This window comes from Triticum aestivum, chromosome 5A (genome assembly GCF_018294505.1).
Source record: "Triticum aestivum cultivar Chinese Spring chromosome 5A, IWGSC CS RefSeq v2.1, whole genome shotgun sequence".
Lineage (NCBI taxonomy): Eukaryota > Viridiplantae > Streptophyta > Magnoliopsida > Poales > Poaceae > Triticum > Triticum aestivum.
Genome location: NC_057806.1, coordinates 367,414,050 through 367,486,138, shown reverse-complemented (window position 1 = coordinate 367,486,138; position 72,089 = coordinate 367,414,050). Strand labels below are relative to the sequence as shown.

The 72,089-nt window shown below is 41.2% G+C and overlaps 2 protein-coding genes across 2 annotated transcripts; both read right to left on the bottom strand.

Moving 5' to 3' along the window:
• Positions 1-45,382: 45,382 nt before the first annotated feature.
• LOC123103414 (uncharacterized protein YMR315W) lies at positions 45,383-52,989 on the bottom strand. The gene is made up of 12 exons (XM_044524995.1): positions 52,739-52,989; positions 52,483-52,623; positions 52,263-52,311; positions 52,070-52,087; positions 51,868-51,983; positions 51,686-51,799; positions 47,579-47,629; positions 47,118-47,206; positions 46,978-47,038; positions 46,768-46,845; positions 45,920-46,027; positions 45,383-45,748 (listed from the first exon to the last, which is right to left on the bottom strand). Exons 1-12 carry the CDS (start codon positions 52,871-52,873, stop codon positions 45,623-45,625), a joined length of 1,086 nt encoding a protein of 361 aa, XP_044380930.1. The 5' UTR covers positions 52,874-52,989; the 3' UTR covers positions 45,383-45,622.
• A 1,846-nt stretch (positions 52,990-54,835) lies between these two features.
• LOC123103413 (DNA topoisomerase 6 subunit B) lies at positions 54,836-61,842 on the bottom strand. The gene is made up of 19 exons (XM_044524994.1): positions 61,584-61,842; positions 61,425-61,477; positions 61,056-61,153; positions 60,856-60,961; positions 60,549-60,683; positions 60,414-60,465; positions 60,234-60,298; positions 59,407-59,513; positions 59,184-59,286; positions 59,016-59,101; positions 58,735-58,931; positions 58,224-58,339; positions 58,022-58,107; positions 57,856-57,928; positions 56,685-56,776; positions 56,467-56,605; positions 56,295-56,389; positions 55,754-55,928; positions 54,836-55,304 (listed from the first exon to the last, which is right to left on the bottom strand). Exons 1-19 carry the CDS (start codon positions 61,729-61,731, stop codon positions 55,158-55,160), a joined length of 2,073 nt encoding a protein of 690 aa, XP_044380929.1. The 5' UTR covers positions 61,732-61,842; the 3' UTR covers positions 54,836-55,157.
• Positions 61,843-72,089: the final 10,247 nt, after the last annotated feature.

Genomic DNA, 72,089 nt, shown 5'->3' with positions numbered 1-72,089 from the left:
GAAGAAAAGCCAAACAATCAAAGCAACAAATGGATGTCCTCGAATGAACAAAATTATGCAACCAACATGCTCACACAATAAGATGGCAAATAAAACATGTGGCAAAGCATGCACAAACACTCTAGCATCTATCAAGCAATTGGCGATGACTAGGTCATCTATATATGAGTATATTGATTGAGGAGTCAAATGAGAACATTTGATCGTAGATCATACTCATCGTTTAAGCACAAGTGGGGTTTCCACTTTACATAAAGCATTGTTGTGTTCACATCATTAGAGTTGCTTTAGCTCAATTCTTAGAACAAAGCTCCCCCTAGATGTGATGTCCCCCCTTAGAGGGATGAACTAACCTCGGGTTTTGTCGACGATGACTTCATGTAGGTGTTGAAGATGTGGATGCTCAATGTTGACGTAGATCATTTGGAGTAATCCATTGGAGTGAGTTGCACTTTCAATACCTACATGGGTTAGTCCCACAAGGAACACACAAGGATATCCATAGACATAGAGTGAAACACACATATGATGATGTCCATGAAAGCATTAGGTTACCTTGTCCCTTGTCTTACCAACAAGAGGGTTTGTGACTCCATGAACTAGTGCAAGATGTGGAAGTTGGTTGCACTTGTCCTTGCCGAAATGAATATGAGTGAAGTATGTTGGCGGAGTCACCCTCAAGATCTCTCTAGTTCTTCTTCTTTGGGAACCACATCATCTTGATGGGAATCCTTGGAGTTGTAGTCGTACTTGATGAAGTAGAACTTGATGTATTCTTGGGAACCTACTTGACCAAGGCCTTAGGAGCTTCTTTAAATGAATCAATCTCTTATTGAAGCTTGTCCTTGCCTTTTAGCCTGTGGTCTTGTGGTGGAAGATCATCTTGAGCTTGTGTTCCCTTGAAAGAAGTGGGGTCATACTTATCTTGTTGAGGAACAAACTTCGTTTTGGGGTATTGATCTTCTTTCCACTCAACTCCATTGAACTTTCGGTCAAAACCAACACCTTGATTCTTTCGGTGCCTTCCCTGCTCGCGTACAATTTCCTCAAGTTCCTTACTTCCAGCAAGGCTCTCGTAAACACCTTTCTCTATAATTCCCTTCAATAAGCTATTATCTTGCTCAAGTGTAACTTGGCTAAGAGAATCATTAGTGGAATCAAGAGAATTACTGGAAGCAACAATATTGGATTTAGCATGATTACTGTTACTACTAGAAGAAGAATATTTCTTGCTCTTGTTGCTAGATTTTACTTGTGGCATGTTGATACGTCTCTAACGTATCTATAATTTTTTATTGTTCCATGTTATTATATTATCATTCTTGAATGTTTTACAATCATTTTATTGCAACTTTATATCATTTTTGGGGACTAACCTATTGACATAGTGCCCAATGCTAGTTGTTGTTTTTTGCTTGTTTTTTACTTCACAGAAAATCAATACCAAACGGAGTCCAAATGCAGCAAAACTTTTTGGAGATTTTTTCTGGACCAGAAGACACCTGTTGGGCGAAAGAAGTACCAGAGGGGGGCTCCAAGGGGAACACAACCCACCAGATGTAATATGCCGTACTTTCTTTATTGTATAGTCTAGGTTTTTTTTTCTTATTCACGATGTTGCAGTTATTTTACTGTATATATATCATGTCTTCACACTAAACCGGCCAAACAGTAAAATTATGGTACATAATCGGGTCGTCATGCAAATCGCTATGTATGATCCGCATCACGGGCCCCGTCATCTTGGTCCGTTAACATGCCTAAATGTAAACTAGCCCACTAGTAGATTCGGGCCTTTAATAGGCCGAGTAAACCGCCGGCCCTATTTTCCCAAGAAAACTCAATGGGCTTTTAGGAGGCTGAAAGTATGTTGGGCCTGGAAAGTGTCGAACAGCTCACGGGCCGGCAGCAGGCCGAAATAGACCCCGGCCCTTGATTGTGCCAATCAAATCATGGGCTTATAACAGGCCAAAATTGTCTCGGTCCTTGTTTGTCCCAATCATATTATTGTCTATGAGCAGGCCGGATGCAAACGGGGCCGTAGTTAGGCCCAACAATATGACGGGCTTTTAACTGGCTGAAATATATATAGGGCCGAAATGTTAAACGGGCCTTTAATAGGCCGAAACTAATATAAGGTCGAATTACTAAATGGGCCTTTATCAAGTGGGCCCAAAAGCATAGCGTCCAGTTGACGGGCCGAATCTGATATGGGACATAATTTAGCCCAAAGCCTCTCAAAGGGCCGGACCTAATCTGGGCCATAATTTGGCCCAGAACATGGTAGGATTTTAACGGGACGGATCTCATATGGGCCTTCATTAGGCCTGGAACATGGCAGACTATTAATGGACCAGATCAAATATGGGCCGGCATTTGGCCCAAAACATGGCAGCCTATTAATGGGCCGGCCTACTAGTGTCATCAAAATCTTTTGGGCCTTCAGCTGGGCCGGCCCATTATGGTCGGCGAAATCTCATGGGCCTTTAGCTGGGCCGGCCCATTATGGTCCGCAAAATCTTGTGGGCCTTTAGCTGGGCCAACCCATTATGGTCCACAAAATCTCACGGGCCTTTAGCTGGGCCGGCCCATTATGGCCCGCAAAATCTTGTGGGCCTTTAGCTGGGCCAGCCCATTATGGTCCGCAAAATCTCGTGGGCCTTTTGCTGGGCCGGCCCATTATGGGCCGCAAAATCTTGTGGGCCTTTACTTGGGCCAGCCCATTTAAACTTTATGGGCCACTTTTGGGCCGGTCCACGTGTCAACATTTCATAAGCGCATCTCGCCCATTGGATGAGTGACACCTGTGCCAACGGGGAGCTGACACGTGTTTCCTCCAGCCAATGATGATTTTACACATGGAAAATCGCCATTGGTCCGGGCTGTTAACGGGTTATCGGATCCAAAACTGAATCCGATAGCTTAACGGTGTTCCGTTACGGTGGATGCCACGTGTCGGTCACCCTTGACGAAAGCACTTCTGTGACGCGTGATTTTTCGTCATGGAAGTGGACACTTCCGTGATGATAATTTTGGTAATGTCATGGAACACTTCTACGATAGCACAGGTATGATTATCTTGATTCTGTCATAAAATCGTCATGGATGTACATGCATGATAGAAAACGTGACCTACTGTGACAAACACGTATCATCGCGGAAGTGTATTTTTTTTGTAGTGATGGTTCTCCTACTGGTTCAATAACCTTGGTCTCATCACTGAGGGAAATTCCTACCGTGGTTGTGTTGCATCATCCCTTCCTCTTTGAAGAAATACCGACGTAGTTCAAGCCGCATCACATGTAAGTAGACAAGAGTAAACTCTTGGCAATGTAACAAGAACGCTTGGCAATGTAACATGAAGACTCTTGCTCTAAATTTAGCTTCTCAAAGCGTAGCTTCTCATGGGTTCTTAGAAGCCCTCGATGATCCTATAGAGTTGTTTCATGAGCAAACTTAAGAGTGTTTAGTTCATTAGTTAGACGCTCAATCTCCTTCTTATCATTGTCATTTGCTTAATCTTGATTAGCATGATTAATAGCAATTTCATCATTGTTTTCATCACTAGTGTTGTCACAAGTAAATCATCATCACCTAGCAAATCATCTTCATCACTATTGAAATCAACATACTCGGGGTGTGATACCTTAGGGCCTTTAGCCATGAAGCATCTTCCAATTCCTTCATTTGGTGAGTCAAATATGTCGTGGGAGTTGGATGACACAAGTGTAAGACTGGCAACACCTTCATCATGAGTATATTCGAAGTCGGAGTGATAAATTCTCTCGGAGTAGTTGTCGAAGTCGGAACCGGATACCCATTCACCAACATGAGCTTGATGTCTTCATCTTTTGTAGCTCTTTGATGACTTGTCCTTCCTTTCCAAATCCTTGCTTCTCTGAGAGGGTCTTCATTCATAATGATCATCTCTACCCCTCCCTCTTGGTGGTGATTCATCTCTTTTACTTCTCCTTTTTGGTGAATCTTCTCTTCTTTTGTAGGGAGTCGTACACTCATTGGAGTAGTGTCCGGTTCTTCCACAATTGTAGCAATTACGATCATGACTAGAAGATCTTTTGTCATTGTAGGACCTTAACTTGGAACTTCTCTCTTTGCTTCTACTCTTGTAGAACTTTTTGAAGTTCTTCACCATTAAGCTCAATTCTTCATTGAAGACTTGTTTCTCACTTTATGTTGTAGGAGCATCACCTAAAGCTTTATAAGCACCACTTGACTTGTTGTGGAGCTCTTCCTTATCCTTGAGTGACATCTCATGAGCAACAATTCTACCAATGACTTCTGTTGGCTTGAGATCTTTGTAATTGGGCATCATTTGGATCAAGGTGCACACGGTATCATATTTTCCACCCAAGGCTCTTAGGATCTTCTTGATGATGAATTTGTCAGTCATCTCTTTGCTTCCTAAGACGGCAATCTCATTTGTGATGAGCGCAAGCCTAGAGTACATCAGCGACTCCTTCACCATCCTTCATTTTGAACTTGTCAAGTTGACTTTGAAGCACATCCAATTTGGATTCCTTAAAGGACTCGGTAGCTTTGTGCATATCAACCAAAGTATCTCAAATTTCCTTTGCATTCTCAAGGCGGATGATTTTGTTGAATTCATCGCGGCACAATCCATTGAAGAGAATATTGCAAGCTTGAGCGTTGTATTGCAACATCTTCAATTCTTCTGCGGATGCTTCACGATCCGGTTCTCTTCCATCCTCGAAGTATTCACCTTGCATGCACAATAGCCCAAATGGTGGGGTTATGACCAAGAATATGCATTTTCATCTTATGCTTCCAACTAGCAATATTAGTACCATCAAAGTAAGGCCCTCTATGGTGGTAATTTCCTCACTAGATGTCATACTCTCCTAGGTTGTGAAACCAAGGCTATGATCACCAAAGCTACAGAAATCAAGGGAAATGGAGACCAAAGCTCTGATACCACTTGTAGGATCGAAAGTAGGTCTAGAAGGGGTGATTAGACTACTTGACCAAATAAAAATCTAACTTTTTCCCAATTTTAACTATTGCCATATTTTAGCAACTAGTACAAGTCAAGCAATCAACCTACACACGCAATTCTAAGAGTGTAGCAGCCGAAAGTAAAACATTGCAGATGAAGGTAAAGGGAAGGGTTTGGAGAAGGCAAACGCAATGTAGACACTGAGATTTTTGGCGTGGTTCCGATAGGTGGTGCTATCATACGTCCACGTTGATGGAGACTTCAACCCATGAAGGGTAATGGTTGCCTGAGTCCACGGAGGGCTCCACCCATGAAGGGTCCATGAAGAAGCAACCTTGTTTATCCCACCATGGCCATCGTCCACAAAGGACTTGCCTCACTCGGGTAGATCTTCACGTAGTAGGCGATCTCCTTGCCCTTACAAACTTCTTGGTTTAACTCCACAATATTGTCAGAGGCTCCCAAGCGACTCCTAACCAATCTAGGAGACACCACTCTCCAAAAGGTAATGGATGGTGTGTTGATGATGAACTCCTTGCTTTTGTTCTTCAAATGATAGTCGCCCCAACACTCAACTCTCTCACACAGATTTGGCTATGGTGGAAAGCAACTTGGGGAAGGCTAGAAATCAAGAATCTTGTGGTAGGATTGGAATATGTTGATCTCAACACATGATTAGGTGGTTCTCTCTCAGAAAATCTATGTTGGAAGTGTAGGCACGTTCTGATGGCTCCCTCTCAAATGGAGAAGGGGGTGGAGGGGTATATATAGCTGATACGTCTCCAACGTATCTATAATTTTTTATTGTTCCATGCTATTATATTATCTGTTTCGGATGTTTTATATGCATTAATATGTTATTTTATATTATTTTTTGGACTAAACTATTAACCTAGAGCCCAGTGCCAGTTTATGTTTTTCCTTGTTTTTGAGTTTCACAGGAAATGAATATCAAACGGAGTCCAAACATAATCAAACTTACGGGTCCATAGCCCTTCTGATCACGGAGGGCATCTACATCAACCCTATTGCCCTTCTGATGAAGCGTGGGTAGTTTACCTCAGACCTATGGGTCCATATCTAGTAGCTAGATGGCTTCTTCTCTCTCTCTATGTTCTTCAATACCATGTTCTCCTCGATATTCTTGGAGTTCTATTTGATGTAGTATTCTTTTGCGGTGTGTTTGTCGAGATCCAATGAATTGTGGATCTATGATTAGATTATCTATGAATATTATTTGAATCTTCTATGAATTCTTATATGCATGATTTGATATCTTTGTATTTCTCTTTGAATTATCGGTTTGGTTTGGCCAACTAGATTGGTATTTCTTGCAATGGGAGGGGTGCGTAGTTTTGGGTTCAATCTTGCGGTTTCCTCACCTAGTGAAAAAGTAGGGGTAGCGAGACACGTATTTTATTGTTGCCATCAAGGATAAAAAGATGGGGTTTTCATCATATTGCTTGAGTTTATCCCTCTACATCATATCATCATACTTAAGGTGTTACTCCGTTCTTTATGAACTTAATACTCTAGATGCATGTTGGATAGCGGTTGATGTGTGGAGTAATAGTAGTAGATGTAGGCAGGAGTCGGTCTACTTGACACGGACGTGATGCCTATATGCATAATCATTTCCTTGGATATCTTCATAACTTTGCATTTATCAATTGCTCGACAGTAATTTGTTCACCCACCGTATTATTTTCCTTCAAGAGAGAAGCGTTTACTGAAACATATGGCCCCGGGTCTATTTTCTATCATATATTTTCAGATCTATAAACCAAAAATACCAAAAATATCTTGCTGTAATTTATTTACTTTTATTTTGTTTTATGTTTTAGCAATCTTTTATACCTATCTCTATCAGATCTCACCTTTGCAATTGACTGTGAAGAGATTGACAACCCCTTTATCGCGTTGGGTGCAAGTGTTTGATTGTTTGTGCAGGTGCATAGATTGGAGACTTGCTTGTACCTTCTACTGGATTGATACCTTGGTTCTCTAACTAAGGGAAATACTTATCTCTACTTTGCAGCATCACCCTTTCATCTTCAAGGGAAAAACCAATGCAAGCTCAAGAAGTAGTAGGAAAAATTTCTGGCGCCGTTGCTGGGGAGGTCTACATCAAGCTTACCAAGTACCCATAATAAACTCTCATCTCTTGCATTACATTATTCGCCATTTTCCTAATGTTTTCCTCTCCCCCACTTCTAAAACGATTTTCAGAAAAACACAAAAAGATTTGCCTTTTTATTTGCCTTCTTTCTGTATGCCTTTTTGATCGTTTGTTATATTTGCTTGTGTTGCCATGTGCCTTCTATTTGCTTGCATCTTTGCTTGCTAAAAATCTATTGATATGGATCCACTTAAAGTTTTCTACTTGGATCATCTTCGATCCATATGTGCTCATGCTGAAACTCCAGCTAGTTTAGTTGATGGAAAATATTTAGATGAGCATGCTCATTGTGTGTGTCACTGTTTGTCTGAAAAAGGGAGACTCTTATGAAATCAAATAAATTGTTTGCTATGTTATGCTTGGAATCTTTGTGAACTTTGTGATTTTACTTGTTGCTCTAAGAACACTAAAAACACCTTCCCTACCTATGTGAGTTTAATGATAATGAAATCTTATCTTCCTATAAAAAGGGTGTTTATTGTTACTATGATATCGAACAAATTGAAGAATTTGTTGCTTTTAGGGGTGCTTATGAAGTTGCTTATTTGATTGAAAAGTATGATATTACTCTCTACAAATCTGAAAATTTTGACATACTTAGATATTGCTATGAAAACTATGCTCATAATCCCTATGTTAAGGAATTTATTGAGAGAATGACCGTTGCTTTGGAAGAAAATAATGATATGCAGGAATCTATAGATAGTTAGGATTATGTTGATTTGATTGAAATATCCCTTTATGAACAAGATGCTTGATATTCTTGTTTCCATGATGCCAATATTTATGGAGATGAATTTGCTATATTTCCTTATGTTAAACATGAGATTATTGCTATTGCACCCATACTTTATAGTTCATTCAATCAAAAGCATGATTGCAATGATGTTATTATAAATTCTATTAATGTCAGTTGTGCTAATAATATGCAAAACCCCAAGCTTGGGGATGCTAGTTTTGCTATGTCCGCTACTTATTGCAATGATCATGATTGGGGTGATAATGCTTCTTATGATCTTGAAAATTTATTTAAGCCTCATGATGAATATGTTTGCTATAATATTGCAAGTGGGTTTAAAAGAGTGTCAACATTAGGAAATAATTGTCCCACTACTTTGGATATTGACAAGTCTTATGAATTTTTTGATAAAAGTGGGTTTGGAGAGGTCGTGACTATATTTGATGATAATCCCACTATTTTGGAAGAGTGTCAACTTTGCATGCATGTGGATCATGTTGAGAATATTTTATGTGATAGATATATTGTTGAATTTGATTATGGTCCCACATGTAATTATTATGAGACAGGAAAATATGGTTGTAGAAATTTTCATGTTAATAAATTACCTCTCGTTATGTTGAGATTGCTATTGTTCCTTTCTTCTTCCTTGCATATGCTAGTTTTTGCTTGCCTTGATAAAAAAATTCTTATAAGATGCCTATGCATAGGAAGTACGTTAGACTTAGATGTGTTTTTTACATGCTACATGATGCTCTCTTCGTGTTTCAATTGCTATCTTTCATGTGAGCATCATTAAAATAATCAATGTCTTGCTAGGGGCGTTAAACAATAGCGCTTGTTGGGAGGCAACCCAATTTTATTTTTATTTTCCTTTTTTGGTTATGTTTTTCAATAAAGTTTTCGTATTGCCTCTGGTTAGATGTATTTTCATCTTTTAATTAGTGTCTGTGCCAAGACCTTTGGGATGGCTTACGGTGATAGTTGATTTGATCTTGTTGAAAAAAAGAAACTTTTGCACCCAGTAAAATAATTTTCATTTTTAACAGAAGCGCGATAAAATAATGATTATTTTTGCACAAGATTGATATAAAAATTTCCTCTGTTGTCCTCACTTTTTAGAATTTTTGGAGTTACAGAAGTATTCGAGGTTTACAGATTACTACAGACTGTTCTGTTTTTGACAGATTATAATTTCTATGTGTTGTTCGCTTATTTTGATGAATCTATGGGTAGTATCGGGGGGGGTATGAACCATGAAGAATTTGGAATACATTAGATATTACACCAATATAAATAAAGAATGAGTTCATAATAGTACCAAAAGTGGTGATTTTATTTTCTTATACTAATAGATCTCATGAGTTTTCTGTTGAGTTTTGTGTTGTAAAGTTTTCAAGTTTTGGGTAAAGATTTTGATGGACTATGGAATAAGGAGTGGAAAGAGCCTAAGCTTGGGGATGCCCAAGGCACCCCGAGGTAATATTCAAGGACAACCAAGAGCCTAAGGTTGGGGATGCCCCGGAAGGCATCCCCTCTTTCGTCTTCAATCCATCGGTAAATTTACTTGAGGCTATATTTTTATTCACCACATGATATGTGTTTTGCTTGGAGCATCTTGTATGATATGAGTCTTTGCTTTTTAGTTTGCCACAATCATCCTTGTTGTACACACCTTTTGAGAGGGATACGCATGAATCGTTATTTATTAGAATACTCTATGTGCTTCACTTATATCTTTTGAGCTAGGCAATTTTGCTCTAGTGCTTCACTTATATCTTTTTAGAGCACGACGGTGGCTTTATTTTATAGAAAATTTTGAACTCTCTTGCTTCAATTATATTATTTTGAGAGTCTCTCTAAATAGCATGGTAATTTGCTTTGGTTATGAATTTAGTCCTAATACGATGGGCATCCAACAGGGATATAATAAAAACTTTCATATAAAGTGCATTGAATACTATGAGAAGTTTGATTCCTTATGATTGTTTTGAGATATAAAGATGATAATGTTAGAGTCATGCTAGTGAGTAATTGTGGATTGGTAGAAATACTTGTGTTAAAGTTTGTGATTCCCGTAGCATGCATGTATGGTGAACCGTTATGTGATGAAGTTGGAGCATGATTTATTTATTGATTGTCTTCCTTATGAGTGGCGGTCGGGGACGAGCGATGGTCTTTTCCTACTAATCTATCCCCCTAGGAGCATGCGTCTATTACTTCGTTTTGATAACTAATAAATTTGTGCAATAAGTATGTGAGTTCTTTATGACTAATGTTGAGTCCATGGATTATACGCACTCTCACCCTTCCACCATTGCTAGCCTATCTAGTACCGCGCAACTTCCGCTGATGCCTTAAACCCACCATTTACCTTCCTCAAAACATCCACCAAACCTACCTATTATGGCATTACCATTACAATTCCGAGATATATTGCCATGCAACTTCCACCGTTCCGTTTACTATGACACGCTTCATCATTGTCATATTGCTTTGCATGATCATGTAGTTGACATCGTATTTGTGACAAAGCCACCATTCATATTGTTTGTACATGTCACTCTTGAGTCATTGCACATCCCGGTATACCGCCGGAGGCATTCATATAGAGTCATATATTTGTTCTAGTGTCGAGTTGTAATTCTTGAGTTGTAAGTAAATAAAAGTGTGATGATCATTATTATTAGAGCATCGTCACATGTGAGGAAAGGATGATGGAAGCTATGATTACCTCACAAGTTGGGATGAGTCTTCGTACTTTACAAAAAAATAAAAGAGGCCAAAGAAGCACAAAAAAATAAAAGAGGCCAAAGAAGCCCACCAAAAAATGAGAGAAAAGAGAGAAGGGACAATGCTACTACCCTTTTTCCACACTTGTGCCTCAGAGTAGCACCATGATCTTCATGAGAGAGAGTCTCTTAAGTTATCACTTTCATATACTAGTGGGAAATTTTCATTATAGAACTTGGCTTGTATATTCCAATGATGGGCTTCCTCAAATTTCCCTAGGTCTTCATGAGCAAGCGAGTTGGATGCACACCCACTTAGTTTCTTTTTGAGATTTCATACACTTATAGCTCTAGTGCATCCGTTGCATGGCAATCCCTACTCACTCACATTGGTATCTATTGATGGGCATCTGCATAGCTCGTTGATACACCTAGTTGATGTGAGGCTATCTCCTACTTTTTTGTCTTCTCCACAACTACCATATTCTATTCCACCTGAACTGCTATATCCATGGCTCACGCTCTTGTATTGTGTGAAAGTTGAAAAAGTTTGAGAACATCAAAAGTATGAAACAATTGCTTGGCTTGTCATCGGGGTTGTGCATGATTTAATACTTTGTGTGATGAAGATGGAGCATAGCAAAACTATATGATTTTGTAGGGATAACTTCCTTTGGCCATGTTATTTTGAGAAGACATGATTGCTTTGTTAGTATGCTTGAAGTGTTATTGTTTTATGTCAATATTAAACTTTTGTTTTGAATCTTATGGATCTGAATATTCATGCCACAATAAAGAAAATTAAATAGATAAATATAGTAGGTAGCATTCCACATCAAAAATTCTGTCTTTATCATTTACCTACTCAAGGACGAGCAGGAATTAAGCTTGGGGATGCTTGGCACGTCTCCAATGTAGCTATAATTTGTTATTGTTCCATGTTATTATATTATCTGTTTTGGATGTTTTATATGCATTAATATGCTATTTTATATTATTTTTGGGACTAACCTATTAACCTAGAGCCCAGTGCCAGTTTATGTTTTTCCTTGTTTTTTGAGTTTCGCAGAAAAGGAATATCAAACGGAGTCCAAACAGAATAAAACTTTTGCCATGATTTTTCTTGGACCAGAAGACGGACGTGGGACTTGGAGTCCAAGTCAGAAGACCCTCGAGGAGACGACAAGCTAGGGATGCACCCCTAGGGCTTGTGGCCCCCTCGGACACCCCCTGGCCTCCTTCCTTGGCCTATAAATTCAGATATATTCCCAAACCCTCAAAAGCATCCATGAAAATACTTTTCCGCTGCCGCAACCTTCTGTTCCGTGAGACCCATCTTAGGGACTTTTTCGGTGATCTGCCGGAGGGGGATTCGATCACGGAAGGCATCTACATCAACCCTATTGCCCTTTCGATGAAGCATGAGTAGTTTACCTCATACCTACGGGTCCATAGATAGTAGCTAGATGGCTTCTTCTCTCTCTCTCTGTCTATGTTCTTCAATACCATGTTCTCCTCGATGTTCTTGGAATTCTATCCGATGTAGTATTCTTTTGCGGTGTGTTTGTCGAGATCCGATGAATTGTGGATTTATGATCATATTATCTATGAATATTATTTGAATCTTCTCTGAATTCTTATATGCATGATTTGATATCTTTGTATTTCTCTTCAAATTATCAGTTTGGTTTGGCCAACTAGATTAGTATGTCTTGCAATGGGAGAGGTGCGTAGTTTTTGGTTCAATCTTGCGGTGTCCTCACCCAGTGACAAAGTAGGGGTAGCGAGGCACGTATTGTATTGTTGCCATCAAGGATAAAAAGATGGGGTTTCCATCATATTGCTTGAGTTTATCCCTCTACATCATGTCATCTTATTTAAGGCGTTACTCCTTTCTTTATGAACTTATTACTCTAGATGCATGTTGGATAGCGGTCGATGTCTGGAGTAATAATAGTAGATGCAAGCAGGAGTCGGTCTACTTAACACGGACGTGATGCCTGATAACCCACAAGTATAGGGGATCGCAGCAGTTTTCGAGGGTAGAGTATTCAACCCAAATTTATAGATTCGACACAAGGGGAGCCAAAGAATATTTGAAGGTATTAGCAGCTGAGTTGTCAATTCCACCACACCTAGAGATTAATTATCTAGAGCAAAGTGATCAGTAGCACAATAATATGATAGTTTTGATAGTAGTAGCAGTAGCAATGGTAACAGTAACAGTGATAGCAATAGTTTGTAGCAAGTGTAATAGTGATGAAAGCAGTAGTAACTTAGCAGAAACAATATAGGATAAATTCGTAGGCATTGGATCGGTGACTTGTTGGATGATATAGTTATAACCTAGGGCGATACGGCACTAGCTCCAGTTCATCGATATAATGTAGGCATGTGTTCCGTAAATAGTCATACGTGCTTTATTAAAAGAACTTGCATGACATCTTTTGTCCTACCCTCCCGTGGCAGCGGGGTCCATATTGGAAACTAAGGGATATTAAGGCCTCCTTTTAATAGAGAACCAGAACAAAGCATTAATGCATAGTGAATACATGAACCCCTCAAACTACGGTAATCACTGGAAGAAGTCCCAATTATTATCACTCCAGGGTTACCGGATCATAACACGTAGTAGGTGACTATAACTTGCAAGATCGGATCTAGAAAATGAATATAACAGTGATAACATAAATGGTTCAGATCTGAAATCATGGCACCAGGTCCCAAAGTGACAAGCATTAACCATGGCAAAGTCATAGACACATCAATATAAGAACATAGTGGATACTAGGGATCAAGCCCTAAGAAAACTAACTCGATTACATGATGAATCTCATCCAACTCCTCACCGACCAACATGCCTACGAAGGAATTACTCACTCCCGGTGGGGAGCATCATGGGATTGGAGATGGAGAAGGGTTGGTGATGACGAAGAACGAAGATCCCCCTCTCTAGAGCCCCAAACGGACTCCAGGTCTGCCCTCCCGAGGAAGAACAGGGCTTGGCGGCGGCTCCATCTCGTGGATCGCAATAATTCTTTGTCCCTGATTTTTTCTCTGAAAATAGGATATTATAGCGTTGGTTTCAGGGTCTGCGGGGCCACCAGGTGGGGACAACCCACCTGGGTGCGCCTGGTGAGGGGGCGCGCCCTGGTGGGTTGTGCCCACCAGGTGCCCCCCTTCGATAGGTCTTGGCTCCAGAAATTCTTATATATTATATAAAAATTCCCTGCAAAGTTTCGGTCCATTCTGAGAACTTTTATTTCTGCACAAAAACAACACCATGGTAGTTCTGCTAAAAACAGCGTCATTCCGGGGTTAGTTTCATTCAAATCATGCAAATTAGAGTCCAAAACAAGAGGAAAAGCGTTAGGAAAAGTAGATACGTTGGAGACGTATCAACTCCCCCAAGCTTAAACCTTTGCTTGTCCTCAAGCAATTCAGTTGATAAACTGAAGTGAAAAAGGAAAACTTTTACGAACTCTTTTGCTCTTGTTTGCATAAATAGGCTTAAACAGCACCCAGGTTTTCAGCCAATATTATAACTAACCATGTCGACAATAACTCTTAAAGATTATATTAACTCATATCAATGACATAATCAGCTACCGAGCAATAATAAGACTTCTCGGACGACAACATGTTGTCAAAACAACCATGATATAATATGACAACAGTGGTATCTCGCTAGCCCTTTCTGAGACCGCAAAACATAAATGCAGAGCACCTCCAAAGTCCAAGCAGCGACTAAACATTGTAATTCATGGTAGAAAAGATCCAGTCATGATGCACCCAACATTAGCTACACACAATGCATTGTTTTAGAAGGTGATGACACAACATAAAAGTAAATAGATAGTCCCTTCGCAGAGGGAAGCAGTGATTTGCAGAGGTGCCAGAGCTCAAAATTTTAAAATAGAGATAAATGATATTTTGAGACATGCACCCTTCTCATTTACTTCACGACTATCAGTTATCAATATCTCCCATGCTAAACAGGCTAGTGGCGGTTCCCAAGCGATAAAAGTAAAGGTTTTGACTCCATTGGGAGTTTTTGTTTGATTATTCGAGCGGTTAACTCTTTTTGTATTTTGTAGTTTGGGACTGGGCGTCCCTATTACCAACCTTTTCTCATGCGATGGCAAGTGAATAAACACTCGACCTGAGAATAACCCACTTAGCATGGAAGATACCGACCACCTCCTGTCATTCCATGAATGATACAGGCACACAAAACAGATAATTTTTTGAAGTTTTTAGAGGTGGCACATGCAAATTTACTTAGGACAGCAAGGTAATACCGCATATAGGTAGATATGGTGGACTCATTTGGAATAACTTTGGGTTCAAGGTTTTTGATGTACAAGCAGAATCCCCACTTAGTACAGGCAAAGGCTAGCAATTAGATTGAGAAGCAGCCAGCTAGATAGCAACAACGATCATGATCATGCATTATGCATAAGTAACATTGGACACTAGCATGAGTAGGATATGATCACCATGAACATAAATATCATAGAGGCTATATTGGTTTTGATTCAACTACATGCATGAACATGCGCCAAGTCAAGCCACTCGAACATTCAGAGGAGGATACCATATCATCATACTACATCACAATCATTTTAACGCAATGTTGATATCCAAGATAAATCATTATCCACTCCCATCTACTTACGCATGGCATGAGAAACTATAATCTCTAGTTCTCATTGCAAACATGTTTAATCATAATGGGCTGAATCATGGATACTAGGTTAAACATATTTACACAAACAGGACAAGTCGAGTTCATACAAGTTTCTCTCTGCCACGACCAGTTCATCAAATATCTTCATTATTGCCTTTCACTTGCACGACCAAACGATGTGAAAATAATAATAATGCAAGAGTGCCATGGACTAAGCTGGAATCTGCAAACATTTTATTCAACAGGAGAAGACAAGGTAAAATGGGCTCTTTATTATTTCAACAGTTATTCATATGAGAGCCACTCAACATTTTCATTGTGGTCTTCTCCTCAATACAACTCGAATAAAAGAAAAGAAATTCAGAGAAACACACTGAAATATTTTTGGAGTTGTTGGTTTTCTTAAACAAGTAAATAAAAGGGAAAAGCAAAAACGAGAAAAACTATGTACACGGGAAAGCTCCCAACAAGCAAAAGAAGAACAAGGAAATCTTTTGGATTTTCTTTTTAATATTACAACTAATCATGCATAAAAAGTAAACTAGCTACAACTAATTTTTTTGGTTTTTCTAAAGTTTCTCAAACACACAAGAAGAAAGCAAGAAAAATAAATCTAAGCATGGATGATACAATGAAAAAATGTGAACACCGACAGATGAATAAGTGGGCATGAATGTAATGTCGGTGAGAAACACGTACTCCCCCAAGCTTAGGCTTTTGACCTAACTTGATAATTGATCAGTAATATGGATAGTAGTTGGCGTGGTAGCTCACAGAGGCTCTCGGTGTGGATGCCTCGGCCCGCTGTGCTGCCTCCACTGCTGCGTTGTGAGCTCGGGCCTCACTCTCAAGAACAAAATATCTTTCTTTGTTGTGATAATCAAAAAGAGCAGGCACTGGCAAATATGTGTGCACAACAGATGTTTGGTTAAACAGCATATTATAAGTGAAGTTGTCAACCTTTCCCTTGAGAATCGTATGTTCCTTTAGGGTGGAAAAATCTAAATACTGCGTGGGTAAGATAGGATCAAAGGGCAAGGGTGCAACACCCAGCCCTCGTGCTAAACGTGTAGCATATATTCCACCATAGAAATATCCACTGTTAGCTTTGTGCTGAAGTCTGCGTGCAACAATCGCTCCAAGGTTATAATTCTTTTCACTGGTGAGAGCGGTGTGGATGAGGCTCAAGTCTGGAGCACGGAGTGTACTACAGTCTTGCTTGCCTACTATACATTTCCCGTTAAATAATGCAAAGTACTAAATTGCGGGAAAATGAATGCTCTTTATTCTACCTTGTGCCACTCCTCTGTTCTCACCATAACAAAGACTAGTCAAGAATGTTTGGTACTCAGCCTTTGACGGTTCGTCAAGTGAGCCCCAATATGGGAGTTTGCAGTGGTAAGCAAAATTCTCTAGTGATATGGTAAATGGGTTATCATAAAGCATAAACGACACCATAGACTCACGGGGAAAGAATTTAAATCCTTTGACAAATGATTCAGTGAGAAGGTGGCGTTGTTCACACTTATCTGAAAGGTAGGGACCGAGACCAGCATTGTGAACATATTGCTCAAATTCTTCTTTAATGCCCACACGTATCATATACTCATCGCAAGGCCATAAGCATGTTTTGGTGGCGGCATCTCGAGTGGAACTTTCACTTGGTTCAACATATGACCAGCGAGCGGAGCTGTCACTAGAGGATGCCCTCGAGTATCGCCTCCTCGAGGAACTCCTTCCAAACAAGTTCATCATGTCCGCGTACAATTTTCTAAAAAAAATTGGGTGATAAAAATTTGTCAACAAAACTTTATAAGATTGATAGCAACTACTCATAGGGATACATAGAGGCCAAAGCAAGCATTCAAACTACTTAGAACACTAAGAATTCAACATGCAAGAACATCTACAGCAGCACCAAGAGTAGCTAATTATTCAAAATATAAACCACTAGAACAAAAACTAATTGGACAAACGATGGAGTCACATACCAAGCAACAATCCCCCGAAACAGTTTCAGAAATGGAGCTTCGAGCAAAGAGATCGAAATCCGCGGGTTTGGGAGCAAGAACACAGGAGAGAGAGCAATGGAGATTTTTTTTCTAGAGGTAGGTGATGATGTGGTATAAAGAGATAATTGAGGGGGCCCACGTGGGGACCACAACCCACCAGGGTGCGCCTGGGGGTGCTGGCGCGCCCAGGTGGGTTGTGCCCACCTGGTGCACCTCCCTCTGATGTTTATTGTACCAAAAATTCTTAAATATTCAGAAAAAACGTATTAAATTTTCAAGACATTCTGAGAACTTTTATTTTTTGGGTCATTTTTTATTGCACGGGAAATTCAGAAAACAGATAAAACATGGCATTTTATTTTATTTAACAAATAAAAATAGAGAGTGAAAAGTAGAGATAGAATGTAGTGCTTACTAAATTCATCAACTTCATACCGCTCAAAAATGATCCATTAATAAGCTTGATCAAGTCTTATTAACAACCACTTTCGATTAGCATGAAACCGAGGAACTTTCGTAAATCACAAAGTTACCTCAATGGGATATGCATTTCCCCAACAATAAGCATTTCATATTTCTTTTTGACAGTAGGTAGAGGTATTTGAAAACTTCTAATAGTGATTGTTAGAGATTTTTCAATAACATTAATACCATTCACTTGGAATTGTTTCTTCAGAAAGTGCACCGTGTGCTCATTACCATTGATATGAAAAGTGACCTTGCTTTTATTGCAATCAATAACAGCCCCTGCAGTATTCAAGAAGGGTCTATCAAGGATAATCGACATGTTGTCATCCTCGAGCATCTCAAGTATAACAAAGTCAGTCAAAATGGTAACATTAGCAACAACAACGGGTATATCCTCGCAGATATCGATAGGTATGGCAGTGGACTTATCAACCATTCACAAAGATATTTCAGTAGGTGTGAGTTTATTCAAATCAAGTCTTTTATATAAAGAGAAAGGCATAACACTAACACCAGCTCCTAAATCACACAAATCAGTTTTCACATAATTCTTTTTGATAGAGGAAGGTATAGTTGGTATTCCCGGATCTCCAAATTTTTTAGGTACTCCATCTTTAAAAGTATAATTCGCAAGCATAGTGGAGATTTCAGCTTCCGGTATTTTCCTCTTATTTGTGATGATGTCTTTCATATACTTTGCATAAAGAGGCATTTTCAAGATATCAGTCAAGCGAGTACGCAAAAAGACTGGCCTCAGCATTTCAGCAAAGCGTTCAAATTCTTCATTTTCATTATTTTTAGTTGACTTGGGTGGAAAAGGCATAGGTTTTTGAACCCACGGTTCTCTTTCTTTACCGTGTTTTCTAGCAATGAAGTCGCTTTTATCATACCTTTTATTCTTAGGTTGTGGGTTATCAAGATCAACAGGTGGTTCTATCTCAACATCATTGTCTGGTTCTTTATTATTTCGTTGAGAGTCTTCATGAACATTAGCATTATCTTTTTCATTATCACTAGGTGAGTGTTCATTACCAGACTAGGTTTCATCATTAGAGATAGAAACTTCATTATCATTGTTAGGAGGTTTCTCTATCTCAGGTTCACTAGGAGCATGCAAAGTCCTATCATTTTTCTTTGTCTTCTTCTTTCTAGAAGGACTAGGTGCACTAGTGTTGGCTCTTTGTGAATCTTGTTCAATTCTTTTTGGGTGTCCCTTAGGATAAAGTGGTTCCTGAGTCATTTTACCTCCTCTACACTATTGCAGGATGCTGGTAACGTGACACTACGATCAGAGACCCTTCAAGAAACTGTGTGCAATGCAATAATCGCAAACGGTGTTGTATGAAAACCGTCAGAAATGTATAAAACGTTTGCGATGACGGATGCATCAAACACGGTTCAGGTTTTAGTTGCGTGTGCGATGAAGGACATACGGTTCAGTTCAATTAATTTTTGTGATGAGGAGGAACAAAAGAAACGGGCAGCTAGATGAAGGCGTGTGTGATACACAGCATACAGTTCACTCGGATGAACTGTTTGTGATTAGGCAACACAAAAGAAATGGTCAGCCAGATCAAGGTGTGTGTGATTGAGGGCATACGCTTCATAAGGATTAACTGTTTGCGATTAGGCAACAGAACAGAAATGGGTCAGCCATATCAAAGTGTCTGCGATTGATGGCATACACTTCACATGGATGAACTGTTTGCGATTAGCCACAACAAACTGAAATAGTTAGATAGATCAATGTGTGTGCGCTAGACGGGCACACACATTCTAATTAAAAGAACCATGCACGATGGTGCTGACATTGCCTATTGCGGTGCACCCCTATGGTGCAAACGCCATGTACGCGGCCGAGAAGGCGTACGTGCCCACGTTACGCCTTCCGGGAATAGTGCCGCACTTATAACCGTCAGTAAATTTTTAGCATGCGTCCCACCACATTCCAAATTGCAAACCTATTCACCACGATCAAAACCTAAACGGTTTCCCACTTAGGAGCGTATTACTACCGGTTATAAATACTACTACTCCAAGATGACTGCACATTCCTCCTCAACTCCTCATCCACAAAAAAGTCAAAAACAAACAAGTCATTCATCATCGTTCCCTTGCATCCGCCATGGCCAGCGTGAGTTCTGGGTCGAGAGATTGCCACCAGGGAGAGGTGAGCCTAGAAGCGGGAGCACAAGAGATGTCCCTCCTCGCTGCGAAAGCAACCAACATGTCCCGCCGCACGGTCGTAGCAGCAGAGAGGTCCCGCTGCGCCACCGAAGCAGCACGGAGGACCCGTCGTGCCGTCGATGCAGCAGACTGGTCTGGCCGTGCTGCGGAAGCAGAAGAGATGTCCCGCCGCGCCACGAATGCAGCAGAGATGTCCTCCCATGCCGCGGCGGCCTGGGAAATTGCCTCGTGGGCAGGCGAGGACTCTTACAGGCGCATGCGTGCCCTCGTCCTCAGGCAGATGGATCGGATCTCCAAGTGGGCGAGGTTGCAGGATGACCTGCAAGCCTCGTTTGAACAGTCTACCGACGTCATCCAGCAACTAAATGAGAGCAATGCGAAGCTCTGGGCCAAGCGCGACCTGCTGAGGGCGAAGATCGTCGGAAGTGCGGAGCAGCAGGAGCAGATCACTACCTTGTTGAAGAGGACCGGCATCATCGTCGAGAAACTTATGGACGAGAATGACATGCCGCGCATCGAGCACAGAAGGCTGGTGGAGCAATCTGTGGATTCTCTCAACCAACATCTTAAGGACAAGAAAGAGCTCGTTGCCGCCTGCCGCGGAGACTAGTTCCTGCTATGGCTTCCTTCTTATTTTGCCCTTGTGTATATCGGGTGCTGTCGCATGTGGCTTTTTTTAATTATGTTTATAAATATGTAAGACAATTATTATCCAATGTCATCGTCCTTATATTCATCATGCTTGCTATAAGTTGCAGTCGATGCTATATAGGTCTGTTGGATCTAACATCAAGATCCGTGCAAAACTTTCTTTTTAGATTTTCATTTTTCTCTCTTAAATCTCAGTCCAGTGAGACATATAGCCATGCCGTAGAACAGTTGCTCTGGCACCATTAATGGAGACGTTGGGAGGGAGGTGCGCGGCGGGTAGCGGTCAAAAGGGCTCTCCTCCCGATGAGCACGTGCACGGGTCTGATCGCACGCCTCCCATACTCAAATAGCTACCCCGCACGGCACCTCCTAGCCAATAAAAAGGGGATGTGTGGCCGCATGTAATTGGTAAGTCGAACGCCCACGGTTTCAATAATACTTGTGTTTCCGATTTGTAACGTGATAGCAGTTGTTCCAAAATGACTTTGTTGATTGTTAATGTGTGTGCCTTCGCAAATCGGACAGAAAATTACCACATCATGTTGGTGCCATGTCATGAGACCATGCCAAGTTTCATGATTTCCAGGCGTGTTTTGGAATTATAGGAATTAAAAAACCAAGTTTCTCAATCTTTCCGACCAAGCCACGACGCCCAGATGTTTGAATTTCACTCCGATCTCTTGCATGGGACCCAGAAATTCACCCAAGGACACACATGTGATTTTTCAAACAACTTTGGTGCACTGGAGCATGTGCTTGTAGTTCAAATTTGAATTATGCACATTAAATGCCCAGAAACTCAATTAATGTATAAAAAGGCCAAACGAACCTAGAATAATTCCAAAAGTTAGCACGGTACTTCTATTTGGTCTAATCTAGCTGTGTAAAAAACTAAGGTGGGAGAAGGAAGTGTACGTATGTCGTTTAGCACACGGAGGTGACACGTTCCCTCTCGGAACCACGAGCCTTCTTGTGGGAAGCTCCGGTTTGCAAGAAACTTACACCAAAGCTTGTCCCAATTCAGGCAAAAAATTACCACAGCATGTTGTTGCCATGTCATGAAACCATGCCAAGTTTCATGATTTTCAGGCGTGTTTTGAAATTACAGGAATTAAAAAAACCAAGTTTCCTAATCTTTTCGGCCGAGCCACGACGCCCAGATGTTTGAATTTCACTCCCATCTCTTGCATGGGACCTAGAAATTAACCAAAAGACACACATGTGATTATTCAAACAACTTTGGTGCACTGGAGCATGTGCTTGTAGTTCAAATTTGAATTATGCACATTAGATGCCTAGAAACTCAATTAATGTATAAAAAAGGTGAAACGAGCCCGGAATAATTCCAAAATTTAGCACGGTACTTCTATTTGGTCTAATCTGGCTGTGTAAAAAATTGAGGCGGGAGAAGGCGGTGTACGTATGTCGTTCCGCACATGGAGGTGACACGTTCCTTCTCGGAACCACAAGCCTTCTTGAGGGAAGCTCCGGTTTGCAAGAAGCTTACACCAAAGCCTGTCCCAATTCGGCCAAAAAAATACCGCAGCATGTTGGTGCCATGTCATAACACCATGCCAAGTTTCATGATTTGCAGTTGTGTTTTGGAATTATAGGAATTAAAAAACCAAGTTTCTCAATCTTTTCGGCTGAGCCACGACGCCCATATGTTTGAATTTCACTCCAATCTCTTGCATGGGACCTAGAAATTCACCCAAGGAAGCACATGTGATTTTTCAAACAACTTTGGTGCACTGGAGCCTGTGCTTGTAGTTCAAATTTGAATTATGCACATTAAATGCCCAAAAACTCAATTAATGTATAAAAAGGCGAAACGAGCCCGGAATAATTCCAAAATTTATCATGGTACTTCTATTTGGTCTAATCTGACTGTGTAAAAAAATTAAGGCGGGAGAAGGCAGTGTACGTGTGTTGTTTCGCACACGGAGGTGACACGTTCCCTCTCGGAACCATGAGCCTTCTTGAGGCAAGCTCTGGTTTGCAAGAAGCTTACACCAAAGCTTGTCCCAATTCGGCCAAAAAAATTACCATAGCATGTTGATGTCATGTCATGAGACCATGCCAAGTTTCATGATTTTCATGCGTGTTTTGGAATTACAGGAATTAAAAACCAAGTTTCTCAATCTTTCCAGCCGAGCAACGACGCCCAGATGTTTGAATTTCAGTCCCATCTCTTGCATGGGACCTAGAAATTCACCCAAGGACACACATGTGATTTTTCAAACAACTTTGGTGCACTGGAGCCTGTGCTTGTAGTTCAAATTTCAATTATGCACATTAAATGCCCACAAACTCAATTAATGTATAAAAAATGCCAAACGAACCCGGAATAATTCCAAAATTTAGCACTGTACTTCTATTTGGTCTAATCTGGCTGTGTAAAAAATTAAGGCGAGAGAAGGCAATGTACGTATGTCGTTTCGCACACGGAGATGACACGTTCCCTCTCGGAACCACGAGCCTTCTTGAGGGAAGCTCCGGTTTGCAAGAAGCCTATGCCAAAGCTTGTCCCAATTTGGCCAAAAAAATTACCGTGGCATGTTCGTGCCATGTCATGAGAGCATGCCAAGTTTCATGATTTTCAGGCGTGTTTTGGAATTACAGGAATTAAAAAAACAAGTTTCTCAATCTTTCGGGCCGAGCCACGACGCCCAGATGTTTGAATTTCACTCTCATCTCTTCCATGTGACCTAGAAATTCACCCAAGGACACACATGTGATTTTTCAAACAACTTTGGTGCACTGGAGCACGTGCTTGTAGTTCAAATTTGAATTACACACATTAAATGTGTAGAAACTCAATTAATATATAAAAAAGCCAAACGAACATGGAATAATTCCAAAAATTAGCAGGATACTTTTATTTGCTCTAATCTACCTGTGTAAAAAAATTAAGGCGAGAGAAGGCAGTGTACGTATGTCGTTTCGCACACGGAGGTGACACGTTCCTTCTCAGAACCATGAGCCTTCTTGAGGGAAGCTCCGGTTTGCAAGAAGCTTACACCAAAGCTTGTCCCAATTTGGCCAAAAAAATTACTGCATCATGTTGGTGCCATGTCATGACACCATCCCAAGTTTCATGATTTTCAGCCGTGTTTTGGATTTACGGGAATTAAAAAACCAAGTTTCTCAATCATTCCGGCCAAGCCACATCATCCAGATGTTTGAATTTTATTCTCATTTCTTGCATGGGACCTATAAATTCACCGAAAGACACACATGTGATTTTTCAGCAAACTTTGGTGCATTGGAGCATGTGCTTGTAGTTCAAATTTGAATTATGCACATTAAATGTCTAGAAACTCAATTAATGCATAAAAATGCCAAACGAACCCGGAATTATTCCAAATTTAAACACGACACTCATGTACTAGTTGCATGTTCACTGTATGTAAATGTTCTAGCAATTCAAACACCATCCTTTCCCTCTATAACACCATTTTGTTTTTCAAAACATAATGAAAAAAATCAGGTATACCACAAACAGTTTACTAGAAAGAATCATGTGGGATGCGATATAAAATATCTTGGCGAACCGTCTTGTCTGGCTTACGTAGGAAGCTTCGTCGTCTACAGTTCACCGCCCCCGTTTGGACCACACTTGTGGGCCAGTTTCTCGCGGCACCGGGCGAAATTTTTTGGCCACCGCGGAAATATCTATCTCCCCACACCCTCCCTCCTACCAAAAGCCACATTTGCACTGTTCCTCCTTGCTTTCCAAGTTCAAACCTTCACTGCTGCTTACTGGCAGCTCAGCCTCCTCATCGGCCAGCACCGCCTCCTCGTCGGCTACCCTTCTTCTTGCAGCGCCGCCTCCTCACCGGCGACCCTTCTTCTTGCAGCGCCTCCTCCTCGCTGGCGACCCTTCTTCTTGCTGCGCGGCCTCCTCGCTGCCGACCCTTCTTCTTGCTGCACGGCCTCATCAATATGGTCAGGTAATCCACGCCCCACCCACACCATCCTCCTCCTTTCCCGTCCCACATGCCCCGACCGACAGAGCGACACCTTCCACCGAAATTACTGCCCCTCCTCCAACTAAGCGCTGCCCACAGCCATTTTACACGCAGTATAACGTGGAGCTGAGTAGCATGCGACCGCACACGCGAACGAGGTCGCTATGGCTGACATGGGTGTCGACCGCCAGATCTTGGAGGAGCACCTCGTCTTCGAGGCCACCGCCGACACCACCGCGCGGTTGTCTACTTTAAAATACAGTTCGTGATGTTTCTGGAGGCCACCGCCAGTGCCTTCTAGTGATTTGTCCTCTATAATGTTAATATGCAATCTGATGTTCAGTTAACAGTTTGGTCCTCTGAAATGTAATGTTCATTTAACACTTTGGTCCAACAATTGCTACATTTCGTAGTACTGTTCTCAAGCATTCTTTGTTTTGTTAATTGTCTTATCTTCTAGTGCATGTTTCTATTCTGCAATGTCGTGCTCAGTTAACTATTTTGTTTTATTTGGTCTATTGTCCATTTAACTGTTTGGTTCAGTTCTGCAATTTGATTTTCATTTGTTTTGGGTACAATTTTCTATTGTTATGCATGTAACACCAATCGAATTTGGTTGTACTCAATACATATTCTACTTATAGTATGGCAACTCTTAGTTACCCTGGTCAAGATCTTCCTTATGTGTGTTGCAGGGAAACAATGGGAGACACTGCGGTTTACCATCGAGGTTTGTTCAAGCAGGGTCCTTTGGCTAATAGCAAATTATTATGCAGTTGCAGGAATCATTCTAATGTTTAGGTTTCTTACAATTTGGTCTTGCACATGTAGGTCCTGCTGTCAGAGGCTTAGACCCACTGTTCGACCCATTTTGCATATAGGGAAATGAGATGTCCATGAATATCAGTCAAGTCAAGAAACTCGGAAAGATTGTTAGGATGAAGAAACTTGCGATGAATAACAGCAAGATCTTTGTTTGCACAATGAAGAAGACATCAGTCAACTATAGGATGGTACCAACTCTTTTACCTTGTTTTTACCCCTTGCGCCATTTCAAAATTTACAACAGCGATTTATGCATAGCTTTGTTTCCAGTACTTTTCAAAGCAGTTCACCGATGATTACCTCTCAAACCACCTGCATGGTCAAGAGGCAAGGAAGTTATTCATTCAACATCCACGGTAAAATATTGAAGTCTTGCTAAAGAGGACGAAGGTTGGGCGGGCAATTATCCATAGCCACTGGCCTAAAGTTGCAAGGACATTCCAGTCAAAAAAAAGTTGCAAGGACATTCAACATCACTGAAGGCTCAATATTTGCCTTCCGCTTCTGCAGTTTCCCAGATGAGATTCATCTGCCTATTTACCGTGTATGATGCTACTTTCCAAAGGTTTTTGATGCTACATGTGAAACTTGGTGCTGTTGTGTAATGCCGTAACTGAGTGCCGAAGCTATCTGATGTAATTCGATTATGAAATCATGGTTGCTTTTATACATATATGAAATATCTGGCGTGTTTTATAAGAAATATCAGTTTGATTAGTACATGGATTATCAATAATAGGCTAATTACCCTTCTTATTGGGGTTTTCTATTGCAAACGGTTACTCAGACAACACTGTGGGCGATGAACTCAAACAACCCGCACGGTTTCTAGAAAGTAGGCATGTTCTATCAACTAACAATCACACACGGCTTCCGGCAGTGAACTGTTTGCGTTAGGCCACCTTGCACAAACGTTTCCACACAAAGAACTATGTTGGATGTACATACCTACGGAAATGATTTTCTGGGATTCACCGTGTGGGATGTACATACATACGGAAATGATTTCTGGGATTCACGGTGTGGGACGTACATACCTACGGAAATGATTTCTGGGATTCACGGTGTGGGATGTACATACCTACGGAAATGATTTCTGGGATTCACCGTGTGGGGTGTACATACCTACGGAAATGATTTCTGGGATTTACCATGTGGGATGTACATACCTACGGAAATGATTGGGTTTCGATGCCTCGCCCAATCGCACACAGCCCCAGCCTGGGTCCCAGGAGGGCCTATCCCCGATGATTTCTGGGTCGTGTGGGAAGGACACCTTATCGCACACACTCACTTGGCGACGATTCCAAATGCCATCGCGGAAAGGGGTTTTAAACCGTTTGTTTAGGACATCGTTGTACCAGTGCTAGTTGCAACTCTAACAGAAAATTCATGCATATTATTATTCATTTCATCAAGCAATTCTCTTTGAGATTTAGCAACTTGTTCTAATTGGGTTTGTACCATAGAAGCATGTTTTGCAACACCTCTAACATCATTTGATATTCTAAATAACAAGTCACTCAAGCGAGTAATCATATTAGAGTTGTATTTCAATTGTTTCATAACATTTGCATTGAAGTGATCTTGTTTTCTAATATAATCTTCAAACTCATAAAGGCATTGACTAGGATGCATATTGTGAAGATTGTCATTATCATTGAACTTCATTAGAGAATTTACCTCTGCCACCTTAGGTAGTGGTGGTGCATTAAGCCCATGTATTTCTTCAGTAGGTGATGATAGCAGTAGTAACTTAGCAGAAACAATATAGGATAAATTCGTAGGCATTGGATCGATGACTTGTTGGATGATATTCATCATGAGACAGTTATAACCTAGGGCGATACGGCACTAGCTCCAGTTCATCGATATAATGTAGGCATGTATTCCGTAAATAGTCATATGTGCTTTATTAAAAGAACTTGCATGACATCTTTTGTCCTACCCTCCCGTGGCAGCGGGGTCCATATTGGAAACTAAGGGATATTAAGGCCTCCTTTTAATAGAAAACCGAAACAAAGAATTAACACATAGTGAATACATGAACTCCTCAAACTACGGTAATCACTAGAAGAAGTCCCGGTTATTGCCACTCCGGGGTTACCGGATCATAACACGTAGTAGGTGACTATAACTTGCAAGATCGGATCTAGAACATGAACATAATGGTGATAACATAAACGGTTCAGATATGAAATCATGGCACCCGGGCCCAAAGTGACAAGCATTAAGCATGGCAAAGTCATAGCAACATCAATCTAAGAACATAGTGGATACTAGGGATCAAGCCCTAACAAAACTAACTTGATTACATGATGAATCGCATCCAACTCCTCACCGACCAACAAGCCTACGAAGGAATTACTCACTCCCGGTGGGGAGCATCATGGAATTGGCGATGGAGAAGGGTTGGTGATGACGAAGAATGAATATCCCCCTCTCCGGAGCCCCAAACGGACTCCAGATCTGCCCTCCCGAGGAAGAACAGGGCTTGGCGGTGGCTCCATCTCGTGGATCGCGATAATTCTTTCTCCCTGATTTTTTTCTCCGAAAATAGGATTTTATAGCGTTGGTTTCAGGGTCTGCGGGGCCACCGGGTGGGGACAACCCACCCGGGCGCGCCTGGTGAGGGGGCGCGCCCTGGTGGGTTGTGCCCACCCAGTTGCCCCCCTTCGGTAGCTCTTGGCTCTAGAAATTCTTATATATTATATAAAAATTCCCTACAAAGTTTTGTTCCATTTTGAGAACTTTTATTTCTGCACAAAAACAACACCATGGTAGTTCTGCTGAAAATAGCGTCAGTCCAGGGTTAGTTTCATTCAAATCATGCAAATTAGAGTCCAAAACAAGAGGAAGAGCATTAGGAAAAGTAGATACGTCGGAGACGTATCAATGCCTATATGCATAATCATTGCCTTGGATATTGTCATAACTTTGCGCTTTTCTATCAATTGCTCGGTTGTAATTTGTTCACCCACCGTATTATTTGCCTTCAAGAGAGAAGCCTCTAGTGAAACCTATGGCCCTCGGGTCTATTTTCTACCTTATATTTTCAGATCTATAAACCAAAAATACCAAAAAATATCTTGTTGCAATTTATTTACTTTTATTTTGTTTTATGTTTTAGCAATCTTTTATACATATCTCTATCATATCTCACCTTTGCAATTGACCATGAAGGGATTGACAACCCCTTTATCGCGTTGGGTGCAAGTGTTTGATTGTTTGTGTAGGTGCATAGACTGGAGAATTGCTTGTACATCCTACTAGATTGATACCTTGGTTCTCTAACTGAGGGAAATACTTATCTCTACTTTGCTGCATCACCCTTTCCTCTTCAAGGGAAAAACCAAAGCAAGCTCAAGAAGTAGCAATATCCTCCACACAAAATCCAACCATTACACACATTTGACCCAACTCGGTTAGACCAAATAGACGAACTCGGTGAGACCGATATAGTTTGAAATGTGAACATTAGTAATCTCGATGGGACCGACTGGAACAACTCGATGGGACCGATTTGCTAGGGCTTAGGGCAAACATCAACTCGGTGGCACCGATTGCATCAACTCGGTTAGACCAAAGTGAAGCAATAAGGCAACAGAGAGGATGTCAAGCAAACTCGGTGGGACCGATTGCATATTTCGGTGAGACCAAAATAATTGCAATAGGCAATAGAGAGTTTGCAGGGCCATCTCAGTGAGACCGAGATCCGTATCAGTGTGACCGAATTGTCTAGGGTTTCTGGCAGTGACTATGTCAACTGAACTCGATGGCACCGGATAGGTCATTTCGATGGGGCCGAGTTTGACTTTGAGTTTCAGACATATTTGGAAGAGAAAGTGGCTGAAGGTTTTGGAGCAACACCACTAAGCACTTTGAGCAAGTAGACCATTAAGCAACACCTCGTCTCCTTTTAATAGTATTGGCTTTCCTATGGACTCAATGTGATCTTGGATCACTAAAATATAAATGAAGAGTCTTGAGCTTTTACCAATCTTTGTCCTTAGCATTTTGAGGGGTTCACATCTCTAGTCCATGTTGTGCCAATCATTGAACTTTTTGAAATATTTAACTTGAATGGATATTAGTTGAATGAGCTATATGTTGTTATGAATTACCAAAACCACCCAGGGATTAGTTGCACTTTCACTACTCAGATCACTTGACAGCTCATTTGACACTCTAGCCTTAATGATCCAAGAACGCCCTGACTTCAAAGATCTCAATCCGCCTGACATACTTGAGAGGCTCAACACACATGAATTCCAGCTATCTGAGAAGAGAAATATCTATGGTCCCAACTATGGCCGATCTCGTGCCTTGAAGGCAAAAGTTGTATCCTCATCTGAAGAATCTGACTGCAGTTCTGATGATCCTGAAAACATTGGCAAAGAGCTAGCAATGCTCGTGAGAAAGTTCCAAAAGTTCTCCAAGAAGAAACGCTTCGGGAAGTCTTCAAGATCAAGCTCCAAGAATGATGAGGCTTCCACTCATGACTACAAAAATAGAACTTGCCACAAATGCAAGAAACCAGGTCACTGCATATCTGAATGTCCACAATGGGAAAAGGAATCCAAGAAAAACAAGAAGAGCAAGGAATATGACTCCGGGAAGAAGAAGAAGAAGAAGAAGATATATTCAAAGTCTTCCTCACACAAGAAGAGCTCATCTGGCAAGGCTCGTGCTTTCGTTGGGAAGGAAATGGATTCAGAGGAGGAGTCTGCTTCTGAGGATGTAGAGGAGGCATCAAAGGAGGAGTCTGACTCTAGCGTTGCGAGTCTGGCTCTAGCTTCGACATTCGTCGCCAAGTCCATCTTCAACACTGAAGACAATGGTAACATCACCGATGTTGAAGCTAATGACGATGACTCTGCTACTACCTACTGCTTCATGGCAAGAGGTGCTAAGGTAAACTCACGTGATGCTTACTTTCAGACCTCCAGTGAAGATGACTCTGAATGTGAATCCAAACCTAGCTATAGAACTCTTGCTAAAATTGCAACTAAGCAACAAACTGCTATGGAAAAGATTCAAAAATTGCTAGATAAAAGTGATGACCTGTTGGACGAGGAAATGAATCGAACTCAGTCCTTAATAGAAGACATTAAAAATCTTCATGTTAAGTACGAGGAGCTTGAAAGGCATCATGAAACCCTCTCAGCTACTCATGAGAAGCTTTCCTACGATTATCTTCATAGGAAGCACGATCTAGAGAAACTGGGAGCATCTCATGAAGATCTTCAAAAGGAAAACGATTCACTACTCGCTCAATAGATCAGTTCCGCTTAGGAAGATTTTGTGCCACCTTGCTTAAAATGCCTTGAGCGTGATAATGTTATCTCTATTGCTGAATGTTCTACTGCTTCTGAAGTTGCAATATCTTCAACTGTTGATGTGGTAATGATACGTCTCCGTCGTATCTATAATTTTTTATTGTTCCATGACAATATTATTCAACTTTCATATACTTTTGGCAACTTTTTATACTATTTTTGGGACTAACATATTGATCCAGTGCCCAGTGCCAGTTCCTGTTTGTTGCATGTTTTTTGTTTCGCAGAATATCCATATCAAACGGAGTCCAAACGGAATAAAAACCGACGGAGATTTTTTTTGGAATATATAATATTTTTGGGAAGAAGAATCCATGCGAGACGATGCTCGAGGGGCCCATGAGGTAGGGGGGCGCGCCCTGGGGAGGCAGGCGCGCCCCTGACCCTCCTGGCCACCCCGTAAGGCGTTTGATGCCCTTCTTTCGCCACAAGAAATCTAATTTCCGGATAGAGATCATATCAAAATTTCAGCCCAATCGGAGTTACGGATCTTCGGGAATATAAGAAACGGTGAAAGGGAAGAATCTGACAACGCAGAAACAGAGAGAGACAGAGAGACAGATCCAATCTCGGAGGGGCTCTCGCCCCTCCCATGCCATGGAGGCCATGGACCAGAGGGGAAACCCTTCTCCCATCTAGGGAGGATGTCAAGGAAGAAGAAGGAGGGGGCTCTCTCCCCCTCGCTTCCGGTGGCGCCGGAACGCCACCGGGGGCCATCATCACCGCGATCTACACCAACACCTCCGCCATCTTCACCAACATCTCCATCACCTCCCCCCTCTATCTACAGCGGTCCACTCTCTCGCAACCCGCTGTACCCTCTACTTGAACATGGTGCTTTATGCTTCATATTATTATCCAATGATGTGTTGCCATCCTATGATGTCTGAGTAGATTTTCGTTGTCCTATCGGTGGTTGATGAATTGCTATGATTGATTTAATTTGCTTGTGGTTATGTTGCTGTCCTTTGGTGCCCATCATATGATTGCGCGCGTGGATCACACCCTAGGGTTAGTTGTATGTTGATAGGACTATGTATTGGAGGGCAAGAGTGACAGAAGCTTCAACCTAGCATAGAAATTGATGCATACGGGATTGAAGGGGGACCAATATATCTTAATGCTATGGTTGGGTTTTACCTTAATGAACATTAGTAGTTGCGGATGCTTGCTAATAGTTCCAATCATAAGTGCATAGAATTCCAAGTCAGGGATGACATGCTAGCAGTGGCCTCTCCCACATAATACTTGCTATCGGTCTAGTAAAGTAGTCAATTGCTTAGGGACAATTTCGCAACTCCTACCACCACTTTTCCACACTCTTTATATTTACTTTATTGTTTATTTACTTAAACAGCCCCTACTTTTATTTACGTGCTCTTTATTATCTTGCAAACCTATCCAACAACACCTACAAAGTACTTCTAGTTTCATACTTGTTCTAGGTAAAGCGAACGTCAAGCGTGCGTAGAGTTGTATCGGTGGTCGATAGAACTTGAGGGAATATTTGTTCTACCTTTAGCTCCTCATCGGGTTCGACACTCTTACTTATCCAAAACTGTTGCGATCCCCTATACTTGTGGGTTATCAAGACCTTTTTCTGGCGCCGTTGCCGGGGAGCAATAGCGTGGGGTGAATATTCTCGTGTGTGCTTGTTTGCTTTATCACTAAGTAATTTTTATTTGTTGTTCTTAGTTGTTCTTTATCTTTAGTTATGGATATGGAACACAAAATACCAAAAAAATTAGGTGTACTTGCTACTCATGGAGATGGGGAACCTCCTAAAACCCTCGATGCTGGTTATGTGAAAAATATTATGTACTACTTTAATAATCCTGAGAAAACCCCGTTCAATTATGTAATTGGAGTAACGTTGGATCAACGTGAATACTTTAGGGATTACCGCTTGACACAAAAAGGGAAACTATTATGGGATCAAATTCATATATTGAATTGGTATGCTAGGCAACTATGCTTGAGATATGATTATACTTGTTGCTCTAAGGTGAAGGCTCCAGACCTTCCCTTTTCATGTGAATTTAATGATAATGAAACCTTAGCTTATTATGCTAATGGTATATATGATTACTATGATGTGGAACAAATAGAAGAATTTGTTGCTTTTAAGGGTGCTTATGTAATTAAATCTATGTTTAAAGAGTTTGAAGATTTTGATGATGCTGTTTATAGACCTGAAAATTTAGCTATCCTGAAATATTGTTATGATAATTATGAATGCAATTACGAAATTAATGCGCTTATTAAGAAAGTCTCCGCTGTCCGAGAAGAGACTAATATTTTGCAGGAATCTATGGAAGAAGAAGTTGATGAAACTGTGAGCTCATTGGATGAAAAAGATGAGGAGGAGAGTGAAGAACAAAAGGAGGAAGAGAGGATTAGCTACCCGTGCCCACCTTCTAATGAGAGTAACTCTTCAACTCATACATTGTTTAATTCCCCTTCGTGCTTACTGAAGGATGATTGCTATGATGATTGTTATGATCCCGTTGATTCTTTTGAAATATCCCTTTTTGATGATGCTTGCTATTCTTGTGGCCAAGATGCCAATATGAATTATGCTTATGGAGATGAACTTGCTATAGTTCCTTATGTCAAACATGAAATTGTTGTTGTTGCACCCACACATGATAGTCCTATTATCTTTTTGAATTCTCCCAACTACACTATATCGGAGAAGTTTGCTCTTATTAAGGATTATATTGATGGGTTGCCTTTTACCGTTGCACATGATGATTTTGATGAATATAATATGCATGTGCTTGCTGCTCCTACTTGCAATTATTATGAGAGAGGAACTATATCTCCACCTCTCTATGTTTTCAATATGATAAAATTGCAAGAAACTGTTTATACTATGCATTGGCCTTTACTATGTGTGCATGAATTGTTCTTTTATGACATGCCGATGCATAGGAAGAGAGTTAGACTTCGTCATTACATTATATATGTTACTTTGTGCTCACTACTAAATTACAAATCATTGTTAATTAAAATTGTCTTTGATATACCTTGGGATCCGGGTGGATCCATTACTTGAGCACTATATGCCTAACTTAATGGCTTTAAAGAAAGCGCTGCCAGGGAGACAACCCGGAAGTTTTAGAGAGTCATTTATTTCTATTGAGTGCTTTCATATAGTTTAAAAACAACAAAAAATAAAGAGGGGAACCCAAAACTTTTTTAAAAAGGAAAGTGAAAGTGAGAAAGACAAGCATTGTTGAAGTGGGAGCTAGCCTTGAACTTTGTTCATGCTCACGGAAACTTTGTGAATCTTGATTACAGAAACTTTTCAATAAAAATAATTATCCCCTTGTACAATTCCATTATATTATAAAAATAATGTGCCAAGGTTTACCTTTAGGATGTTTACATTTGCTTGATGGTTTGTACGGTGCAGGGCAGAAACTTTGGCTGTAGTGCACGATTTTACATTTTTAGCTGGAACGTCAAATGGTTCTGATTATTTTTGCAGTGTCTTCATATACAAATTGTTTATTTTTCCAAATTTTTGTAGAATTTTTCAAGTATCATAAGTATGGTGAATGTTCACATTATTACAGACTGTTCTGTTTTAGACAGATTCTGTTTTTTGATGCATAGTTTGCTTGTTTTGATGAAAATATTGATTTATATAAGTGGATTAAGCCATGAAAAAGTTATATTACAGTATAAAAAATGCAAAAACAAAATGTGAATTGGTTTGCAATAGTACCTAGAGTAGTGGTTTGCTTTATTATACTAACGGATCTTACCGAGTTTTCTGTTGAAGTTTTGTGTGGATGAAGTGTTCGATGATTGAGAAGGTCTCGATGTGAGAAGAAGGAAGAGAGGCAAGAGCTCAAGCTTGGGGATGCCCGAGGCACCCCAAGTAAATATTCAAGGAGACTCAAGAGTCTAAGCTTGGGGATGCCCCGGAAGGCATCCCCTCTTTCTTCAACAAGTATCGGTATGTTTTCGGATTCGTTTCGTTCATGCGATATGTGCAAACTTGGAGCGTCTTTTGCATTTAGTTTTCATTTTTCTTTTATGCACCATGCTGGTATGAGATAATCCATGGTTGATATATAGAATGCTCTTTGCACTTCACTTATATCTTTTGAGTATGGCTTTATAGAATGCTTCATGTGCTTCACTTATATCATTTGAAGTTTGGATTGCCTGTTTCTCTTTACATAGAAAACCGCCATTTGTAGAATGCTCTTTTGCTTCACTTATATTTGTTAGAGCGTGGGCATATCTTTTGTAGAAAGAATTAAACTCTCTTGCTTCACTTATATCTATTTAGAGAGATGACAGGAACTGGTCATTCACATGGTTAGTCATAAAATCCTACATAAAACTTGTAGATCACTGAATATGATATGTTTGATTCCTTGCAATAGTTTTGCGATATAAAGATGGTGATATTAGAGTCATGCTAGTGGGTAGTTGTGGATTGTAGAAATACTTGTGTTGAGGTTTGTGATTCCCGTAGCATGCACGTATGGTGAACCGTTATGTAACGAAGTCGGAGCATGATTTATTTATTGATTGTCTTCCTTATGAGTGGCGGTCGGGGACGAGCGATGGTCTTTTCCTACCAATCTATCCCCCTAGGAGCATGCGCGTAGTACTTTGTTTCGATGACTAATAGATTTTTGCAATAAGTATGTGAGTTCTTTATGACTAATGTTGAGTCCATGGATTATACGCACTCTCACCCTTCCACCATTGCTAGCCTCTCTAGTATCGCGCAACTTTCGCCGGTACCTTAAACCCACCATATATCTTCCTCAAAACAGCCACCATACCTACCTATCATGGCATTTCCATAGCCATTCCGAGATATATTGCCATGCAACTTCCATCATCATCATATACATGACTTGAGCATTCATTGTCATATTGCTTTGCATGATCGTAAGATAGCTAGCATGATGTTTTCATGGCTTGTCCGTTTTTTGATGTCATTGCTACGCTAGATCATTGCACATCCCGGTACACCGCCGAAGGCATCCATATAGAGTCATACTTTGTTCTAGACATTGAGTTGTAATATTGAGTTGTAAGTAAATAAAAGTGTGATGATCATCATTATTAGAGCATTGCCCCAGTGAGGAAAGGATGATGGAGACTATGATTCCCCCATAAGTCGGGATGAGACTCTGGACTTTACAAAAAAATAAAAGAGGCCAAAGAAGCCCAAATAAAAAAAGAGGACAAAGAAGCCCACCAAAAAAACAAAAAAACAAAAAAATGAGAGAAAAAGAGAGAAGGGGCAGTGCTACTATTCTTTTTCCACACTTGTGCTTTAAAGTAGCACCATGTTCTTCATATAGAGAGTCTCTTGAGTTATCATTTTCATATAGTAGTGGGAATTTTTATTATAGAACTTGGCTTGTATATTCCGATGATGGGCTTCCTCAAATGCCCGAGGTCTTCATGAGCAAGCAAGTTGGATGCACACCCACTTAGTTTCGGTTGGAGCTTTCATACACTTATAGCTCTAGCGCATCCTTTGCATGGCAATCCCTACTCACTCACATTGATATCTATTGATGGGCATCTCCATAGCCCATTGATACGCCTAGTTGATGTGAGAGTATCTTCTCCTTTTTGTCTTCTCCACCATCATATTCTATTTCCACCTATAGTGCTATGTCCATGGCTCACGCTCATGTATTGCGTGAAAGTTGAAAAGGTTTGAGAATGTCAAAAGTATGAAACAATTGTTTGGCTATCATCGGGGTTGTGCATGATGTGAATATTTTGTGTGGTGAAGATGGAGCATAGCCAGACTATATGATTTTGTAGGGATAACTTTCTTTGGCCATGTTATTTTGAAAAGACATGATTGCTTTATTAGTAGGCTTGAAGTATTATTGTTTTTATGTCAAATGATAAACTATTGCTTTGAATCACTCGTGTCTTAATATTCATGCCATGATTAGATATGTGATCAAGATTATGCTAGGTAGCATTCCACATCAAAAATTATCTTTTTTATCATTTACCTACTCGAGGATGAGTAGGAATTAAGCTTGGGGATGCTGATACGTCTCCGTCGTATCTATAATTTTTTATTATTCCATGCCAATATTATTCAACTTTCATATACTTTTGGAAACTTTTTATACTATTTTTGGGACTAACATATTGATCCAGTGCCCAGTGCCGGTTCCTGTTTGTTGCATGTTTTTTGTTTCGCAGAATATCCATATCAAACGGAGTCCAAACGGAATAAAAACTGATGGAGATTTTTTGGAATATATATGATTTTTGGGAAGAAGAATCCACGCGAGACGATGCTCGAGGGGTCCACGAGGTAGGGGCACGCCCTGGGGAGGCAGGCGCGCCCCTGACCCTCGTGGCCACCCCGTAAGGCGGTTGATGCCCTTCTTTCGCCGCAAGAAATCTAATTTCCGGATAGAGATCGTATCAAAATTTCAGCCCAATCGGAGTTACGGATCTCCGGGAATATAAGAAACGGTGAAAGGGAAGAATGTGAGAACGCAGAAACAGAGAGAGACAGATCCAATCTCGGAGGGGCTCTCGCCCCTCCCGTGCCATGGAGGCCATGGACCAGAGGGGAAACCCTTCTCCCATCTAGGGAGGAGGTCAAGGAAGAAGAAGAAGGAGGGGGCTCTCTCCCCCTCGCTTCCGGTGGCGCCGGAACGCCACCGGGGGCCATCATCATCACCGCGATCTACACCAACACCTCCGCCATCTTCACCAACATATCGATCACCTTCCCCCCTCTATCTATAGCGGTCCACTCTCCCGCAACCCGCTGTACCCTCTACTTGAACATGGTGCTTTATGCTTCATATTATTATCCAATGATGTGTTGCCATCCTATGATGTCTGAGTAGATTTTTGTTGTCCTATTGGTGGTTGATGAATTGCTATGATTGATTTAATTTTCTTGTGGTTATGTTGATGTCCTTTGGTGCCCATCATATGATTGTGCGCGTGGATCACACCCTAGGGTTAGTTGTACGTTGATAGGACTATGTATTGGAGGGCAAGAGGGACAGAAGCTTCAACCTAGCATAGAAATTGATGCATACGGGATTGAAGGGGGACCAATATATCTTAATGCTATGGTTGGGTTTTACCTTAATGAACATTAGTAGTTGCGGATGCTTGCTAATAGTTCCAATCATAAGTGCATAGAATTCCAAGTCAGGGATGACATGCTAGCAGCGGCCTCTCCCACATAATACTTGTTATCGGTCTAGTAAAGTAGTCAATTGCTTAGGGACAATTTCGCAACTCCTACCACCACTTTTCCACATTCGCTATATTTACTTTATTGTTTCTTTACTTAAACAGCCCCTACCTTTTATTTACTTTCTCTTTATTATCTTGCAAACCTATCCAACAACACCTACAAAGTACTTCTAGTTTCATACTTGTTCTAGGTAAAGCGAACGTCAAGCGTGTGTAGAGTTGTATCGGTGGTCGATAGAACTTGAGGGAATATTTGTTCTGCCTTTAGCTCCTCGTTGGGTTTGACACTCTTACTTATCAAAAACTGTTGCGATCCCCTATACTTGTGGGTTATCAGTAACTAACCCCTCTTCTGAGGATACCACTAATATTGCTGGTGAGAATGCCAGGTTGAAGACAATGCTTGAAATAGGCATGTACAAAAGCCTCAAAGGACACCAGACACTATGTGATGTCCTCAAGAAACAGATTTTGAACCGAAACCCTAGGAAAGAGGGTGTTCGTTTTGAGAGGAAAATGAATGTTGATGGTTCTTACTGGAAGCCTGAGCAGTACCCCAAAACAAGGTTGTCAGAATCGTGATTTTGAATAGGATCGGAGCTCCGATGGTAGGATCGCAAATCGTAGGATCTTCACTATCAGGATTGTAGAAACGTAGATTCTATGAACTAAAGTCGTAGAATCAAAGGGGTTAGTTTGGATCGTAAAGTCGTAGAATCGTATAACAGAATCGCGATTCTGACAACCCTGCCCCAAAGGCACATGGGTTGCTGCGAAGGGCCCTTCGGTGGATCCATCCACCTTATTTGGCTTCACTTTTGCTAACCCCATTGTTATTGATGAGTCATTTGACTCAAACTATAAACTATTCATGAATTAGAACGGTGAAGTGTTTGCCAGGTTTATTGGAACTAACTGCAGGAATGGGTCTCCTATGAGGAAGATTTGGGTTCCTAAAAGCCGTCTTGAGAAGCTTCCCATGAATGTCATCATGACACCACCAGGGAAGAAGACAAACCCCAGATCAAAGGCTTCATATGGCCCAAAGGCTTCATACAGGCAGAGGACCTCACAAGGTCACCCTAACACCAATGTTTTGCAGGGAAACTATCATCAGACTCATGAATATGAGCGTGTTTCTTCAGACCGCTATGTTCACAAATCAAAGAATTTTTCTACATATTCTTTTAAGTACTATTCACCTCCTACAAAACTATTTGCTAGTGCTCCAAAGCCAAAATTCTCAGATGCTGCACTTAGACTCATTGCTTCTAAGCCACCCCTTAAGATGTGGGTGGTTAAGAAGAATTAACTTCTCTTGCATGGTCGGGTCTCCAGCTGAAAATCGTTGAATTCTGAAGACAATGCTAGGGACCTAAAACATCATGTGGGACGCAAGATAAAATGCCAAAATGATCTTACCATTTACTTCATCCCTGGATTTCTTGATGAACATCTTATCTTACCATCTAAGAATCTTAACTTTGATGGTATGCTTGTACGTCAAATGTTTGTGCTTCACAATACTCTTGGTGAAGCCTATCCAACTAACTGCATTGTAGGGTACGACTCCAAAAGTTACTGAATGGATCATGGATAGTGGATGCACTAACCACATGACTGGTGATCGAAGTCTTCTCATGGACTCTACTCTTCGACCATCTACCAAAAGCCATATCACATTCGCTGACACTGGTAAAAGCAAGGTATTGGGCCTAGGTAGAGTTGCTATCTCAAAGGATCAACACATGGATAAAATGATGCTTGTTGAATCCCTTGGATACAACTTAATGTCTGTCTCAATGCTTTGTGATCTTGACATGATTGTCATATTTGGAAAATATCGTTGCCGTGTGCTTATGGCTTCTGACAAATCTCTAGTCTTCGAAGGTTATTGAAAAGGTGATCTGTATATGGTAGATTTCTCCGCAGGACCACACCTTGTCGTATGTCTTCTAGCAAAAGCTTCAGAGTGCTGGCTTTGGCATCAAAGGCTAGGACATGCGGGCATGAGGAACTTGCACAGTCTCATGAAGAAGAAGCACATCATTGGCATCGAGGGCGTCAAGTTCAAGAAGGATCATCTATGTGGTGCTTGCGAAGCTGAGAAGATGACTAGGGCAAAACATCCCTCGAAGACAATCATGACGTCTTCACGTCCCTTCGAGCTGTTACACATGGACTTATCTACTCTACTCTTACCACTACTGCATGCTTATATGGCTTCGTAATTGTTGATGATTACTCTAGATACACTTGGGTGCATATAATTCTCTACAAGACTGAAGTGCGGGATGTCTTCAGAAGATTCTCCAATCGCGCCATGACCAACTATGGCATCAAGATCAAGCACATCAGAAGTGACAATGGCACAGAATTTAAGAACACAGGCCTCGACACTTATCTTGATACACTGGGCATCACTCATGATCTCTCTGCTCCATACACACCTCAACAGCATGGTGTCGTGGAGCACAAGAATAGGACCCTTATAGAGATGACTCGTACGATGCTTGATGAGTACAAGACTCCAAGAAAGTTCTGGCCTGAAGCCATTGATACTGCATGCCATATCATCAACAGAGTCTATCTTCATAAATTCTTCAAGAAGACATCCTATGAACTACTCACCGGTAAGAAGCCAAACATAAGCTATTTCAAAGTCTTCGGTGCTAGCTGCTGGATCAAGGATCCACACCACACTTCCAAATTTGCACCGAAAGCACATGAAGGTTTTATGCTTGGTTACGAAAAGGATTCGCACACCTATAGGGTCTTCAACCTCTTTCACTATAAAGTGGTTGAAATTGTAGATGTGCGGTTCGATGGGACTAATGGCTCGCAAAGAGAGCACCTACCAAATGTGCTAGATGAAGCTTCTCCTAGTGAATCTAGCAAGCTAATGGGTACTGGAGAAATCATACCCACCGAGGAACAGGCAGAAGAGGAAATTGTCATTCCAGCTCCTACGCAACACGAAGACAATGTTGAGCCTGAAGACAATGCTGAAGATTAAGACAATGATCAGCAACAACAAAATCTTCGCCCTGTTCATCCTCGGGTCACAAATGAAGTTCAGATTGAGAAGATTCTTGATAGCATCAATGTACCTGGTCCTCTTACTCGATCAAAAGCTACGCAACTAGCAAACTTTTATGGGCACTTTGCACTCATCTCCATATCCGAAGCCTTTATGGAACCAGAATGGATTCAAGCTATGCAAGAAGAGCTTCAACAATTTGAGCTCAATTATGTCTGGGAGCTAGTCAAACGACCTGATCCACACAAGCACAATATTATTGGCACCAAATGGATCTATCGCAACAAGAAGATGAGCATGGTCAAGTTGTCAGAAACAAAGCTCGTCTCGTTGCTCAATGTTACACACACTAGTTGTAGTCCTACTAGGACTCTACATGTAAGCCGCCCCCTTCAACTTATATAAGGAGGGGCAGGGCACCCCAAGAGGGAGAGGTCGGGATAAACAGACAAGTCTTAGACAAGATCAAAGTAGATGCTCTCGAGATGAGAGCTAGCAAAATAGCACCCTTGTAATCGAGATCATCATCATCATCAATAACAATCAAGCAGGATGTGGGCTTTTACCTCCACCGCGAGGGGTCGTACCTGGGTAAAACCCTTGTCTCTCGATTCCTATCAACCCCATTCAAGTTATTACTTAGCGGCGATGGCCTCACGACTAAGTCCTTTCATGAGGACATTTGTCGTGATAAAACCACGACATGAAGTAAACACACCTGACCAACACACACCAGCTTTGACCCTCTGAGTTAGGAATCACCCAAAACAACAGTTAAATAAAACTCTAAGTAAGAAAGCCTCACGCAACAACCTCCAATAGCACAAAAATTCACGTCCTTTTTTATCATTCTGAGGTACTTGGTAATTTTTTATTAGCTGCCCAGTGAGCCATCTCAGGATCACTGTTACTACCACTTAGTACATAAGGAACATTCATCTTTGTACTTATAATGGATCTTATGATGGGTTCAATTGTTGAGGTATTTTGAACTCCAATCGTCTACACATGCTCATCAATTGTCTAGGAACATTGATTCCGTTAAGTGTTACACCATGTGACAATCGGGAGAAAATCCTTTATCATTCTCCATTTCAAACTTTTTTGAAACCTTGTCAAATGCACATACTTCGGTTTTGGCACAATTGGATATATTGATCTATATCTCCATAGAATTTGATGTCCAATAAGCTATTTTACCTGAGTCTTTCATTAAAATACTCTTTTCGATGAAACCTTTTATTGTGCTAAGAAAATGTATGTTATTTCCAATAATATGTCATCCACATACTAATTTTAGAAATGTCACATTGCTTCCACTAAACTTCTTGAATATGCAAATCTCATCATTCTAATGAAGTTAAACTATTTCATAAAAATGTTGATTCCAGCTCCTTTGATACTTGTTTTATCATAATCCATTTAGACTTTATTATTGCTTCTGGTGAGATAGATTCATAATCGACTCACACAATCTGCAAAATTCTCTTGCAACTATCTTTGCTTTATAGACAGTATGATTACCATTAGTGTCTGTTTTTCCCGAGTATCAATCAAGTTCTAAACTCGATGAAATTCTTTTGGATTATATATCTTTAAGTCATCCTTTATGAGCTGGGTGCCACCATCGCTTTCCTATAGTGCGTAGGTTTATCTTCTTCTAAGATGAACTCTTTCTGACCTACATGGCTCTAGGCCTCGCTTGGTTCGAAGAAAAAGTGAAGGAAACACATGGAATAGGATATTTTCCTATGTGTCACTATTCATGCCTTTGGTTTAAAGGAATGTAGCAAAGAAAAACATAGAAAAAACCCAAGAATTTTACAATTCACTTGGACCTCTTTTACAAATTCCTACGCACGAAAAATGATATTCAAGTCCTTATTGGCATAATAACATGCTTAATTACACCTTTTCACGTGGTTTGGCTTCAATTTGACTCTTTTATTAGGATTCTTGTATTACACATGCAAGCCACCGAGTTCTGGGAACCTTCTTGAAGGTTCCTGGCCAGTTTTGGGAACCTTTTAGAAGGTTCCTGGACATGTTTACTTTTTCTGTTGTTTTTTACTGGGTTTTGGATTCCTTTTTAAAAATCATTTTTATTTTTTATATTTCTTTTTTTAACTCACGAATTCCAAAAACAAATCATGATTTTATAAAAAAATCGCAAATTTCAAAAAGAAAATGAATTTTCAAATTTTATTCAGAATTTTAAATTTTTTTGATTTTTTCAACAAATGTTCGGAATTCAAAAAATTGCATGCTCTTCTTAAATTGTTCATATTTTAAAATTGTTTTTTATGTTTGAAATTTCAAAATTTTGGCATAATTTTTCAAAAAATGATTCTCTTTTCAAATGATGTTTGTAATTTAAAATTAATTTTGTTTCTCAAAAGAGTTCAAATTTTCAAAAGATATTCTCTTGTTAAAAAATGTGATAGAAACCTTTTCTGTCCATATGGGACTCCATATATGACGCTCCGTGTGTCAAGATGCTAGCCTTTCGCATAGGGGTGTCACCAAGTGGGCTGGCCCATCAGCACGAGACTGTATCAAAGTCGCTTACTATAGCAAACGCTACGGTTGTTAACAGCTCTGTCGAGAGGCTTTATCTCTCACAGAGGATCTTATGCTTCAAGGATATAGAGAAAGCAAGCCACAGAGTATATGGTAACATCATTAGTGAGATTAGTAGGAGGTCTCAAATGTCTAATTGTACTTTTTCCTTTGAAGGTCGAGCTGCTAATAGCGACGCCGATAGCTTCGCCAAGTTCTTGCATCCTCTCAATTAGGGGTGCACTTCTGGTTGGTTCAACCTCATGATCCCTTTTGTATCCCACATCACTGGATTTTGAGTAATAAAACTTGGTGATACCCCTAAAAAAAGTTAACAACTCCATTGTGGCGATTGATAGTTTTTTTTAGTTTTTCTTCGGTTGATTTGTAATTAAAGTGCAAACATTTTTTGAAAAAAGAGAATAATTTCTAAAATTTACAAACAAAATTTTAATTTCTGAACATTTTCTAAGTTCTGAACAAATGATATTTCAGATCATTTTTAAATTTTCTGAACATTCCCTAATTTCTGAAAAAAAATGAAATTTCCCAACTTTTTTGAAATTTTCAAACATTTTGAAAAAAATAAAAATCTAGAAAAACATAAAAAGGAAACCGGGTTGATACCTTTTTTTGGAAGTTGCTAGAACCAGATAGGAACCTTCCAGAAAGTTCTCAGAACCAAAATTTCTGTTGTACTGTAGCTACCTAATGGTCCGCCCCATCTCAAGTTTGCTTGCTTGGTCGCCTGTGCGAAGCAGCGAGCGGCATATAGGATTTGTTGGTTAATATGTCGTCTCTCCGGAAAAGAGGATATGGAGGACGGGCTCCTTGGAGCCTTTTTCTTAAATACCATATGTACGCATCTCAAGAGCCCATCCTCTACAACTTCGCACTCATCCTCATATGTACGCATCTCAAGAGCCCATCCTCTACAACGTCGCCAAATACCTTATGTTGTTTAATTACTGACATGAATTCAAAATGTCATTTTAACTAGTTTAGCATTGAGCACCAAACTGTCTACTGCCATATCACGTATGTAGCATTGATGCTAGTCGATTTTTCTCACCTCTAGCTACAAAGAATGCAAATGCTATAACAACATTTGTCTCACCTCTAGTGAGAAAGAATGCAAATGCTATAACAACGTTTTGAGAGTGGTTTTGTTGGCATGACACAGCGACACGCGTACGGTTTTGGCAACGTGGCATTCGCTAGATGATTATATGTAAACCAATAATAATAATAATCAAAACAATAGCGCAGTAAAATATATTTAAAACAATATAAATTTTTAAATACTCAAAACAATATTAGATTTTGTGGAAATTAGAAAAGCTGGAAGAAGAAAAATCAAACTTTTACCCGCAAAAAAAAAATCTAACTTCAGAAGAAAAATAGAGTCTGGCTTTTTTCTGGTCTGGATTTCCAAAATCCCAACAACATGCACCCTAATATCCTACTCCTGAAAGTAAATGTTATATCAGTTCTAAATATCTTAAGTTTTTCATCAAAAAAATCAATTTTCAGAATCTTGTTCAGTGTTTTTCTAAGCTCAGTGTGAAATTATACAAGAAATCCAATAATTATGTGCCACCCACATTGCATGCCACATCAGGAAAACAACTCTCCAAACTGTCATATTGACCCACTTTCCCAAGTTGAGGGTCTCAGCCACCTGTATATGCAGCTGGAATGGAAAACAACAAGCAAGAGTACATTTTTTCCTCAACATAAAATGCAAGAAATAGCATACAAGATCAGTAGCAAGAGTATACGTGATAGATAGTACAGTATATGGTAAATAAATCTGTAGCAGCTGTCGTATAGATCTGTGTGAAAGAATGATGGTTCCAGGGAACAGCCCGACTTGCAGCATCCTATCCTATAGCATCAATTGCATAATAATCATAAAATGGTGTTCCTTTTGTCGCCGATGCTACAAATTTTCACGTCCTACCGGACCGATCATTCTAGCAGAAGAATGTTCATGTTCCCTCATTTGCTAATTGAGATTTGTTAGAATTTCTTCACTTGCACCATGGCTCCTTGCTTCGCGCTAGATTCAAGCATGGCTTCCAAAACAGCAACATCACGAGCACCTTCGACATAAGAACTGCGGGGTTCAGCCTTGTGATCCCCATCCTGCATGAGTGGGGCAACTTAGAGAGAGTATGATGAAATCCTGGGATGCTTTTAAGCATTCTGTGGAATATAGGCAAATGATCTTTGGTTTATGGCAAATTCTGACATCATGAGAACCCACGATCTATGCGAGAAAAGAAAAACAGAGATTGACCAATACTAACAACATACTTTGCTAGCCTGCACCATGTCATGGACAAATGCTTTCAGTTCTTCATGCACACCACAGAATGGGTAAAAAGTCTTCTGGCACTCCCCACTTTCACTTGAGAAAAGCACCTGTGAATGCATGACATAGTTCATAAGTATAATGTCGATTTACACTGTTTCAATCATGTGGGCAGTTGGAAGACAAGGAAAGTCTGCATCCTTCCGAACAAGATACCAGATGTCGCTGCAGTGCAGGAGGACGCGAGGTCTGGGGAAAAGCAGAAGAGGACCATTTGGGCGCGCTAATCGGCTAAATCTCTATGATCCAAGGTTGCGTCCATGTATTGCTGAAGCTACTGTCCTGGTAAATGACCGAGATAGGGTTCTTGGTTTTTTGGCTAGCCAAGTCCACAACTTAGTGTTGTAACAGTCAAACTATATTATCTTCCTTAAATGTAATGATGCATAAATCTTTTGCGTATTCTCAAGAAAAAGATACACTGCTTCAGTAACATCCTGCCTGAACATGACTTCAGTGTTATGCGGAGACCCATGTCCGACATAAAAAGAATCGGACGCCCGAATCCAAGACAGTTTCCAACACAAGTGTGCATATCCAAGTAGCATTTTCAAATCCAAAGTCCTTTTTCCGAATCAGAGATAGACTCCGCACCTTTGTCTGAGTAACACTATTATTTGTAGCAATGCAGTGTGATCATGATGTAATGAATAAAACAATACCAAACTCGCGGAACAAATAACAAGTGGGGGAAGCCAATGGGGTGGATAGTGTGTGACTGGCAGGTCGGATAAACAGTGAGAAGCAGGCTGAAAGTTCATTTGGCACTTGCAGAGAAAGTGGCTTTTACCTGGTAACCATGTTTCCCACCATCATCTCCACGTTCAATTTTTACTGTTCCCTTTGTTCCATCAACCCGCCACAATATCTAAATATCATATGTCTAGCAATATCAGCAAAAAAATGGAAGTAAAGAAAGAATGTGGTGAATGATACATAACCTAATATGCCTAAAGAATAATATGTGCCACACATCTTTTGCAACAAAATAAATCTTAACCTTTGGCGACCTCGAATTAACTGCAAATACTAAGACCCCAGCACATCCATTTTCCAGTTGGCTGCACTAGCACATCAAGGGTCTGTAAGATCTAAAAATGTAACATTTACAAAATTCACTTTGTATCTTTCATAACTTACAAAAGAGAACAAATGTTATCAGGTGGTGGTAAATCCGTGTCCACATGACGAGAGATAGACGATACAGTTGCTACTTCCGAACCAACAAGCTGTTACAAATGAGCTCATATGTTAACAGAGTAAGGAGAAGTAAAAAAATAATAACCTTCGTAATAATCTTAAATAGCACATTAATTGGCACGCATAAGCCTTCTCATTCACTTGCATTATGCTGTGCATAACTGGGCAACTGGAAAATCAAACTTAACTACTTCAATATGTTCATAGTAGCAGTTGTGTACTTGTGAAGTGTATTTTAACGACCATGTCCGTGTAGTGAGCATCAAATCCATCTACCGGATAATATTTCTTATGTCTGCTTAAGAGTATCAAATCCTTCAAATGGATTACAATGACTCCTCACATGATACAAAAGCCAGAAGCTGGTCAACACTTTTGCAAAAAAACAAGATGGGAAATACCATTCTTAGTCCTGCAATGAAATGCACGCCCATATCCAGTATGAAACCACCCTGCAAATTATTGTTATCATAGTAAGGACCAAGGATAGACATATCGACTCATTAGGATGAAATACTTGTCATGTCAAACAAAGTAAATAGTATGTGGTGATTCTTTCTTTGCAGAACTCGGGAGAGAAAAACCACAGAAATGTAGTTGATGAAAAGAATGGCTGCAAGCATTTGAATACTTCACAGCCGAAGAAGCTGAATGACCTAACTATTGCAGACTTGCAGACATGCGAATTCCACTTCAATGCCAACAGAAATATCCCACTAGATTAGAACCCAAAAAATTGACGTAACTAGAGAATTAGTGAGGCCAAATATGTACCACCAGCACCTCCATGGATTTTGAGTATGTACACACAAAAATTAGACAAACTTGCGTAGATAAGCAAACAGAGTTATATGACATTTTGATTAGGTAGTTGAAATGACATTGGTAACTCCGCCTATGTTGTCTCAACATAGCCGGTCCCAAGCCCGGGTAAAGGAGGAGGGTTGTGATAGGCTTGGCGAGCCAACGTAAAAACTCAGCCACTCTTATGGAGATGAAACCCAAAAGATTTTTGTTGGGGCGTAACCCTCTCAGCGACGCGCCACATCGGAACCCGGGTGTGGTGGAAAATGGGCAAGGGCCGGGCCGTCACCCCCCAAGTGGCGCGCCGTATCTTGATCCGGATACGGTGGCAAGTGAGCGAGGATCGGGTCGTCGCATCCTTAGTGGCGCGCTACATCGGCGCCCGGATGTAGTGGAAAATGAGCAAGGGTCTTCGCATTTGACTCGACGAGTGCGAAGGGTAAGGAAGCTAGCCGAGCCTAGGAGGATTCGCTTAGGTAGCTGGAACGTAGGGTCTCTGACAGGGAAGCTTCGGGAGCTAGTTGATGCAGCAGTGAGGAGAGGTGTTGATATCCTTTGCGTCCAAGAAACCAAATGGAGAGGACAGAAGGCGAAGGAGGTGGAGGATACCGGCTTCAAGCTGTGGTACACGGGGACGGCTGCAAACAGAAATGGCGTAGGCATCTTGATCAACAAGAGCCTCAAGTATGGAGTGGTAGACGTCAGGAGACGTGGGGACCGGATTATCCTGGTCAAGCTGGTAGCTGAGGACTTGGTTCTCAATGTTATCAGCGCATATGCCCCGCAAGTAGGCCACAATGAGAACACCAAGAGGGAGTTCTGGGAAGGCTTGGAAGACATGGTTAGGAGTGTACCGATTGGTGAGAAGCTCTTCATAGGAGGAGACCTCAATGGCCACGTGGGTACATCTAACACAGGTTTTGAAGGGGCACATGGGGGCTTTGGCTATGGCATCAGGAATCAAGAAGGAGAAGATGTCTTAAGCTTTGCTCTAGCCTACAACATGATTGTAGCTAACACCCTCTTTAGAAAGAGAGAATCACATCTGGTGACTTTTAGTAGTGGCCAAAACTCTAGCCAGATTGATTTCATCCTCTCGAGAAGAGAAGATAGGCGTGCGTGCCTAGACTGTAAGGTGATACCTGGGGAGAGTGTTGTACCCCAGCATAAGCTGGTGGTTGCTGACTTCCGCTTTCGGATTCGTGTCCAGCGGGATAAGCGTGCCAAGGTCGCTAGAACGAAGTGGTGGAAGCTCAAGGGGGAGGTAGCTCAGGTGTTCAAGGAGAGGGTATTTAAGGAGGGCCCTTGGGAGGAAGGAGGGGATGCGGACAATGTGTGGATGAAGATGGCGACTTGCATTCGTAAGGTGGCCTCGGAGGAGTTTGGAGTGTCCAGGGGAAGGAGAAGCGAAGATAAGGATACCTGGTGGTGGAATGATGATGTCCAGAAGGCACTTAAAGAGAAGAAAGATTGCTTCAGACGCCTATACCTGGATAGGAGTGCAGACAACATAGAGAAGTACAAGATGGCGAAGAAGGCCGCAAAGCGAGCTGTTGGTGAAGCAAGGGGTCGGGCATATGAGGACCTCTACCAACGGTTAGGCACGAAGGAAGGTGAAAGGGACATCTATAAGATGGCTAAGATCCGGGAGAGGAAGACGAGGGATATTGGCCAAGTCAAATGCATCAAGGACGGAGCAGGCCAACTCTTGGTGAAGGACGAAGAGATTAAGCATAGATGGCGGGAGTACTTCGACAAGCTGTTCAATGGGGAGAATGAGAGTTCTACCATTGAACTGAATGACTCCTTTGATGAGACCAGCATGCGTTTTGTGCGGCGCATCCAGGAGTCTGAGGTGAAGGAGGCTTTAAAAAGGATGAAAGGAGGCAAGGCGATGGGCCCTGATTGTATCCCCATTGAGGTGTGGAAAGGTCTCGGGGACATAGCGATAGTATGGCTAACCAAGCTTTTCAACCTCATTTTTCGGGCAAACAAGATGCCAGAAGAATGGAGACGGAGTATATTAGTACCAATCTTCAAGAACAAGGGGGATGTTCAGAGTTGTACTAATTACCGTGGAATTAAGCTGATGAGCCATACAATGAAGCTATGGGAGAGAGTCATTGAGCACCGCTTAAGAAGAATGACAAGCGTGACCAAAAATCAGTTTGGTTTCATGCCTGGGAGGTCGACCATGGAAGCCATTTTCTTGGTACGACAACTTATGGAGAGATATAGGGAGCATAAGAAGGACTTGCATATGGTGTTCATTGACTTGGAGAAGGCCTATGATAAGATACCGCGGAATGTCATGTAGTGGGCCTTGGAGAAACACAAAGTCCCAGCAAAGTACATTACCCTCATCAAGGACATGTACAATAATGTTGTGACAAGTGTTCGAACAAGTGATGTCGACACCGATGACTTCCCGATTAAGATAGGACTGCATCAGGGGTCAGCTTTGAGCCCTTATCTTTTTGCATTGGTGATGGATGAGGTCACAAGGGGTATACAAGGAGATATCCCATGATGTATGCTCTTTGCGGATGATGTGGTGCTAGTTGACGATAGTCGGACGGGGGTAAATAGGAAGTTAGAGTTATGGAGACAAACCTTGGAATCGAAAGGGTTTAGGCTTAGTAGAACTAAAACCGAGTACATGATGTGCGGTTTCAGTACTACTAGCTGTGAGGAGGAGGAGGTTAGCCTTGATGGCCATGTGGTACCTCGGAAGGACACCTTTCGGTATTTGGGGTCAATGTTGCAGGAGGATGGGGGTATTGATGAAGATGTGAACCATCGAATCAAAGCCGGATGGAAGAAGTGGCGCCAAGCTTCTGGCATTCTCTGTGACAAGAGAGTGCCACAAAAGCTAAAAGGCAAGTTCTATAGGACGGCGGTTCGACCCGCAATGTTGTATGGCGCGGAGTGTTGGCCGACTAAAAGGCGACATGTTCAACAGTTAGGTGTGGCGGAGATGCGTATGTTGAGATGGATGTGTGGCCACACGAGGAAGGATCGAGTCCGGAATGATGATATACGAGATAGAGTTGGGGTAGCACCAATTGAGGAGAAGCTTGTCCAACATCGTTTGAGATGGTTTGGGCATATTCAGCGCAGGCCTCCAGAAGCTCCAGTGCATAGCGGACGGCTAAAGCGTGCGGAGAATGTCAAGAGAGGGCGGGGTCGACCGATTTTGACATGGGAGGAGTCCGTTAAGAGAGACCTGAAGGATTGGAGTATCGACAAAGAGCTAGCTATGGACAGGGGTGCGTGGAAGCTTGCTATCCATGTGCCAGAGCCATGAGTTGGTTGCGAGATCTTATGGGTTTCACCTCTAGCCTACCCCAACTTGTTTGGGACTAAAGGCTTTGTTGTTGTTGTTGTTGTTGTTTAGTTGAAATGACATTGGTCAAAAGAAAAAACATGCAATTTATTCAAACATTACATTGACTTTGCTATGGTATAGAAGTATTGGTTGGCAAGATGTGCATACGAAATCCTCCTTTGACACAACATATAAGTGCCTTATGTTTAGTGAATGTGCAGCTAAGCACAAACCAATCAAGTATACATTACTCATATGTGTTAGGTAAGCTGAAATGTTTAGCTTGGACAGTGGGGTTATATGTATGGTAAGGAGAAATGCAGATAAAGCACGTTGCACTGAAAGAAAAAAGATGCTGTGCGACTTGATTCCTTACCACAAAATTTCGTCTCCAGGAGCTATTGAAATATGGGTTTGAACTGTTCATTGATCCTTCAACAATAACTTGGATGTTCATCATATCACCAATATCGTTCATCAACTTGCTTGACTGTTGATAGAAGTCCAGAGATTACAGAAGTAAACTAACAATAAAAAATTACGGTTGCAAATGTTTACCTCCACAAATGCAGGTTCAAATCTGTAGTTCTCTCCAAGAGCCCAAATTGGCTTATAGGGGAACTTGTTTGGGAATGAGTTGTAGACTGATAGCGCAGTTTCTGCTTCGGTTGTCGCTGAAGTTTTTGGACAAAGCTGATCACATACGTTGTATCCATTATGATGCTCATGAAAGAAGCGCTGAAAAGCTACATGTACTTACATCCAGAGGCCGGTTTCTCTTCAGAGCATCAGGAAATACACCATGCAAACCGCGAGAAACCAATTAGGATATTTAACAAGGTAATGAGATAGTAATAACCAAGAGAAAGAATTATTTACTGTCGCTGCCGGTCATATAGCTCAAATCAGACAGTTAAGATTAGTTTCATACTTTCATATGTTTTCCCACTTACCTTGGATCACATGCTTTCCTGCCTTGAGCATCTTCAAGGAAAGCTCAACCTGCACATTTGTACAACAGTGAGTGGAACACTTGGCTGGGTTTTGGGCTACTTTAGCAGTCCAGCATTGTACCAATTGCTCTTTACACAAGTGGACACTGAAGTAAATTCTCAGAGCATCAATCATTCTGAAACAAAAGGAATTCTCCATGAACCATACTATAGTACATACCTGGACTTGGCCTGCAAGAACGACGGCGACACCCAGGATGGAAGGGTCTCCCATGATCTCCTCCAGCCCCGCGTCGCCCCATTTACACTCGATGCCAGGCGCAAAATCGCGGGCGAGCTCCGCAGCAGCCTCTGCGGATTCCTGGAGGATGGCGCCGCGACAGTCAGATTACACACGACGAGCAGAAGCGGCTAAGCTTTAGAGTCACGGCACGGGAAAGGAGTAAGAGGGGGCAGGGGAGGGGGAGACACCTGACCTGGGTGCGGCTCCAGATGGCCTTGAGGACGACGAGGTGGGAGATCTCGCGGAGCCTGGGGATGTACTGCGTGCGCGCGAAGATGCCCGCGCCGACCACCGCGATCCGGGGAAGAAGCTCGCTGTCCCCCGCCATTCTTTGGAGTATGGTTTGCTTCACGACTGAAGTGAAGGGAAGGCAGCTGCTGAATCAGATCTGACGATGAGGCCTCCTCGCGTTTTTTTTATCATAGCGTGTTCGGCAATATTTGGAAAAGGGAACAGGAGTTTAGAGCAGGAAGTTGTATCGAAATTAGACATGAGATGGTTCATTTTATTCTTAATTATCTGTTTGGCACATGATAGAAAGTATGTGTAAGAATTTGAAAAGAAATTGTATTTCTTGTTTTTTTTTCTTTGGTCAAAAGAATCAGATCTATTATAAAGATTCACCGAAAGTACAAAGCATCTCAAACATAATAAAAATTATACCGAGGTCCATGAACCATCGAACGACCATTACTGCCGCCAGAATGAGTCGTCGACATGCCGTTGTCGCCACTCCCATACTGGAGTCGGCCTGACCTTGTCGATGGCAGCCGAAAAGTCTTCGTGCACGTGCCCTTAAAGATCAACACCCTGGAGTTGCAGTCGTCGTCGTTGAATCCTTAAATCGATCTGAAGAACCTAACGCGAAATATTGTCATTGTGTACGCACGGCGAGAAACCTAATCTCGACGTCCCAAGGAGCTGGCAGGAATCTACGCTGGAGCTCCATCTAATCCGTCTGAACGAACTTGAGGAGGATCGAAGCCTGCAAGACTGACTCGAAGAAGGAGCACCACCATCTGTTCAAACGTCGTCCCTGCGAGGACTAAAACCTTATCTATCTGCTAGTGAGGGGGGGTGGAAGATTCTATTCCCCTGTTTCGTTTATGGGAATTGACGATGGACTGAGTGAGGAAAGTTAATGTAAGTTATCATGAAGGGTTAAAATTAACTCATGAAAATAATTTCATTTCAACTACAATTTATGGCCGAGGCACTGGCCTTACGGCTTGGTTTCAATGGCAACTACAGTCGGGTGTAACCGCATAGAGGTGAATTCTGACAACGTCAAGGTGATAAAGACAATAAAGAATGAATGCCGCTCTTTCGGTCAATCGGCGGCAGTTTTTGATGATATATATCATCTTGCGTGTGATTTCCCTCATATTTATTTTTTAGTATGCTTTTAAAAAGACTAATTATGTTGCCATGATTTAGTCAAACTAACTAGAAATAAGGTGTATGCGGGGTGGATGAAAGATTAACATAAGTTATGATGAATGGTTAAAATTGACTAATTACAACAATTCTCTTTCAACTCCTGCCCCTCCTCTGTCAATAAAACAATGGGAATTGAAGTCTCGAGTCTCATGACTATCCTCTTATGAATTCTTAATCTTCCTAACTAAACAATACTAGATTTCAAGTCTCGTATTCCTTCAATTCTCAGTCGCTAGCTCTAATTATCCCCAACCAAACATGCTCAAGAGAAATTGCTCGATTAATTATGATGGCTGCTAAACTAGCTGATTTCTGCAGGCTCCCGAGCAGTCGGATCCTTCCTGTGTAGCCGTTCGATCTGTCATCACAATGCCACGTAGTCCTCCTTCAATCGCACCAACAACCCCTGCTCCGTTTTCCTCTGGCCATAGCAACGCAACAGCACGCGTTGCCGCCAGAAAGCATCGCCGCCCGACTCGCAGCAGCCGTTTCACAGCAAGAGCCGCGCACCCATCGGAAGAGTCGGTCGCTCGCAACACCTGCCAATCCCCGGTTTCCAGTTGCAGCAGTCCACACAACATCGTCGCCATCCATGCAGCATCACTCGCCACAGCGACGCCAGCTTGCAGCGTCTAGAGTGCTGCATCGCAGCGCCAGTAGCGTCAACGAGTGACGCATCACAGGACCAGCGAGGTGTCCGTTTTGATGGACAGCGTGGGAGATGCCCTAACATGCCAACTGGGCTAGTAAGGGGCTAATGGTTTCCTGAGACCTCCTGGGTAACTTTAGATGAGATCAACGGTCCCCCAGCAATTTGGGATCGCGAGAATATAGTAATCATTAGAATGAATTCAGCAGGTGCCCATCAAATCACTTCAGAATCTTTCCAATGTACTTTTACATGCTTGTTCCTCGACAAATGCAACATACAATTACAATCCAGAATGTTTTCACACACACAAAAAAAAAGTTACACCCTCAATTACAGCGGCTTTCATAAAACCACTTGCGATGTTTATGCTGTCTACACTCAGCTGCGAGCTCGAACAGCCTAACAAATCATCCCGGTAACAATGGGGAAAATTTAAACACAATTGTGTACGGCGCCGTTCCATGGGAACACATTATTGTTGACCAACCTGAGAACGGAAGGGGGCGTGTCGATTGCGCCCTCACGGGATGAACCTAAACACGAAAGCGGGGCTCTGGAAGTCGACGAACTTGTAAGATCCTTCGAGCGAGTTCAGATAGATTGCTTCGCGGGGCTCTTCGCTCACGCCACTCTGCATGGCATACTCCAGCGCCATTTCATAGTCAACCTGGTGGTTTGATGTTGGGGCAAACAAGATCAATCTTACGATAACAAATCGAAACCGGTGGAAGGTAGTACAACATTTTTTAGTCTATGCCGGGATTCAGGACTGGATGTACCTTTGCACCAAGAAAGGCATTAAGATGTTATAATGTAATTTCATAAAGATATACTCCCTCCGTCCCGAATTACTTGTCTTAGATTTGTCTAGATACGGATATATCTAGACATTTTAGTGTTAGATACATCCATATATAGACAAATCTAAGACAAGTAATTTGGGAAGGAGGTAATAGATTTGTGTAAACCAGATATGACTTTTATGTGGCAGTAGTGTAGTCACAGAAAGATGCAAAACTATGGGCTGTATAGAGCACGGGACGAAAAAAATATATAATGCATATTGCTTTCATGCTTTGGTTTATGTTTATGCTAGAGTGTTAGGTTTGCCCTTACCTGTTCAACATGCTGCGTCAAGCAATCTCTAAAAGTCATTTCTGTCACTTCCTCCGAATTTATTTTTTCAAGGAGTTCCTCGTCTTCCTTGTCAAACCGTGGCCTCTTGGGGGGAGACTCGTCTGCAAGTTCTCCCAGAGTCTCCATAATTGTTCTCGCCACATCAGGAATGTATCTGTGAATAAGAAATCACTGGAGTAAGATAAGACCCTGTCTAATTCTGGATTATCTGGTATCAGCGTCACAAAGCATGTTTATAAATCAATCTTTGAATATCAGCCCAAACCTGTTCTTTCACACAAATGTTGCTTAAAATTAAGGAGACTGCCCTAAGTTTCCAAAGTGAGCCTAAATCTCGCAATGCATCGTTATTAACCAACATCAACATTCAACAAGCACTATCAAATGCATGATTGAGCAAATGCCCTGATTCAAAACATAGCCATAGGAAAAATACAAACAGCCTGACATCTACGCTCAAACTAGACATCACCAAATCCCCAAAGAACATTCAATAAAAACTTTTTGGCAGAGGAGTTACTTGTTCAGGTTCCTTTTCCTGTCCTGCTGTTCACGAGCCTGAAGTTTCTTCACTATCTTTGACTTCAGTTGGACACAGCACTGCTTAAGGGCTGACTGAAAGCGCAAGCAGATTGATATCAGATGAGTAGATGACCATACAATGACAGTAAATAAGGAAAGTTTGAATATACCTTAACAGCATCTGCTATCTCGGTTATATCATCCCCAATATACTCTTTTCCAGTTCCTTTAAAAGGTATCTTTGTACTGACAATGCTCACGAAGACACCAATCTTGTCCTGCTGCTGATTAATTTTGTAGATGCTCCAACTAAAAGGAAGAGGAAGATGAGAGTAATGGAAGAGACAAACATCTGAAGTACAACAGAAGTACTAACAGGAAAACTTACTTGATCCTTTTTAGGGCAGTTCTTGTGATGACATCAGCACCTTGTTCAAAAAGAAGTGGTATGCGGTTTGCAAACCTAAAAATATTTAGACCCTGAAAAAGAATAGAATTGCTATCATCAGAAGGAAATTGTTTTAGCATGAATCTTCTCGGCAAGGACAATATTAACAATGGAAAGGTAGTTCCCTAGTATATTAAACTGGAGCTCGGGGTGTGGTATTAACACAAATAATAGGTTTAGCCGTGTGATCAAATGTTTATCCACTAAATCAGTAAATGGAGCGATTCAAGGGTATCTTAAAAATGCAGGTAGCTTTTTTTAATACCACATGGGCCACACGTTTTGTGGTCCGCTAGTTGCAAATTCATAAGGGTGTACATTATATATATATATACATGTCCTATTTGTTGTACAACAGTCCTTTGTATGAGTTTGACTATATATAATGTATGCTAATGCACTTGAGAAAAAAAACAGATAGAAAGAGCATCAGCAGAAATCTAACAGACACTTCATGTGAAATATGAAATGATTGAATAAACTACTACTCCCTCCATCTCACAATATAGAACGTTTTTGCAAGCTATGTTAGCTTGCAAAAACGTCTTATATTATGGGACGAAGGAAGTATCAATTTTGACATTCACAATATCTGCCATCACACACTGCAAGCAGCTACGAGAAAACAAAGGTGTTCAATGCTGGGGGTGTAGGGACATAGGAGGAGAGGGTGTAGACTTGACTGGGGAAGAAAAATACAGGACAGGGAGGATAAGATATAGACTGGGATAGGGCACTAGATTGTTTCTTGCTTGAACCGAAATAGATTGGCATCCCCCTTTTGTGGAGAGGGCCCCTAACAAAATAAACTATCCAATCCACCTATATCACTAACTGCTAGTGATAGTAAATTTCCAAACCATGTCATCTTATGGGAGCCGACTACATCACAAAAACTAGTTCTCGGCTTCTCTATTCAAAAGGAAAACTGGAACAGAACCCATTGAAATAAAACTAACTCATCCTGAACTTTGTGGCTGCTGCTCAGGTATGTGGTTCCTCCTTTATCCAGACCACAACAAAAGGAGCAAGACAGAACATGTTTTCAGGATATTTTAAGATGACAGACAGAAAATACTCCTTGTGAAATACAAAACAAACAGTTTCTTACTTGTTTAACATCTTTTCCACCAATGCTTACTCCGGCTTCAACAATAAATGGATGCCCTTCAAAAACCTGAGGGCTAAACAGAGGGGTAGCCTTATGACATTAGGATAATTGAACTGAAAATAAGATAGAAACAACATCTGGGACATTCTCTGATTAAATGCTATACCTGCTTGCATGTGTTGCAACCAAATCAGGGTGCAGCTCTTTTATGATACCTAGACGTAAATTGTATTCACCTGCAGGACTAAGACACTATAGAATTGGTTGATTTCTATACTGTGATTGCTAATTGCACATTTGTGAAAGATAGACTAGTCAATAAACAGCTGATAAGTGATTAACAAATCAAGGTGGAAAGGGATGCATACATTGCCACTGGGATCATCAAACTTAGCCTGCCGAAACAACTGATGTATTCGTACTAACTGTTGTGATGTAAGGCTGTTGACTGTCGTTTTTGCACTAAAATCAGGCCCCATTTCCCCTGTCAAATTGAATATTTGTGATATGCAAAATAAATTTGGTAAAGGTATCAACCATAGGTAGATTAACAAAGTATGTAATGGCAGTACCACTATATATATTTAACTCAACAGACAGGCTTCACAAAGAAATGATTTGACTGGAAGTATAGTATATTGCAAATAGCAACACATGAACTCAAAACCATGTATAAAGCAAGACCATATGTAATTACTAAAGGTATTGTTACTCCAAATATCAAAATATATCACTTTAGAAATATGAAACATAGAAATACATGGTTATCAAAGTAGATAGTGACTAAGTTATTTGATTTTCAACTTCACAACCCCACTACCACAGCCACCACGAAAACCCCAGCACAGTGCATATCACACAACTAAGTAAGTAACTCACCAATTAAACGGTCAGCATGTGCTTTGCTTATATTCACAAATTCATGTTGCAGAAACTGCAAAAGATTTGGCTTTGTAGTGTCTGTAATTAAGCGCTTTATCAGCAGCAAATCAACAGCAGATGGGTGATGCTTTGTCAGAAGTGGGACAGGAGGCATAACATCTGTCCTTCGCGCAAATTTTATCGTCAAATTTTTTCTGCAAGAACCAGAGTCATTATGCAAAGAATTAGAAGATTATTAATTTAGCAGGACACAAAGTACCAGAGAAGAAAAATCATACTCTGCTGCATCTGAGAGAAATCTAAATAGGAATTGAGCATATGGAGTAATGACAGCCATCTGTCGCATGTAATGTAGTATCCTTGACTGCAGAAAATAAATTATAAATCTGCTTAGTAGTGATAGTTTACTATTTCAGTTTTTAAAAAGAAATGGAGATCCTACTCACACGATGAGTTGTCCAATTTCCCTCAATAATAACTTGAATTTCTGCCCCATGCCAGTGATCATTGTTCTCACGTTTCTCATGTAAATGAATGTGAGGGACATTTCTGAGTAGTAAGATTTACCATTATTAGTCAAGGTAAACTAATCAACTTACATGAAGATAAACAGTAATGACCAGTCATTCACTGTATTTCACAGAGCATTGACCAAGAAGCAGCACTTACTTATGAATATCTATGTCAAGTCGACAGAACGTGATATAATCTTGGCCTTTCATCGATGACTTAATATCAATAGGAAGGCCCGTACTCATCTTTGACCAAATAAGTGCCTGTTTAATACACGTTAAACTAACTGGAATTTGTGCAGTACAATTCAATTAGACAGAACAGGCAACAAAGAGTCTTAACTCCTAACTGCAAACATGTTCATAACTACAGAGTAACAGAATAAGATAATCATCCATCAGAATATCCATAAAAGGTCCAATGTTCAAAGTCTGCTTACCGCAGCTAGTTACTCTTACTCAACTGAGGCAAAATGTCACACACATTCTGTATGCATGGGACAGCTTAACCATCAGAACACAAAGTTTACAAGCGTAAAACATAACTGTACATGTCTCCCTATTGAAGATTAAACACAAATTTAGTGAGAAAATTGGACAACCGTTCTAACTAAAATGTTGATTTTCTTTTTACAACTGTAGTTCAAACTTTTGTTTCTTCTTATAATCATATCTCTAACATGGCTATACAGGAACACAATGAAAAGGATCGTGAAAAGCAGCACAAGACGATCAATGTCTCCAAGCTACCAACAATACTGCATGGCTGCACATTTTCATTATCCAATATAAACAAGAAAATAGTCAGCTATGAACCAAAAGAAAGAAACAAGTCCTAAACTTTGTTATGAGAAGGGCAAAATTCAGCCAAATGTTTGGATCCCATTGTTTCTTTCAAAAGGAATGGACGCTATACATTCTTATGAGAGGGTCGTTCGTGACAAACAAAAAGGTTTCCTACTTAATTGTGTGAAGAAATTTTACCATTTTAGCACCAAGCCCAAATTTTCCACGCGTCTGCCTCAAACCATATTTTGTTCCCGATAACACTGCATTAAAATATCAATAATACCAGTGATGTTGCACAGCATGCCCTTATACCTTCTTCAGTGTTTTAATCTAAAATAAATCTGACAGAAAATATCATATTGAAAGCTTGCTTACCTCTCCCAAACATATTTGGGATATCTTCATGCGGCATACCTCGGCCATTATCCTAGACACACAAAACATTCAAGATTGTTCAAAAGATACTAAGATAGATTCTCATCATACAAGTTAAGTCATTATGGACAATACCTTGCAAGTCACTCTAAAAAATGAAGCCTCACCCCGACCTTTTCCGCGAGCAGCTGGAGTGTCCTTAACTTTCTTCCCAAGAGCAGCATTTTTGGCTTGTGTTTCTTGGAAACGTGCTTCTTTAGCTAGGCGTTTCTAAGTATCGAGGAGTTTTACAGTAGTATCAGAATAAAGGAGGATAATCCAGACAGATAAATGGGTGTCAATAACATATTTATATGGAAAGTATAAGTATATCATCAGTATGCAAACCTTATTTAACTAATAATGACCGAACTACTAATTTTTTTGCAAGTGGTAGTATTACCTCACGAGCCTTAGATGATTCAAAATCATCATAGAGTGCTTCATCAACGCGCTCTCGATCAACTAGCCCTATCATTGTGTTGAATTTGCTCTTAGTGATCTCTTCTCTGGCAAGACATACGAAGGAATCCACAGAGTGTTCTTTAACATTGCCAAGCGAAAAAGAACCCGATAATAGAAATGCTGTTGAAGAGCACTTACATAGTAATTTCTATATCAGGGAGCTCGGAGATGGACTCGGCTGAATCAAGAGCATTCTCAACTAGCTCCCGCATTGTGGTGTACAAAGATTTTCCAGGCTGCCAAGTATTATAAGTCACTGAAATGAGTTTGCTGACACCTAACAGAAATTAGCTTCAAAACTATATTACTGTTCATCCATCATTTTTTTAATTGACCGTTTCATTCTTATTTAGCCCAGCTCTGCGCAGTATGTGCCATGTCAATTTTAAACAAGACTGCGCTTAATCCAGGGGCAAATAAATGGGATGGCATCTATCTAAGCCTCAAAGGCAGTGATGTCGACCACTACGCCAGAGTAAACACAAACAGCGAGTTACACAAGCTCACATTGTCAAAACCAGCGATGTTCTTGTTTTCCGCGAAGAACTCTGCGGGCGATTCTGCAACACAGAAGTCCCAAAAGGGCCCGATTCAGCCGATAGAACCGATGCAAGGACGGAATTCTAGAAGAAAACGAAAGAACAAGGGGGGTTTCGAGGAGCTGACTCTGCTTGAGGAGGCTGCTCTCCTTGGCCTTGGGCGCCGCCTTGGAGGTGGCCTTCCCTTTTCCCGTCGCCTTCCCCTTGGCGGCCGCCGCAGAAGGCTTCTTCTTAGTGCCGCCGGCGGTGGCTCCGCCGTCGCTGGAGTCGTCCATGGCGAGGTGGGTTCTTGGGATCGGGATGGTAAGCTAGGGTTTGGGTTCAAGGGGCGGGGAGAATTGGGGAGGGAGGGGAGGTTCAACTGCGGGGATGCTACTGGCAATGAAAGTAAGTCGATCCTGCTGGTCCATGGAAGAATGGACGGCGCAGATAAATCTCAGTACAAAGTTGAGCAAACTAGTAGTATTTTTTAGGGCGCAAAATACAAAACTTGAGTTCAATTATGGGAAAACTTATGGGAACCTTGCCTAATCTTAGGTTCCATGACTTTTTCGGGTTTTCTCACTGCCCAAAACACTTTTTTAAGGAGGGATTGATGTTTTACTTAATTATGTCTTCGCGGACTTTCTGACCAACATAATACAGAGTATTTTTTATTAAAAAAGACTAACAACTAAGTTACACACTTGTCTTTGGGAAAATCAACACCACCTTCCTTCTACACTCATCGGCGATGTGTCGTGAGCACAGTTGATGCCTCCTCTCGACCTCCAAAACACCGTTGAAGGCAGAATAAATTTGTTAAGCAACGGCTAGAAAGTCACCGGTCACGACCTAGAAAACATGCCACCGTCCAGAGAAGAAGGTGATGAAAAGGGTTGGACAACCACCACAGATCCAGGGAGACATAACCTCACAAGCTCCCGACGGCGTCAACTCTTTCGTTGGTCGAATAAGGAGCTAGAGGACCAACACACGAAGCGGCGTCCTATGTCGAAAGATCCTTTGCGGATTTCTACCGAGTGATTATGCCTTATTTTTTACTCTTGAGGGTGTTCGTCTCCTAAACAATACACCCTCAATAGCTTTCGTCGATGATATTATGAAGGACTTGAGATTGTAAAGGCACGAAGATTGTCTACGGGGTGATATCTAGACTGGTCTCTCAGACCAACATCAGGCTTTTATGCAAAAAAAAAATCTCACTCGAAAGAACTCCTGAGTTAGTCGCCCATCCTCAAGTTATCGCAAATATAAACTTAACGTGAAGGTTCCTTAGAGATGAGCTTCCGAAAAAATGTACACCTTATTAATATGAGTTCTCTATCATTTCTATGAAGCCAGTATGTCACATATACACCCATTCAAGGAACTAGCATCCTTGTCGGAATCGGCGGGAACATTCCCTCTTGACACATTGTGCGTCCAATGTTAAAATGTTGACATATATGCCATGATGTGCCCATGTGTCATACGCCTGCATAACCATGAGAGTCGGTTCTGATACCATTTATAACACCCTCGACACACCCATTGTTGGAAATATGCCCTAGAGGCAATAATAAAATGGTTATTATTGTATTTCCTTATTCATGATAATTGTCTATTGTTCATGTTATAATTGTATTAACTGGAAACCATAATACATGTGTGAATACATAGACCGTAATATGCCTCTAGTTGACTAGCTCGTTGATCAATAGATGGTCGTGGTTTCCTGACCATGGACATTGGATGTCATTGATAACGGGATCACATCATTAGGAGAATGATGTGATGGACAAGACCCAATCCTAAGCGTAGCACAAGATCGTGTAGTTCGTTTGCTAAAGCTTTTCTAATGTCAAGTATCATTTCCTTAGACCATGAGATTGTGCAACTCCCGGATACCGTAGGAATGCTTTGGGTGTACCAAACGTCACAACGTAACTGGGTGGCTATAAAGGTGCACTACAGGTATCTCTGAAAGTGTCTGTTGGGTTGGCATGAATCGAGACTGGAATTTGTCACTCCGTATGATGGAGATGTATCTCTGGGCCCACTCGGTAATGCATCATCATAATGAGCTCAATGTGACTAAGGAGTTGGTCACGGGATCATGCGTTACGGAACGAGTAAAGAGACTTGCCGGTAACGAGATTGAACGAGGTATGGGGATACCGACGATCGAATCTCGGGCAAGTAACATACCGATAGACAAAGTGAATTGCATACGGGATTGATTGAATCCTCGACATAGTGGTTCATCCGATGAGATCATCGTGGAACATGTGGGAGCCAACATGGGTATCCAGATCCCGCTGTTGGTTATTGGCCGGAGAGGTGTCTCGGTCATGTCTGCATGGTTCCCGAACCCGTAGGGTTTACACACTTAAGGTTCGATGACGCTAGAGTTGTAATGGGAAATAGTATGTGGTTACCGAAGGTTGTTCAGAGTCCCGGATGAGATCCCGGACATGACGAGGAACTCCGGAATGGTCCAGAGGTGAAGATCGATATATTGGACGAAGGGTATTGGAGTCCGGAATTGTTCCGGGGGTATCGGGTGACGACCAGCGTGTCCGAAAGGGGTTTCGGAGGCCCCGGCAAGCGTTGGGGGCCTTATGGGCCAAGGGGAGGGGGCACATCAGCCCACTAAGGGGCTGAGCGCCCTTCCCACCCCATCTCACGTAACCTGAAGAGGTGGGGGCGCCTTCCCTAGGGCAGCCATCCCTCCTGACTTGGGGGGCAAGTTTCCTAGGGGTGAGGGCGCCCAAACCCATCTGGGGTTTCCCCTGTGGCCGCCGCCCCTCCCCTAGGGAACCCTAGGGCGCCTCCTCCACCCCCTTCCCCTATATACAGTGAGGGAGAGAGAGGGCAGCCGCACCCCATCCCCTGGTGCAGCCCTCTCCTCCTCCAACTCCTTCGTAGTAGTATTGCTTAGCGAAGCTCTGCTGGAGAACCACGAGCTCCATCGCCACCACGCCGTCATGCTGCTGGAGTTCTCCCTCAACTTCTCCTCTCCCCTTGCTGGATCAAGAAGGAGGAGACGTCCTCGGGCTGTACGTGTGTTGAACGCGGAGGCGCCGTTGTTCGGTGCTTAGATCGGAATCGACCGCGATCTGAATCGCTACATATACGACTCCACCAACCGCGTTCTTGCAACGCTTCCTCTTAGCGATCTTCAAGGGTATGAAGATGCACTCCCTCTCCCTCGTTGCTAGTATCTCCTAGATTGATCTTGGTGACATGTAGGAAATTTTTGAATTATTGCTACGTTCCCCAACAGTAGTATCAGAGCCAGGTCTATGCGTAGATTCTATGCACGAGTAGAACACAAAGCAGTTGTGGGCGATGATTTGTTCAATTTGCTTACCGTTACTAGTCTTATCTTGATCCGGCGACATTGTGGGATGAAGCGGCCCGGACCGACCTTACACGTACGCTTACGTGAGACTGGTTTCACCGACTGACATGCACTTGATGCATAAGGTGGCTGGCGGGTGTCTGTCTCTCCCACTTTAGTCGGATCGGATTCGATGAAAAGGGTCCTTATGAAGGGTAAATAGTAATTGGCATATCACCGTTGTGGTTTTGCGTAGGTAAGAAACGTTTTTGCTAGAAACCCATAGCAGCCACGTAAAACATGCAACAACAATTAGAGGACGTCTAAATTGTTTTTGCAGGGTATGTTATGTGATGTGATATGGCCAAAAGGATGTGATGAATGATATATGTGATGTATGAGATTGATCATGTTCTTGTAATAGGAATTAAGACTTGCATGTCGATGAGTATGACAACCGGCAGGAGCCATAGGAGTTGTCTTAATTTATTTATGACCTGCATGTCAATGAAAACGCCATGTAATTAGTTTACTTTATTGCTAACCGTTAGCCATAGTAGTAGAAGTAATAGTTGGCGAGGCAACTTCATGAAGACACGATGATGGAGCTCATGATGATGGAGATCATGGTGTCATGTCAGTGACGAAGGTGATCATGCCGCTCCTCGAATATGGAGATCAAAGGCGCAAGATGATATTGGCCATATCATGTCACTTTATGATTTGCATGTAATGTTTGTCATGATTACATCTTATTTGCTTAGAACGACGGTAGCATAAATAAGATGATCCCTCACTAAAATTTCAAGAAAGTGTTCCCCTAACTGTGCACCATTGCGAAGGCTCGTTGTCTCGAAGCACCACGTGATGATCGGGTGTGATAGATTCTAACGTTCGCATACAATGGGTGTAAGCCAAATTTACACATGTGAAACACTTAGGTTGACTTGACGAGCCTAGCATGTACAGACATGGCCTCGGAACACAAGAGACCAAAAGGTCAAACATGAGTCGTATAGTATATACGATCAACATGGAGATGTTCACCGATGATGACTAGTCCGTCTCACGTGATGATCGGACACGGCCTAGTTGACTCGGATCATGTATCACTTAGATGACTAGAGGGATGTCTATCTAAGTGGGAGTCCATTAAATAATCAGATGAACTTAATTATCATGAACATAGTCAAAAGGTCTTTGCAAATTATGTCATAGCTTACGCTTTAGTTCTACTGTTTAAGATATGTTCCTAGAGAAAATTTAGTTGAAAGTTGATAGTAGAAATTGTGCGGACAGGGTCCATAAACTGAGGATTATCCTCATTGCTGCGCAGAAGGCTTATGTCCTTAATGCACCGCTCGGTGTGCTGAACCTCGAGTGTCATCTGTAGATGTTGCGAAACATCTGACATACACGTTTTGATGACTACGTGATAGTTCAGTGCGTAATGTTAACGGTTTAGAATTGTGGCACCAAAGACAATTTTGAAACGCCGCAGAACATATGAGATGTTCCAAAGACTGAAATTGGGATTTCAGACTAGTGCCCATGTCAAGAGGTATGAGACCTCTGACAAGTTTCTTAAGCCTGCAAACTAAGGGTGAAAAGCTCAATCGTTGAGCATGTGCTCAGATTGTCTGAGTACTACAATCGCTTGAATCGAGTTGGAGTTAATCTTCCAGATAAGATAGTGATGGTTCTCCATAGTCACTGCCACCAAACTATTAGAGCTTCGTGATGAACTATAACATATCAGGGATAGACATGATGATCCTTGAGCAACTCGTGATGTTTGACACTGCGAAAGTAGAAATCAAGTAGGAGCATCAATTGTTGATGGTTAGTAAAACCACTAGTTTCAAGAAGGGCAAGGGAAAGAAGGGATACTTCATGAAACGACAAATCAGTTGCTGCTCTAGTGAAGAAACCCAAGGATGAACCCAAACCCGAGACTAAGTGCTTCTGTAATGAGGGGAACGGTCACTGAAGCAGAACTACCCTAGATACTTGGCAGATGAGAAGGTTGGCAAGGTCAACAAAAGTATATTTGATATATGTGTTATTGATGTGTACCTTACTAGTACTCCTAGTAGCACATGAGTATTAGATACCGGTTCAGTTGCTAACATTGGTAACTCGAAACAAAAGCTACGGAATAAATGGAGACTAGCTAAGGGTGAGGTGATGATGTGTGTTGGAAATGTTTCCAAGGATGATATGATCACCATCGCACGCTCCCTTTACCTTCGGGATTAGTATTGAACCCAGATAAATGTTGTTTGCTTTGGTTTTTGCATTGAGCATAAACATGATTGGATTATGTTTATTGCAATACGGTTATTCATTTAAGGAGAATAATGGTTACTCTATTTATTTGAATAATACCTTCAATGGTCTTGCACCTAAAACGAATGGCTTATTGAATCTCGATCGTAATGATACACATGTTCATGCTAAAAGATATAAGATAGTAATGATAGTACCACATACTTGTGGCACTGCCATTTGAGTCATATTGGTATAAAAGGCATGAAGAAGCTTCATGTTGATGGATCTTTGGACTCATTCGTTTTTGAAAAGATTGAGACATGCGAACCATGTCTATTGGTAGATATGCATGAAGAAACTCCATGCAGCTGGATCGTTTGGACTCACTTGATTTTGAATCACTTGAGACATGCAAATCATACCACATGGGCAACATGACTGAAAGGCCTCGTTTTCAGTAAGATGAAACAAGAAAGCAACTTGTTGGAAGTAATACATTTTGATGTGTGCAGTCCAATGAGTGCTGAGGCACGCAGTGGATATCGTTATGTTCTTACTTCACAGATGATTTGAGTAGATGCTAAGTATATTTACTTGATGAAACACAAGTCTGAATTATTGAAAGGTTTAAGTAGTTTCAGAGTGAAGTTGAAGATCGTCGTGACAAGAGGATAAAATTTCTATGATATGATCATATAGATGAACTAGATGATACCCCGCACGTTGTTGCGGGAATATTTGCAATACATTTCGATGATATGTGATTTCTATGGAATGTGAATAGTGATACTACAAAAACTAAAATTGCAAATCCTATGCTTTATTGTGTTTGATTAATGTATTGTAAAATATCTAATATATGTTTGCATGTTGAGGTGGACATTTTCATGTGCATGAATGCATGTTGTGGTGGGCCTTTTGCCATGCATGTTGCTTGATGATGTGGCATGCTTGCATGTTGAGAGAAATATGTTAGTGGGGGCTAGCTATTTAGATATAGAAGATATCTGAGTTATGAGTTTGGCACACAATTAAGACATTGTGGAAATTGTTTCACAACTAATACCGCCTGGAACACCATAGTGTGATTGTGTGTCCGAACATCATAACTGCACCCTATTAGATATGATGCATACCATGATGTCTCCTATCAAATTACCACTATCATTTATGGGTTAGGCATTAGAGACAACCACATTCACTTTAAATAGGGCACCACGCAATTCCGTTGAGACGACACCGTATGAACTATGGTTTAGAGAAACCTAAGCTGTCGTTTCTTAAAAGTTTGGGGCTGCGACGCTTATGTGAAAAAGTTTCAGGCTGATAAGCTCGAACCCAAAGCGGATAAATGCATCTTCATAGAATACCCAAAACAGTTGGCTATGCCTCCTATTTCAGATCTGGAAGCAAAAGTGATTGTTTCTAGAAACGGGTCCTTTCTCGAGGAAAAGTTTCTCTCGAAAGAATTAGTGGGAGGATGGTGGAGACTTGATGAGGTAATTAGCATACGGTACATTTTCCGAGGAAACAACCTCAAGTTCATAGTATCAATTCTATCGGAAAAATTCCATCGATTATATTTGGAGGTTTTGAATTTCCTCTTCCTACTGTCAAGAAGAAATATGATATACTTATTATTGGGGATGTGCATATCCTTGTTGAGGTAACCTATTGTTATTCGAAATTTCTCCGGTTTCATGTTAATCGGAATGAGTTTGTTAACAAGACTTGATCAACCTTGTTAGTGGATTCCTTTTGACGAGCATGAGATGGATGAAACTAGAAGCACAACCTTCTGTACCATCTTTATACTTTCTGTTATTTAGTTGAAATAAAGTAAAAAATAGTATTTTTCTGTCTGTTTCCTGATTTATTCGTGCAATATAAAAATGTCCCGAAAATAAAAGTCCTTAGAATGACATCCCAATTTAATATGATTTTTTCGGGAATATTTGAGGATTTATGGAACAAAGAACACACCAGGGGGGCCAACCACCTTGCCACGAGGGTGGAGAGCGCGCCCCCTGCCTCGTGGGCCCACGGTGGCCCTCCTCCACTTATTCCTGCACCCATCCTCTTCTTCCTCCCACAAACATGAAAAACCAACTCAAGCACGAGTTCCAGCCCTCTTTGCTGCCATTTTCGATCACCTTGCTCAAAGCACCTCTCACAAAACTGCTTGGAGAGATTGTTCCTTGGTATGTGACTCCTCCATTGGTCCAATTAGTTTTTGTTCTAGTGTTTTATTCATTGCAAAATTTTGCTGCTTAGGTGACCCTGTTCTTGAGCTTGCATGTCAAATTTATATGGTCAAAAGTAGTTTTGATGCATTATATAGGCCCTATGCACTTGTAGGAGTGGTTGCTATCAATATTATTGAGTTTGGTTTACTTTTATTTTGAAGTTACTAAATTTTTTTAGAATTTTTCAGAGAAAGAAAAATGATTAGGAAGATGTTCCAAGGTGGTTCTTCAAAGAAGTAAGGACCCAGGCTTGCAATGCGTGATGCTGACGAAGAGCCACCAAGAGACGCTCCAGTGCGTCCTTGCGAGTGGCCTTCTGAAAATTTTATGGATTGAGCGGGAGTAAAAGAAGAATTCAATGCATATTTGCGTAACGCTGATCTTGTGAGCTTCGAGGAAGAGAAGTGCAGTCAGTATCATAACCTCACTAGTTCCTTTGTGAGGAGGTTTGAATTTTCCACTTCACGTAATTCTCCAACTGTCCTGTTTGATCTTTATGATAAATCTTATACCATGGACTTAGAGGATTTTACCACTGCATGCAAACTTCCACAATGGGGTGGTATAAGGGATCCTCGCAAATCTGAATTTAGAGATTTTCTTGCTAATATAACTGTGGGAGAATCTAGAGATATTACACAAGCTACCATAGGGAGCATCCACTTTCCTGCTATACGTTATTTTGTTCTCTTCATAGGTAGATGCGTAAATGGTAAAGATGAGGCATGTCACGTGTGTGTCCTTGACCTCAATATTCTTAGGAGTGTTGTGTTAGGAGACGAATCATATAATTTGGGAGCCATTGTTGCACGTAGGTTGCATCTTAATAGACTTAATGGAGATTTCTTTGGTGGAATTTTTATGCAACTCGCATAGCTAATTTTTTTGGTATAGATATACGCGAAGATGATATTGAATTACCTCTTGCCTATTTAGATTTTAATGCTATGGTTCACCACCATTTTGTCGAGAGGAATGAATCACCTCTCCAGTACCGACTAATCTTTGACAGACGCTGTGCTGTCCGTATTACTCTCCCTGCTCCTGATTTCTTTGATTATCAGGCAAGAGGAGGATATACTATTACCAGAGAGGAGGCAGATGAGTACGAGAGGAGGGCGGAGGCCGCTCGTCGCCACACTGCAGCTTAGGAGGCGATAGCCACTGCATCACAATACGACCCCAACTATTATTATGGATATCCGCCAGGCCAGCTGTGGCCATAGACCAACTTAGGCCAAAAGCCTAAGCTCGGGGGAGTACGTATTTCCCATCGACATTACATTCATGTTCACACACTCATTGCTAGATGTTGGTGCTCATACTTTTTCATTGTATCATCCATGCTAGTTTATTTCCTTTTATGCTTTCTTCTTGTGTGTGTTAATAAACCTTAAGAAAAACCAAAAAAATTAGTTGTAGCTTTTAATCAGTTTAATTTCCATGCTTGTAGTAGTAATTAAAAAGAAAATCCAAAAAAAAAATCATGTTCTTCTTTTACTTGTTGGGAGCTTTTCCGTGTAAATAGTTTTATTTCTTTTCTTTTCTTTGGGGATCAGTAGGAGAAGACCATGATTAAATTGTTGAAGTGGCTCTTATATGCATTATTGTTTATCTGACAAAAGAGCCCATATTACTTTGTCTTCTCCTATTTATTGAATGTTCGCAGATTCCAGCTTAGTCCAATGCACGTGCACTCTTATTATTATTCACATTGTTCGATCGTGCAAGTGAAAGGCAATTATGATGATATATGATGGACTGACTGAGATGAGAAAAGCTGATATGAACTTGACCTCTTTTGTTTTTGTAAATATGATGAGTTCATCGTTCTTGATTCAGCTTGTTATGAATAAACATGTTTGCAATGACAATTAGAGATCATAGTTGCTTGTGTCATGCTTGATTAGCTATGAGTTATAATGGTTTACCTTGCGTGCCAACATGCTATTGAGATGGTTATGATGTGGTATGATGGGGTGGTATCCTCCTTTGAATGATTTAAGTGACTTGACTTGGCACATGTTCACGCATGTAGTTGAAACAAATCAACATAGCCTTCACGATATTTATGTTCATGGTGGATTATATCCTACTCATGCTTGCATCCAATGTTTATTAATTTTAATGCATGTTCATGACTGTTGTCGCTCTCTAGTTGGTCGCTTCCCAGTCTTTTGCTAGCCTTCACCTCAAAGTTATTCCAGATGAGTCCACTATACCTTCCTATATGCGGTATCTACCTGCCGTTCCAAGTAAATTTGTATGTGCCAAACTCTAAACCTTCAAATAATCATCCTGTTTTGTATGCTCGAAAAGCTCATGTATCAACTAGGGTTGCCTGTATCTTCCATGCTAGGCGGGTTATTCTCAAGAGGAGTGGACTCCGCTTGAGGGAGTCCGGGATTAGGGGGTCTCCGGACTGCCGGACTCTATCCTTTGGCCGGACTGTTGGACTATGAAGATACAAGATTGAAGACTTCGTCTCGTGCCCGGATGGGACTCTACTTGGCGTGGAAGGCAAGTTAGGCAGTACGGATATGGATATCTCCTCCTTTGTAACCGACCTTGTGTAACCCTAGCCCCTTTTGGTGTCTATATAAACCGGAGGGTTTTAGTCCGTAGGACAACATACACTCATACCATAGGCTAGCTTCTAGGGTTTAGCCTCTCCGATCTCGTGGTAGATCAACTCTTGTAATACCCATATCATCAAGAATAAATCAAGCAGGACGTAGGGGTTTACCTCCATCAAGAGGGCCCGAACCCGAGTAAAACATCGTGTCCCCTG

Bases quoted from the DNA above. Each gene is read 5' to 3' on its own strand.
- LOC123103414 (XM_044524995.1), bottom strand. From the start codon at position 52,873: ATGGCGGGGGACAGCGAGCTTCTTCCCCGGATCGCGGTGGTCGGCGCG. The intron at 51,800-51,867 runs GTAAACATTTGC...TTCTATCAACAG, and splicing joins TTGAACCTGCATTTGTGGAG to TCAAGCAAGTTGATGAACGA. The intron at 47,207-47,578 runs GTATTTCCCATC...CATTTGTAACAG, and splicing joins TCATTGCAGGACTAAGAATG to CTTGTTGGTTCGGAAGTAGC.
- LOC123103413 (XM_044524994.1), bottom strand. From the start codon at position 61,731: ATGGACGACTCCAGCGACGGCGGAGCCACCGCCGGCGGCACTAAGAAG. The intron at 56,777-57,855 runs GTAAGAAACTGT...ATTCTTTTTCAG, and splicing joins GTGGAAAAGATGTTAAACAA to GGTCTAAATATTTTTAGGTT. The intron at 56,606-56,684 runs GTAAGTTTTCCT...TCTTCCTTTTAG, and splicing joins ACTGCCCTAAAAAGGATCAA to TTGGAGCATCTACAAAATTA.